Source organism: Panthera leo, chromosome D1 (assembly GCF_018350215.1).
Source record: "Panthera leo isolate Ple1 chromosome D1, P.leo_Ple1_pat1.1, whole genome shotgun sequence".
Lineage (NCBI taxonomy): Eukaryota > Metazoa > Chordata > Mammalia > Carnivora > Felidae > Panthera > Panthera leo.
Genome location: NC_056688.1, coordinates 62,179,204 through 62,251,292, shown reverse-complemented (window position 1 = coordinate 62,251,292; position 72,089 = coordinate 62,179,204). Strand labels below are relative to the sequence as shown.

At 37.1% G+C, this 72,089-nt stretch overlaps 5 protein-coding genes across 5 annotated transcripts; 2 read left to right on the top strand and 3 right to left on the bottom strand.

The window, feature by feature from the left end:
- Positions 1 to 1,040: 1,040 nt before the first annotated feature.
- LOC122200621 (olfactory receptor 52N2) lies at positions 1,041 to 2,006 on the bottom strand. Its single transcript, XM_042906330.1, has one exon. The coding sequence runs from the start codon at positions 2,004 to 2,006 to the stop codon at positions 1,041 to 1,043; it is 966 nt and encodes a 321-aa protein (XP_042762264.1).
- A 6,392-nt stretch (positions 2,007 to 8,398) lies between these two features.
- Positions 8,399 to 9,361, bottom strand: LOC122201239 (olfactory receptor 52N2-like). The gene has a single exon (XM_042907155.1). The coding sequence runs from the start codon at positions 9,359 to 9,361 to the stop codon at positions 8,399 to 8,401; it is 963 nt and encodes a 320-aa protein (XP_042763089.1).
- A 20,667-nt stretch (positions 9,362 to 30,028) lies between these two features.
- On the top strand, positions 30,029 to 30,991 carry LOC122200616 (olfactory receptor 52N1). Its single transcript, XM_042906325.1, has one exon. It carries the CDS (start codon positions 30,029 to 30,031, stop codon positions 30,989 to 30,991), a length of 963 nt encoding a protein of 320 aa, XP_042762259.1.
- Positions 30,992 to 44,287: 13,296 nt separating this feature from the next.
- LOC122201238 (olfactory receptor 52N5-like) lies at positions 44,288 to 45,256 on the top strand. Its single transcript, XM_042907154.1, has one exon. It carries the CDS (start codon positions 44,288 to 44,290, stop codon positions 45,254 to 45,256), a length of 969 nt encoding a protein of 322 aa, XP_042763088.1.
- A 23,149-nt stretch (positions 45,257 to 68,405) lies between these two features.
- LOC122200912 (putative olfactory receptor 56B2) lies at positions 68,406 to 69,365 on the bottom strand. The gene has a single exon (XM_042906689.1). The coding sequence runs from the start codon at positions 69,363 to 69,365 to the stop codon at positions 68,406 to 68,408; it is 960 nt and encodes a 319-aa protein (XP_042762623.1).
- Between the last annotated feature and the right edge of the window lie 2,724 nt (positions 69,366 to 72,089).

Genomic DNA, 72,089 nt, shown 5'->3' with positions numbered 1-72,089 from the left:
TAACTCCTAGACATGTCTTGAATAAAATATAGGGTATTTTTAAAAAATCATTTATCCAGGGGTGCCTGGGACTCAGTCGGTTAAGTGTCCGACTTTGGCTCAGGTCATGATCTCACAGTCTGTGAATTCGAGCCCCGCGTCGGGCTCTGTGCTGACAGCTCAGAGCCTGGAGCCTGTTTCAGATTCTGTGTTTCCCTCTCTCTCTGACCCTCCCCTGTTTGTGCTCTGTCTCTCTATGTCTCAAAAATAAATAAACGTTAAAAAAAAATTTTTTAATCATTTATCCAATAATTAAAATGGGATTTACCCAATTTTAGATGAGAGAAAACATCTAAATCCAGCTTGTCTTTAAAATACTGGAGGATATGGGGTGCCTGGGTGGCTCAGTCGGTTAAGCGTCTGACTTCAGCTCAGGTCACGATCTCGCGGTCCGCGAGTTCGAGCCCCGCGTCGGGCTCTGGGCTGATGGCTCAGAGCCTGGAGCCTGCTTCCGATTCTGTGTCTCCCTCTCTCTCTGCCCCTCCCCCGTTCATGCTGTGTCTCTCTCTGTCTCAAAAATAAATAAACGTTAAAAAAAATTAAAAAAATAAAATAAAATAAAAAAATAAAATAAAATACTGGAGGATATTGCAACACTGGGCCTATTACCCATGGCAATGACATGCTTGATTTGTGTAAATTTGTTCTTTACAGAGAGCACATCCTTTCTCCCCATCACTCCCCATAGCCTCCACTTCTCTCACACAATAGAACTTTGACACCAGATCTGCATCAGTCATCTTACTACCTGCCAGTTCTCACTAGACATATGAGTCTGTAAACCCTATGTAAAACATAAAACTTGTAAAGAATGGGTATATAATTTTTTATTCTGCATTCTCTTCCTAGACAGATCTTTACAGGAGAAATGTTTCATAGTATATATTTGCAAAGCCTTCAGAGAATCTACGTATTAGAGGGACTCATGTGTTTAATACCATTTTAGTCACTTTTTTTTTATCCCCCCCCCCACCTACTAAACAATATGTATATTTTCCAATTCATTTGTCTTGAGTAAAGACAACCTTGTCTCCAAGTAAAAACTTGAACACACCTTCTCGGATCTGCTTGGTCTTGACTCCATAAACAATAGGGTTCATTGTAGGAGGTAGGAGCAGGTAAAGGTTGGCTACAATGATGTGAATGTGGTGGGGGATATTGTGTCCTCCAAAACGGTGGGCAAAAAAAGTGAAAAAAGCTGGAACATAAGTGATCACAATGGCACATATGTGGGATGTACAGGTGCTAAAGGCTTTGTGACGAGCATCTGCAGATGACAGGCTCACTACCGCTCTCAATATCATAGTGTAAGACACAGAAATACAGCAGATGTCAAACACGCCAATAAGGAGAGCAACCATCAGACCATAGACAGCATTGACCTTGAAATTGCCACAGGACACCTTGGCCACAGACATATGATCACAGTAGGTATGGGGAATGAAGTTGCCCCGGCAATAGGGCAGACGCTTGGTGAGGAAAGTGAATGGGATAATGAGCAGCACACCCCTCAGGAAGGTGGCAAGACCGGTCTTGGCGATGACAGGGTTGGTGAGGATGATGGAATAACGTAAGGGGTAGCAGATGGCCACATAGCGGTCCAGGGCCATGAGCATGAGCACCCCAGACTCCATCCCAGTCAGCATGTGGACAAAAAACATCTGAGTCAGGCAGGCATCAAAGTCAATCTCCTTGAGGTTGAACCAGAATATGCACAGCATATTGGGTACAGTGGTGGTGCACAGGGTGACATCTGTGAAGGAGAGCAGGGCCAGGAAGTAGTACATGGGCCGGTGCAGGGCATCCTCATGGCTGATTAGGTAGATGAGCCCGCAGTTCCCCACGACAGCGATGACGTACATGAAGCAGAATGGCAGGGAGATCCAGGTGTGTGCAGCTTCCAGCCCAGGAATCCCATTCAAGATAAAGAATCCCGGGGTCAGGCTGGAGCTGTTTTCCCCGCACATGACTGTGGAGAAGAGGAGAGCATTTTATGCTCTTTATCAGCATTTGCTTTCTGCATAGGAGAGAGAGAGGTGGGCTTAGAAACCACATAAGAGGGAGTAGTTCAGGTAATAATACTCACAAATGCCATGAACCTTGTCATGGTAGCAGCTTGTTATTTTTTTCCTCTACTCTAGCAAGACAGTCTTTGAACTGTGGTGTCTAAAAATAACTAAACAGTACTACTTGCAGTCTCATTGAATATTTTGTCTAAGTATCTAGCCTCACTTTCTAAAGTTCCAGCACACCTCTTATATTCCTCCACATTCTGTGAACTGGGCCATAATTGTCTCCCAATATGCCACTTTTATTCTCTCCTCTCAGATTCTTTCTGAGTCTTGTCACTATGATCATGTGAGTATGTTTCGAGGATCACCCTAATCCGACTAGTTCTTATCAACAGGACTTTTGTCCTGCCTTGAAGATTATGAAGAAAGCTAATGATCCAGGTAAAGTCTTCCCATAATGTTCCCTATAACGTGCTTAAGGTAACACATTTTAGATACTCAATAAAAATATATATGAGCAAATGATTGTTTGAATTAGTAAGAACTTAGTATCTGATATCAATATCATGCTTTCTTACACAATGAAATTTCAAAGGAAGTTCTTGAGAAGAAACAAAGCACTTCTGCTTCTAAATCATTAGCAAGTTTTATGGAATTTTTGTAAAAATTTTACTGAAGAGATGAATTCAATCAGATACCCCCAACTTCATAAATGGCTTCTCTGCTTTTCTGCATTTTCTTAAATTAGTTTCCAAGCCATTTTTAATACAAGCTTTATATTTAGGAAGCCCTTGAAGGTCTAAGGATTACTAATTGTCTATAATGCTTAATGTAAATAATATTTCTTTTATTATAACTGGACAGTTTATCAGGAAAAAAGATAATATCATATTTTTGGATTGCTAATACTTGTAAAGAAAATAGAACTGAGTGATGGTTCAAGGAATTTACAGATTCAGGGATGTTTGAGGAAAGTTGTAGTTACCAAATGGTCAACTATTTCTCTCCATTGAAAAAAATAAAATGGTCCTTAAGCTCCGGTGGGCACCTTTCCATGCAGCAAATCAATGCCGAACAATCCCCCATCCAGCAGGACTGTGTAGAAACTTGCAATACGATGACATGTAGCACATGGCTCTAAAGACACAAGACATAGATTCCTGTTACCTAAATCATCTGGAAATCACTCTTATGTCCACTCCTATTGGCCAGGGTACATAGAAGTCACCACGGAAAGAGTATATAAAAGAATACAAGGTTCACCGGCTCGTGGTCTTTGGCTCCTAAGGTGATTGCCTCTCATGTAAATAAACTCTTCTTGTGAGAGAGTTCTCCCAGACCTCTCCAGAAATGTCCCCCCATGGAGGAACCAGCATTTCATTGCCCTAGACCAGAGAAATGTAAAGATGACAATCTCCCGTGTCCGCTGTCTTTTATGTGAACACCACAATAAAATGAGTGGGTGACTGGAAAGTAAGAGTCCAGCAGAAGCCACACAGGAAGAAAGAGACTCATTACCCCTGCAGAAGTGAAAGGGAAAGAGGAATTCATTGCCCCTTGCTAATATCTATTTTTAAAACTGTCTGCATATTCTAGGCCATTGTGTTCTTAGCCATCAATGTTGTTACCTTTCCTAAAATAACCATTTGTGAAAATTTCCCAAACTCACCTCAGTGTTAGGCACAATTCTATTCATGGCTGAGAATACTTAGGAGTTCTTCAAAATCTGGGATGACATCTTCTTACATAGGATTTTTGTTTCCCTGGAGAATCTCCAGTGAGATGTCCCACGTAGACTGAGGCTCCAGAATTAGATGTCTCAGAGGGATTCTCATTGAAAGAGAATAAACTTCTGGCCTGGTGGTAACAGATCTATATTTAGAAGCTTCTGAGTAGAAAAGGGAACAACAAAAACAAAACACATTAAAGTTAATGCCTTTTCCCAAGTGAGAAATGTGACCACCAAATGTGGTGATGAACATCAATAACTTTTTTTTTCCCCTCAGGGCACTTGTGTGGTGCGGTGGGTTAAATGTCAGCCTCTTGATTTCTGCTGAGGTCATGATCTCCCGGTTCATGAGTTGGAGCCCCACATCGGGCCATGCTGACAAAGTGGAGCCTGCTTGGGATTCTCCCCCTCTCTTTCTACCCCTCCCCTGCTCAAGTTTGCTCGCTCTGTCTCTCTCTCTCTCTCTCTCTCTCTCTCTCAAAAGACATAAATAAACTTAAAACCTGTTTTTTCTCTTATTACTAAAGAAATACGTCCTTTATGTAGAAACTCTGGAAAACACAGAAAAGTATTAAAAAGTTAGAAAATCACTTGTAAATCCAAATACAGAGGAATAACCACCCTAAAAAGTTTCCTATACCTCAGAAGTGCCTGGCTGGCTCGATTGGTAGATCATGCTACTCTGGATCTCGGGGTTGTGAGTTTGCACCCCACCTTGGGTATAGAGATTACACAAAAATAAAATCTTAAAAAAATAAAAAGTTTTGTGTACTTCATTTACTCATTTTATAGTTATTATGTGTAATATTCAATAACTATATACTTGTAATATAACAATTAATATAGATGTTATTCTAAATGAAGTGCCTATACTTGTAGTAATGAGACGTGGAGAATATTGCACCCCTCCTCCAAATCTGTCCTTTTCCTTTCCTTAAAATCATCGCTGCTTGTTCTTTTGCATTGTACCATGTCTTCCTGTACAATATTCAGAGTGTGATCAGCTCTCCTCCTTTCCCTTCTATTCCGCCCCTTCTCTCTCTCTCCTTTGTTCCTCTGGACTGTCCTCTTTTATGACCCCCAAACTCCTGGCTTTCACTGCAACCAGAGTTCTTATCACTACAGCAGGTTGCAGTACTTCACTTTTGAAAACTATACTTAGGCAAATGCCCCCCTCCACATCTACAATTTTTCTTCCCTGCACAATCAGCACCACTTAGTGCACATTAGCCTACTGCCCTCTATGCCCTATTGCGATTTAGAAGTTTATGGTATGTCGCAGCACGTGAAGATGGCATTGGGCTGGATAAAAATATCTTTGCATTGATAATTTAACATAAAGGTACCCAACTGGTAGATAGACGTGAATAATTATCTAGTTTCTACACATATTCATTGCTTCACAGGAACCAGGGGGAAACCCCAGGCCAATATCAAACCTCTTTTCTGTTGACTGGAATGCCTCTGACTCCTTATCTAAAATGTAGAAATGTTGAATTCAAAATTCTCACGTATAATCATCTCACAAAATAATTGAGTCAATCTTGTGCAGTCTTGTTCATTTTTCAGATTTTCTGTAAAACTTCTTTGAAAATAGGGTTTTTTTTTTAAATGTTTATTTATTTTTGAGAGAATGTGAGAGACAGAGTGCAAGCAGCGGAGGGGCAGACAGAGGGAGACATAGAATCTGAAGTGGGCTCCAGGCTCTGAGCTGTCAGCCCAGAGCCTGAATAGGGGCTTAAATTCACAAACCATGAGATCATGACCTGAGCCAAAGTCGGACGCTTAATCGACTGAGCCATTCAGGTGCCCTGAAAATAGTTTAAGTTATTTGAAAATACAAGCAGTGTCTTTGATATTTTTCTTTTCAAGGAAAAGCACATTTGTTATTCATTGATACTAAGGGACAGAACTCAGGGAAAGGGTGAGATAAGATTCCAAGCATATTTTGGCTTAATTTTGCCAGTTCAATAAAAGAGAAACACAACTTGTGCTTAGTAGAGACTTGTGGAGGGGTCATGTGGAATGCTCGCTGTTTGGGTCCCTCCATCTTTAAGGTTTGTTTTGTTGTTCCATTGTCTCAATCTCTGTACGTCTGCATATATAGCAGTCTGAATGGTGGGCCAAATGGTTCTGGAGATGCTTCAGGAACAGGATAATGTCACTATGCAAGGTGACATATCACCTTGTCATTTCTTTCCATTTCCTTCCTTTTGGGAATATTACTATCTCTTAGTTTGAAAAGAATTTTGATTGAATTAAATTGAAGTCTGAGTGTGAGTACTTTATACCTGATACCTTGTTTCTGGAGCTAATCAAACTATGTGAGGTTGATGTGGGGGTGTGGGGCCTCTCCAGGCACATTGAGCTGTGCTCACAACTTGGACCTTGGGCAGGACCTTCGGCAGGAGATGGAATTTGAAATGAAGTGTCTTCCACAATTTTTTGCTGTCTTTTCCTCTCCTGTACTTTAATCCTCTCTCTCTCTCTCTCTCTCTCTGTCTCTCTCTCTCTCTCCCTCCCCCTCCTTCCCTCCCTCCCTCCCATGAATACTGTATAGAACTTCCTTCCATCATGATCTACCTTATAATTTAAAAATCTCAACTATTCTGGACTGCTGGTTCTAGTTCAGTTGTGATTCTTTGTTTTCAGAGTTATACTGCTGTTGTTGTTTTCCTTAATCCCATTTTTGAGTTTGTAATGGGGAAGATGGCATAAAATTAATTGGGGATTGTTACTCAGGTGCCTCAGATAAATGTTATTTTTTACATTTTATTTCTCCACATTTGTAACTTTGTGTTCAAGTTTTGTTTTGCTGCTATTGCAACAAATAGCACCCCCACACTCTCACCCCAAAACATAGGCCTAGTAACATAATTGCATTTAAATTTTAGTCTTAATCTTCTGAGATTCATCCAGTCCTGCTGTTTGTGTGGCTCATATTCCTCTTCTATATGAGGACAATTATAGCTATCCCATGGTTTTGACTTAAAGTTCAATGAAATACTATACATGAAGCATTATTATAGTACCTGACCAAATATATAATTTAAAAAATTAATGTTTATTTATTTTTTGAGAAAGAGAGACAGAGTGTGAGCAGGGGAGGGGCAGAGGGAGAGAGGGAGACACAGAATCCGAAGCAGACTCCAAGCTGTCAGCACCAAGCCCGGGGCTCGAACTCGTGAACCGCGAGATCATGACCTGAGCCAAAGTCAGATGCTTAACTGACTGAGCCACCCAGGCGACCCCAATATATAATTTTTTAAATAGCAGTTTAGGAAAAGTATTTTATTTTAGTTGCTTAAATAAAATTCCCCAATGAGTAAAATTTACAAAATCCGAAAGCATAATTCCAAGATACAGCAACTTTACTGATTTTAAGTCCACAAGTTACATTACATAGAGGCACTGTTATGTTAGTATTAAATAAAACAAAACAAAACAAAATGAGTTTTTCTTATAAATGTGAAATTACATTGCAAAATACATGATGTGAATAATACATTTTACAATCATTTGACTATATATAATGTAACAAAATATATTCAACATATTTGCAGGTAATATGAATATAATATTTATCAATATAATTAATATTTCCACCTAATTATCTATTTGTATCCATTCCCTGATCACATTCTATTACTCCAATTACTTCTTGGGTTATGCTCTCATTCTTTTTCACTTTTCACTCAGTCTCACTCTTTCTGAATACTACATTTATCATTCACTTCTGTTACTTTTTTCTCTGGTATTTCCAGAAATCTAAATAAAATACTCCTTTCTTCAATGTCCCTGATCACTATTTCTCCCCCAGTATTAAATTCAAATAAAGAAGTCAAGCCCAGACACCCTTGACTGGAAAATTATATAGATTTTCTTTAGGTCTCCTTTCTTCTACTCATGAAGCCTTTACTCAATACCTGCCACATATGTCCATTGTGTTTCTCAAAATTCTACTTGATATCAACTCCAAAGGGTACTTCCCAGATTACAATGAATTCCAATAATCATATTTACTCTGGCTTCATTTGTATGTACATGAATACATAAATAGAAATCCAAATAATTACCCAGGCAGCAGAACATCAGTAATAAATGAGCAGACAAGGAGGAATTTGTTCTCTAAGCTATACAAGTTTCACATAAATATGGCTTAAAAGGGATGGCAGTACCCTTGGAATTCAGCACAAACATTGTGGGTGAGTGTTTCTGGCTTCCCTGCATCTAATGTAAACTGTCCATTCTTCTGGAGTCTCTCAGCTATCTGACCATCTTTGTTCTTTTCTATACACTCCCACAGAGTGCCTTAGACGAAAAGCATTAATCGTCAAAAGTTTACATCAAATTCTAGATTTTCCATTCTCTGAATTCATTCACCAGGACTAACTAAAGTTTACCTGTGTGGAAAATAATATTCTTTCCTATCGATTTTATTTTTCTTTCAAATTAAAAGTCTCAGATTAAAAGTTTTGCGATTATTTCATAAATATTATAGCAGAATATTGACAGGTAGTTTCTCCTGACATCATGGTTGTGAATTCTGCATCTATTCATTTCCTCCAGAATGTTTTTCTTTACTCTAATACTAAATGCAGAATTTTATAACATAGACTTAGCTCATACTCAAAATATCTTTCTCTGTAAAAAATAATTTGATCACTCCTTCACGAATCTGCTTGGTCTTCATTTCAGAGACAATTGGATTCAAAGTGGGAGGCAGCAACATGTAGAGGTTGGCTATGAAAATATGAACATGGTGAGGTATGGAGCATCCCCCAAAGTGGTGAGTGAAGAAGTTAAAGAAGGCTGGGACATAGGTGATAACAATAGCACCTATGTGTGATGTGCAGGTGCTAAAGGCTTTGTGGCAAGCATCTGCAGATGACAGATTTACTACAGCACAGATAATCAGAGTGTAAGACATGCAGGTACAGAAAATATCAAATCCTGCAATCAATATGACAGCTACTAGACCATAGATAGCATCAATCTTGATGCTGCCACAGGATAATTTAGCCAATGACATGTGGTCACAGTAGGTGTGGTGGATGAGGTTTCCCCTGCAGAAGGGGAGATGTGTGATCAGGAAAGTAAATGGGATTGTGAGCAACACACTTCTACTGCAGGTGGCAAACCCAACCTTGGTAATCGCAGTGTTGGTGAGGATGGTAGAATAGCGCAGAGGATAGCAAATAGCCACATAGCAATCCAAGGCCATAAGCATGAGCACACCACACTCCATACTTGTTAGCATGTGGATGAAAAACACATGCACAAGGCAGGCAATGAAGTCGATCCCTTTGAGATTGAAACAAAAGATACATAACATATTAGGGACATGCAAAGTACATGCATTAGCATCTGTAAGGGACAGCAAGGACAGGAAGTAGTACATGGGCCGATGCAGGACCTCCTTGTGGCTAATGAGGTGGATGAGCCCACAGTTCCCTAGGACAGCAATGATGTACATGATGCAGAATGTCAGGGAGATCCAGGTGTGTGCAGCTTCCAGTTTAGGAATCCCATTGAGAATGAAGTATCTTGGTGTCAGCCTGGAGCTGTTGACTCCATACATGATAGTCAATTGCAAAGCATGTTACTTTCTATACCAATAAAAATGTCCTATACAAGAAGATGGTAGTGACATTAATTTCATTCTGAGACAAAAGATGAACAAGCATTTTGCACAATATAAATAAAATTTAGGAGAAAAATAATCTTTTTGTACACTGTTGTTTGATACTACTGAGGTACTCCTGGGCCTCTTAATGAATCAAAAGGACACTAACATAGTACATACGTTATAGCAGAGACCTGATCTCCCTTGATTTTATTCTGTAAAGGGTGTTTGTGTGCACATGCTCGTATTCTAAGCTGTTCACTAGTGCTTGTTTTTGCTCCCTTGACCAATTTCCAATTTATCATCCTGGTTTAAACAACACTGGTTCTCTTGACTTCTCACATAATCTCCTTCTTCCAAGAAGACCTTGAAGATGTGTTTACTGGATTATAATCAATTAAATCATATGAGCCCTTATTACATGCAGGTAAAATGTGTCTACTTATTACACACAGGTATGATAGGGCTAAGCATGATCTAGACTTTGCAAGTCTACACCTTTCAAGTTTGGATTTTCCAAGTCAAAATAATCAAAGACATGATTTCATGGGTCAAAAATTACATAATAGGTTATGACTTACAAATGATGGCCACAGTCATTTTGCACTATATATCTGGTTGTTTCTTGCTGGTAAACGTGAAAGATGTTACTACTTGCATTTAACCAATGACATTGTTAAATTCGTGTAATCCTCACAATTTCTCTTGCTTCTCCCAAATTTCCATGTAGATAACCATGCTATATAAATATTCATAATTATTTTAGTTCCCTTTAGTATATTACGTTTAGCCTCAAATAACTCTGAAGATTATACTGGATAGGGTGAAAGGTTTTTTAAATAATTTGTTTGTTTTTGAAAACAGTTAGCTTTCTACCTTTCTTTTATGTCTGGGAAGTTGTTTTAACCTGAAAGTTTTTTGATTGAAATTATAACTCTGGGTCTCTTTCTTTCTGTTTTGTTTTTGAGAAAACTCCTCTTTATCTTATATTTTTAAAAGTTTTTCATTAGTTGTTGTTTGCAACTTGACTTATTCATTTTTCCTGCAGCAGTATATTGTATATTTCATTGCATTTACAAAAACTAATTTATATATTCCTTTGTTATACTTCAGTTTACCCCTAAACAGTCTTTCCAAAGTTCTAACATTCATTGTCCATATTTCTATCTCTCCATTGTGTGTGTGTGGGGGAGGGGGGTAGAAAAGAGAGAGAAATTTACCCTAAGGTTGTTTCTATATAAGTGGCTGGTTTGTGTGTTTTCACCCATTACCTTTTTTTTTTTAATTTTACCAAAACCTGTCTCCCTGGGTATGTCTTTTTTTAAATATGAAATTTATTGTCAAATTGGTTTCCATACAACACCCAGCGGTCATCCCAACAGGTGCCCTCCTCAATACCCATCACCCACCCTCTCCTCCCTCCCACTCCCCATCAACACTCAGTTTATTCCCAGTTTTTAAGAGTCCCTTATGGTTGCCACCTTCCCTCTCTGTAACTTTTTTTTCCCTTTCCCCTCCCCCATGGTCTTCTGTTAAGTTTCTCAGCATCCACATAAGAGTGAAAACATATGGTATCTGTCTTTCTCTGTATGACTCATTTCACTTAGCATAACACCTTCCAGTTCCATCCATGTTGCTACAGAAGGCCATATTTCATTCTTTCTCATTGCCAAGTAGTAGTCCATTGTATATATAAACCACAACTTCTTCATGCATTCATCAGCTGATGGACATTTAGGCTCTTTCCATAATTTGGTTATTGTTTAAAGTGCTGCTATAAACATTGGGGTTCAAGTGCCCCTCTGCATCAGTACTCCTCTATCGCTTGGGTAAATTCCTAGCAGTGCTATTGCTATGTCATAGGGTAGATCTATTTTTAATTTTTTTGAGGAACCTCCACACTGTTTTCCAGAGTGGCTGCATCAGTGTGCATTCCCACCAACAGTGCAAGAGGGTTCCCGTTTCTCCACATCCTCGCCAGCATCTATAGTCTTCTGATTTGTTCATTTAGCCACTCTGACCAGCATGAGGTAACATCTCAGTGTGGTTTTGATTTGTATTTCCCTGATGAGGAGTGACGTTGAGCATCTTTTCATGTGCCTATCGGCCATCTGGATGTCTTCTTTAGAGAAGTGTCTATTCATGTCTTCTGCTCGTTACTTCACTAGATTATTTGTTTTTGGGTGTGGAATATGGTGAGTTCTCTATAGATTTTGGATACTAGCCCTTTGTCTGATATGTCATTTGCAAATATCTTTTCCCATTCTGTTGGTTGCCTTTTAATTTTGTTTATTGTTTCCTTTGCAATGCAGAAGTTTTTATCTTGATGAGGTCCCAATAGTTCATTTTTGCTTTTAATTCCCTTGCCTTTGAGGATGTGTCAAGTAAGGAATTGCTGTTGCTGATATCAGAGAGGCTTTTTCCTGTTTTCCCCTCTAGGATTTTGATGGTTTCCTGTCTCACATTCAGGTCCTTCATCCATTTTGAGTTTGTTTTTGTGAATGGTGTAAGAAAGTGGTCTAGTTTCATTCTTCTGCATGTTGCTGTCCAGTTCTCCCAGCACCATTTGTTAAAGAGACTGTCTTTTTTCCATTGGATATTCTTTCCTGCTTTGTCAAGATTAGTTGGCCATACATTTATGGGTCCAATTCTGGAGTCTCTATTCCGTTCCATTGGTCTAGGTGTCTGGTTTTGTGCCAATACCATAATGTCCTGATGAATACAGATCTGTAGTAGAGGCAAAAGTCTGGGATTGTGGTGCCTCTCGCTTTGGTCTTCTTCTTCAATATTACTTTGGCTATTAGGGGTCTTTTGTGGTTCCATACAAATTTTAGGATTGCTTGTTCTAGCTTCAAGAAGAATGCTGGTGCAATTTTGATTGGGATTGTATTGAATGTGTAGATTGCTTTGGGTAGTATTGACATTTTAACAATATTTATTCTTCCAAACCATGAGCATGGAATGTTTTTCCATTTCTTTATATCTTCTTCAATTTCCTTCATAAGCTTTCTATAGTTTTCAGCATACTGATATTGTACATCTTTGGTTAGGTTTATTCCTAGGTATTTTATGATTCTTGGTGCAGTTGTGAATGGGAACAGTTTCTTTATTTGTCTTTCTGTTGGTTCATTATTAGTGTATAAGAATACACTAACGCAACTGATTTCTGTACATTAATTCTGTATCCTGCGACTTTGCTGAATTCATGTATCAGTTCTAGCAGACCTTTCTGGTTTTCCATGTATAATATCACGTCATCTGCAAAAAGTGAAAGCTTGACTTCATCTTTGGTAATTTTGATGCCCTTGACTTCCTTTTGTTGTCTGCTGATGCTAGCACTTCCAACACTGTGTTAAACAACAGCGGTGAGAGTAGACATCCCTGTCGTGTTCCTGATCTCACGGGAAAAGCTCTCAGTTTTTCCCCATTGAGGATGATATTAGCTGTCGGCTTTTCATAAATGGCTTTTATGATGTTTAAGTATGTTCCTTCTATCCAGACTTTCTTGAGGGTTTTTATTAAGAAAGGATGCTGAATTTTGTCAAATGCTTTTTCTACAGCGATTGACAGGATCATATGGTTCTTTTCTTTTCTGTTATTAATGTGATGTATCACGTTGATCGATTTGCAAATGTTGAATCAGCCCTGCAGCCCAGGAATGAATCCCACTTAATCATGGTGAATAATTCTTTTTATATGCTGTTGATTTTGATTTGCTAGTATCTTGTTGAGAATTTTTGCATCCATATTCATCAGGGATATTGGCCTGTAGTTCTCTTTTTTTGCTGGGTCTCTGTCTGGTTTAGGAATCTAAGTAATGCTGGCTTCATAGAATGAGTCTGGAAGTTCTCCTTCCCTTTCTAGTTTTTGGAACAGCTTGAGAAGGATAGGTATTATCTCAAGGATAGCTTGAGAAGGATAGGCTTTACATGTCTTGTAGAATTCCCCTGAGAAGCCATCTTGTCCTGGACTCTTATTTGTTGGGAGATTTTTGATAACTGATTCAATTTATTCACTGGTTATAGGTCTGTTCAAATTTTCTATTTCTTCCTGTTTGAGTTTTGGAAGTGTGTGGGTGTTTAGGAATTTGTCCATTTCTTCCATGTTGTCCAGTTTGTTGGCATATAATTTTTCATAGTATTCCCTGATAATTGCTTGTATTTCTGAGGGATTGGTTGTAATCATTCCATTTTCATTTATGATTTTATCTATTTGGGTCATCTCCCTGTCTTTGTGAGAAGCCTGGCTAGAGGTTTATCAATTTTGTTTATGTTTTTCAAAAAACCAACTCTGGTTTCATTGATCTGCTCTACAGGTTTTTTTTTTTTAGATTTTCTATTGTTTATTTCTGCTCTAATCTTTATTATTTCTCTTCTTCTGCTGGGTTTGGGGTGTCTTTGCTGTTCTGCTTCTATTTCCTTTAGGTGTGTGTTAGACTTTGTATTTGGGATTTTTCTTGTTTCTTGAGATAGGCCTGGTTTGCAATGTATTTTCCTCTCAGGGCTGTCTTTGCTGCATCCCAAAGCGTTTGGGTTGTATTTTCATTTTCATTTGTTTCCATATATTTTTAAATTTCTTCTCTAATTGCCCCGTTGACCCATTTATTCTTTAGTAGGGTGTTCTTTAACCTCCATGCTTCTGGAAGTTTTCCAGAATCTTTCCTGTGGTTGATTTCAAGTTTCATAGCATTGTTGTCTGAAAGTATGCATGGTATGATCTCAATTCTTGTATACTTATGAAGGGCTGTTTTGTGACCCAGTATGTGATCTATGCTGGAGAATGTTCCACGTGCACTCAGAAGAAAGTATATTCTGTTGCTTTGGGATGCAGAATTCTAAATATAAATAATTCTAAATATATATATTCTATATATATCAAGTCCATCTGATCCAATGTATCATTCAGGGCCCTTGTTTCTTTATTGATCCTGTGTCTGGATGATCTATCCATTGTTGTAAGTGGTGTATTAAAGTCCCCTCCAATGACCACATTCTTATCAATAGGTCCTTATGTTTGTGATTAATTGTTTTATATATTTGGGGGCTCCCATATTTGGCGCATAGACATTTATAATTGTTAGCTCTTCCTGATGGATAGACCCTGTAATTATTATGGAATGCCCTTCTTTATCTCTTATTACAGCCTTTAATTTAAAGTCTAGTTTGTCAGATCTAAGTATGGCTACTCCCACTTTCTTTTGACTTCCATAACATGATAGATAGTTCTCCATCCCCTCACTTTCAATCTGAAGGTGTCCTCAGGTCTAAAACGAGTTTCTTATAGATAGCCAATAGATGGGTCTTGTTTTTTTTTTTATCCATTCTGATACATGTCTTTTGGTTGGTGCATTTAGTCCATTTACATTCAGTGTTGTTATTGAAAGATATGGGTTTAGAGTCATTATGATGTCTGTAGGTTTCATGCTTGTAGTGATGTCTCTGGTACTTTCTGGTCCTTGCAACAATTCACTCACAGAATCCCCCTTAGTATCTCTTGTAGGGCTGATTTAGTGGTGATGAATTCCTTCAGTTTTTGTTTGTTTGGGAAAACTTTAATCTCTCCTTCTATTTTGAATGACAGACTTGCTGGATAAAGGATTCTCAGCTGCATATTTTTTTCTGTTCATCACATTGAAGATTTCTTGCCATTCATTTCTGGCCTGCTAAATTTCAGTAGGTAGGTCTGCTATTACTCTTATGTGTCTACCTTCGTATTTTAGGGCCTATTTATCCCTAGCTGCTTTCAGAATTTTCTCTTTATCCTTGTATTTTGCCAGTTTCACTATGATATTTAGTTTAGAAGATCAATTCAAGTTATGTCTGAAGGGAGTTCTCTGTGCCTCTTGGATTTAAATGGCTTTTTCCCCTCCAGATCAGGGAAGTTCTCAGCTGTGATTTGTTCAAGTATACCTTCAGCCCCTTTCTCTCTCTCTTCTTCTTCTTCTGGAATTGCTATGATACTGATATTGTTCTGTTTTGTTGCATCACTTACTTCTCTAATTCTCCCCTCATACTCCTATTTTTTTTCATCTCTCTTTTTCTCAGCTTCCTGTTTTTCCATAACTTTATCTTCTAATTCACCTATTCTCTCCTCTGCCTCTTCAATCCGTGCTATGGCCACCTCCATTTTATTTTGCACATCATTTATAGCATTTTTAATTTCATCATGACTATTTTTTAGTTCCTTGATCTCTGTAGCAATAGATTCTCTGCTGTCCTTTATGCTTTTTTCAAGCCCAGCGATTAATTGTATGACTATTATTCTAATTTCTTCTTCCGTTATATTGCTTAAATTGGTTTTGATCAATTCATTAGCTGTTGCTACTTCCTGGAGTTTCTTTTGAGGAGAATTTTCCTGTCTCATCATTTTGGGTAATCCCTGTGGTAGCTCCAAACTACAGGACACTTTCCCTGTATGTGGAGTGGTGTGGACCCTGTCTGGAACGCTTGCACACTGCCAGGCTTGTGGTGCTGCTTTGATGGGATCTGGCCAAGGGCATATTAGCCAAGGTGGATCCACTAGGTGCACAGGGGTGGGAGGGGCAGGCTTATCTTGCTTTGCCATGGGTGGTCTCCTGCAGGATGGGCCCTGCAGCACCAGGAGGGAGGCCGGCTGGTTGGAGGGATGGATCCACAGAAGCACAGTGTTGGGCGTTTGCGTGATGCCAACAATTCTGGTGATGGGAAGTCGTTCCCTTTGGAATTTTGACTGGGAGATGGGAGAGGGAAATGGCGCTTGCCATCGCCTTTATTCCCCCACTAAGCTCTGTCCTTCTGGGACTCAACAACTCTCCCTCCCAGCATCCTTTCACCCTCCCTGCTCTCTGAGAGCAGAGCTGTTGACTTTTAACATTCTAGATAGATGTGAAGTCCCACTGGCTATCAGAACTCCCGAAGTCTGGCCCCTCCGCTTTTGCAAGCCAGACTTGGGGGCTCTGCCTTGCCCAGCGGGCTGACCCTCCACTGCCCTGGCTCCCTCTCACCAGTCCATGTAGCATGCACGGCCTCTCTGCCCTTCCTACCCTCTTCTGTGAGCCTCTTGTTTATGCTTGGCTCTGGAGAGTCCATTCTACTAGTCTTCTGGCAGTTTTCTGGGTTATTTACACAGATGTGGGTGGAATCTAAGTGATCAGCTGGACGAGGTGAGCCCAGTGTTCTCCTATGCCACCATCTTCCCAAAATTCTGTCCTCACCCATTACATTAACAAGTGGAAACCTTTTGAAATGATGCCATAGAAACAATATATCAATATATAAGAATGAAGAAAGCAATTTTCTTTCTAGAAAGCATGAAAAGATTAGAACTGATGGCTTGTTAAAGCAAATTGCCCAACTGTAAAATGAGCAACCATAGAAACATTAAGTATACCATGGAAATTTTCACCACAACTTGGAACATAATAAGCAAAATATATAGTGCATTCATAATTATTGTTAGTATTATTACATTATTTTGCTTTACAAAATAAATGAGACAAATCTAGGCATTCCATAAACCTTTAGGCTCCTTACATCTCACTCAGAGCAAAAGTGACATCCCTGTATTTATTTACAACATCCTGTACAATTAGAACTCTTTGGCATCTCTAGGATTGCCTCCCAATGCTCTAACCCTGATCCCCTCAGCCTCTCCGTGCCTACTGGATTCTTCTCAAATTCAGCAAGCATGTGTACAATCTATGGCATTTCCACTTGCCACTTTCACTGCCTGCTTTATTTGCCAGAAAATACCATGCTAAATACCTTCACCAGTTCCAGGTCTGATCTCAGTGTCAGACCCAATGTAAGGCTTTTCCTTACCCTAATCCAAAACCGCAAACCCTAGACCTCTGCCAAACTTGGCATAATCTCTTCCTCGCCACATTTTCTGTACTCCACAGCAATTACCATGTTCCTTGGTCGCTCACCAGAATTTTAAAAATCTATATGCACAGGAATTGCTGTCTATTTTGTTCACTGCTGTGTCTCTTGCACTTAACATAGTAACTGGCACAAGAAAAGAGTTGTAGAATAAATGGATGGATGGATGGATGGATGGATTTCAAAATGTCCTTTTTGGTTGATCCTTTTGTTTGTATATAAATACCTTAACAAATTAGTGTGTGTATGGAAATATCAGAGTATCTGGAGTATGGGAAACATGGTTGCAAGATGCTTGGAATCCTAAAGATTTTGTTTGTTGGTTTGTTTTGTTTCTTTTTTCTTTCCTTTTGTTGTGAAATTGGAGATAATTAAAACTGGTTTGAGTACTTGCAGTAAAGGCAAGTAATTGCCTTTTGTATTATTTTGCACACTTGAAGGTCATACATATGATGAACAAGAAAAGTTATAGGAAAGTAGATTAGGGTTGTCGGATTGTTATTCGTTCATGCAGATAGAAATCCCTAGTAAGACAAAAAGATTCCTGTCATCAGATGTACTGAAGCAAAGGGAGAATGACATATGTCACGAATGTTGTCATGGGGAAGTTGGGGTCCACTATCACTGGAATTCCTTCCAACTCTTGCACTAATTCATTTTCACTGGTAGAGATTTTACCACTTCCCAAGGAAGACTGTTCCATCCACAGAGAGAAGACATTATTGTGCAGTCTTTTCCAAAGTTCTGATTTTGATTGCTTTTCTATTATTGTGCAGACATTTGCTTGCCTATAATATTACCTCTTTGGTCCTTATCACATGAGCACTACTGTGCCTAAACCACACTTAATTTTTCCCCCACTTCTCCTCCCTCATAAAGGCAGTTTGTGAATCCCTTTGGTTTCAGAAGTCTAAAGAATGAGGTAACTAGTCCTCCACATTCAGCCACCCTCTAAATCCAATCCCTGCTATCTAGTTGCAGATTTTCTGTACATCTTTATATATATTCTTTCCCCTGGATCACCCACACCCACCCTGATGTTTTAAAATCTCCATTTGTAACTGGTATTGCTCAGGAAATTGTACAGCATTGTTTAGGAACGCTATATAACAACCCTTAATGGCTTCTCTGGGGGCTTTTCCAAGAAAAGGGGGAAAATGTTTCTGATGCTACACAGATAGATGTCCCATAGGTCATCTCTGATGGGGGAGGAGGTAAATTTAGCTTTGTTGAAACTAGATCTACACAGACATCTCCCGTTATCTGAATATAGAGTGTTCCTATGAAATGGTATGAAGCAAAGAATCAATTACGATGTATTTAAGTGGAAAATTTTTTGAGCATTTCTGGACCTGTCTTGGGCTTTTCTAATACGTTAGGGCACATCTTGTTAATGGATGCACAAAATAAATGGAGATAAAGCACAGATGCTCACAGACACACTTCAAAGCTGTGAGAGCTTGATGCTGACATGCTGAGTGTGGCTCCCAGGGAAGGAGCTTGGCAGGGCCACTCTGTCTGCTCAGGTGTTCATTGCCTCTGCAACAGGTCACTGTAAAAAGAAACACTGACAGCTAGTATTGCTTTGAGCCTTGTTTATACAAGTGAAAATCTTTGATTTCTTTTGCTTATCAAAAACAGTACCAATGTGGGTCTTTTGTAAAAGTGAGGTGGCATAACACTCAAATTTTAACACTTTTTTCTTTTTTTCTTTTTTTTATTTTTTTTTTATTTTTTTATTTTTTATTTTTTTATTTTTTTATTTTTTTTATTTTTTAATATATGAAATTTACTGTCAAATTGGTTTCCATACAACACCCAGTGCTCATCCCAAAAGGTGCCCTCCTCAATACCCATCACCCACCCTGCCCTCCCTCCCACCCCCCATCAACCCTCAGTTTGTTCTCAGTTTTTAACAGTCTCTTATGCTTTGGCTCTCTCCCACTCTAACCTCTTTTTTTTTTTTTTTTTTTCCTTCCCCTCCCCCATGGGTTTCTGTTATGTTTCTCAGGATCCACATAAGAGTGAAACCATATGGTATCTGTCTTTCTCTGTATGGCTTATTTCACTTAGCATCACACTCTCCAGTTCCATCCATGTTGCTACAAAAGGCCATATTTCATTTTTTCTCATTGCCACGTAGTATTCCATTGTGTATATAAACCACAATTTCTTTATCCATTCATCAGTTGATGGACATTTAGGCTCTTTCCATAATTTGGCTATTGTTGAGAGTGCCGCTATAAACATTGGGGTACAGGTGCCCCTATGCATCAGTACTCCTGTATCCCTTGGATAAATTCCTAGCAGTGCTATTGCTGGGTCATAGGGTAGGTCTATTTTTAATTTTCTGAGGAACCTCCACACTGCTTTCCAGAGCAGCTGCACCAATTTGCATTCCCACCAACAGTGCAAGAGGGTTCCTGTTTCTCCACATCCTCTCCAGCATCTATAGTCTCCTGATTTCTTCATTTTGGCCACTCTGACTGGCGTGAGGTGATATCTGAGTGTGGTTTTGATTTGTATTTCCCTGATAAGGAGCGACGTTGAACATCTTTTCATGTGCCTGTTGGCCATCCGGATGTCTTCTTTAGAGAAGTGTCTATTCATGTTTTGTGCCCATTTCTTCACTGGGTTATTTGTTTTTCGGGTGTGGAGTTTGATGAGCTCTTTATAGATTTTGGATACTAGCCCTTTGTCCGATGTGTCATTTGCAAATATCTTTTCCCATTCCGTTGGTTGCCTTTTAGTTTTGTTGGTTGTTTCCTTTGCTGTGCAGAAGCTTTTTATCTTCATAAGGTCCCAGTAATTCACTTTTGCTTTTAATTCCCTTGCCTTTGGGGATGTGCCGAGTAAGAGATTGCTACGGCTGAGGTCAGAGAGGTCTTTTCCTGCTTTCTCCTCTAAGGTTTTGATGGTTTCCTGTCTCACATTCAGGTCTTTTATCCATTTTGAGTTTATTTTTGTGAATGGTGTGAGAAAGTGGTCTAGTTTCAACCTTCTGCATGTTGCTTTCCAGTTCTCCCAGCCACCCAGGTGCCCCTTAACACTTTTTTTCTGAAGGAACATGTGAACTGTCTGGTATCCATTGCAATATAAACATGAAACTATAGCTGCCTTCCGTGAATTCCTCAATTCTAGCATCAAAACTGGAACATGCACCTTCTCTATAACTCAAAAATTCCACCCCTGGGTATTTACATAAGAAATCTGAAAATATATGTCTATACAAAGACTTGCCCATGAATGTTTAGAGCAAGTTTATTCATAAAAGCCCCAATTAGGAAACAAAGGAATATCTAATAATGCAAGTGAGTGAATAAATGAATTGTAGTAAATCCATACATAGATATACAAAAAATAAATTAAAGAGAATATATCACCAATACTGAAGTATCATGCTCCCTGATTTCAAATTATGTCGCAAAGCATAGTAATCAAAACCGTATGGTATTGACATACAAACAGAATAGACAAGTGGAACAGAGTCAAGAGCCATAGACCCCTATCTTACACCACTCACAAAAATTAACTCGAAATGGATTAAAAACTTACATGGAAGATGTGAAACCATAAAACTTCTAGAAGAAAATGCAGGGGACAATCTCCTTGACTTCAGTCTTGGCAATGATTTTTTTTAATATAACACTAAAAACAGTGGAACAAAAAAGCAAAAATCAAGTGGGATTGCATCAAACTAAAAACTTCTGTGCAGCAAATGGGTGATGAACATTAAAGAGGGCACTTGTTGAGATGAACACTGGATGTATATGTAAGGGATGAATCACTGGAGTCTATTTCTGAAACCAGTATGACACTGTATGTTAATTAACTTGAATATAAGTAAAAAAATTTAAAAAAAAACCCTCTGCACAGTGAAAGAAACAATCAACAAAATGAAAAGTCAACCTGCAGACTGGAAGAAGATATTTGCAAACTATATATCTGGTGAGGGGTTAATACCCAAAATATATAAGCAATACTCACTCTAAATGTCAGTGTCAATAAGCAAGCTTGTACAAGATGTATAGAAAGAAATTTTTCAGGCTGGAAAGGAGTGGCAGAATATATTCGACATGGTGAATCAAAAAAATATTCAGCCAAGAATTCTTTATCCAGCAAAGCTGTAATTCAAATAGAAGGAGAGATAAAAAAAAATTCCCAGACTAACAAAAACTAAACGAGATCATGACCACTAAATCAGCCCTGCAAGAAATTTTAAGGGGAATTTCCTGAGGGGATAAAAAATGAAGCAAAACAAAAAAGACCAAAAGCATCAAAGACTAGAAAGGAATAGAGAACACCACCAGAATCTCCAACTCTACAGGCAGCACAATGCAAGAAATCCATATCTTTCAGTACTCACTCTAAATGTCAATGGACTAAATGCTCCAATCAAAAGACATAGGGTAACACAATTGATAAGAAAACAAGATCCATCTATGTGCGGTTTACAAGAGACCCATTTTAGACCTACAAACACCCTTGGATTGAAAGTAAGGGGATGGAAAACCATATATAATGCTAATTAATTAGTATTCACCAAAAGAAAGCCAGAGTAGCCATATTTATATCAGACAAGCTAGATTGCAGAATAAAGACTTTAACATGAGATGAAGAAGTGCATTAAGTCATACATAATTAAGTAGTTTATCCACCAAGTAGATTTAACAATTGTAAACATTTATGCCTCCAACATTAGAGAACCCAAATATATAAACCAACTAATGACAAACATACAGAAACTCATTGATAATAATACTGTAATAATAAGGGACCTAAGCACCCCACTTACAACAATGGACAGATCATCTAAGCAGAAAATCAATAAGGAAACAATGGCTTTGAATGACACACTGCATTGGATGGTCTTAACAGATACATTCAGAACATTTCATCCTAAAGCAGTGGAATACACATTCTTCTTGAGTGCACTTGGAACATTCTTCAGAATAGATCACATACTGGGACACAAATCGCCATCAACACGTACAAAAAGATTGAGATCATATTGTGGATATTTTCAGACCACAACGTTATGAACCTCAAAATCAACCACAAGAAAAAATTTGGAAAGACAATGTATACTTTGAGATTAAAGAACATCCTACTAAAAAATGAATGAGTTAACCAAAAAGTTAAAGAGGAAATTAAAAAGTACATTGAAGCCAATGAAAATGATAACACCATGGCCCAAAACATCTGGAATGTAGCAAAGGCAGTCTTAAGAGGGAAGTATATAGCAATCCAGGTCTTCCTAAAGAAGGGAGAAAGGTCTCAGATAGACAACCTAATCTTGCACCTTAAACAGCTAGAAAAAGACCAGCAAATAAAATCTAAAAACACAGAAAATTGGAGATAATAAAGATTAGAGCAAAAATCTATGATATCAAAAACAAAAAAACAAAACAAGCAAAAAAAACCAGTAGAACAGATCAATGAAACCGGTAGCTGGGTCTTTGAAAGAGTTACCAAGATTGATAAACCCCTGTGCATTTTGATCAAAAAGAAAATGAAAAGGACCCAAATAAATAAAAAGAATGAAAGAGGAGAGATCACAACCAACACTGCAGAAATACAAAGAATAATAAGATAATATTATGAGCAATTATATGCCAATAAATTGGGCAATCTGGAAGAAATGGACAAATTCCTAGAAACATACACTATCAAAACTAAAACCGGAAGAAATAGCAAATTTGAGCAAAACCATAACCAGTAAAGAAATTGAATAAGTGATCTAAAATCTCCCAAAAACCAGAGTCCATAGCTGGAAGTCTTTCTAGGGGAATTCTACTGAACATTTAAAGAAGACTTAACACCTATTCTTTTGAAGCTGTTAAAAAAATAGAAATGAAAGGAAAACTTCCAAACTCATTTTGTGAGGTCAGTGTTACCCTGAATCCAAACCAAAGTTCCCACTAAAAAGGAGAACAATACACCAATGTTCCTGATGAACGTGGGTGCAAAAATCCTCAACAAGATACTAACCAACTGGATCCAACAATACATTAAGAGAATTATTCACCACAATCAAGTGGGATTTATACCTGGGATGCAGGGTTGGTTCAATATCCACAAATCAATCAATGTGGTACATCACATTAATAAAAGAAAGGACAAGAACCACATGATACTCTCAAGAGATGTAGAAAAAGCATTTGACAAAATACAGCATCCTTTCTTGATAATAACCCTCAAGAAAGTAGGGATAGAAGGATCATACCTCAAGATCATAAAAGCCATATGCAAAAGACCCACCACTAATATAATCCTCAATGGGAAAAAACTGAGAGCTTCCCCCCTAAGGTCAGGAACACGATAGGGATGTCCACTCTTGCCACTGTTATTCAACATAGTATTAGAAGTCCTAGCCTCAGCAATCAGACAACACAAAGAAATGATAGGCATCCAAATTGGCAGGAGGATATCAAACTTTGGCTATTTGCAGACATCATGTTACTCTATATGGAAAACCTATAATATTCCACAAGAAAACTGCTAGAACTGATTAATGAATTCAACAAAGTCACAGGATATAAAATCAATGCACAGAAACCTGTTGCATTTCTATACTCCAATAATGAAACAGCAGAAAGAGAAATCAAGGAATCAATCCCATTTACAACTGCACCAAAACCCATAAAATATGTAATAATAAAACTAACCAAAGAGGTGAAAAATCTATACACTGAAAATTATAAAAAGCTTGTGAAAGAAATTGAAGAAGACACAAAAGAATGGAAAAAGATTCCATGCTCCTGGATAGGAAGAAAAAATGTTGTTAAAATGTCGATAGTACCCAAAGCAATCTACATATTCAATGCAATCCCTATCAAAATAACACCAGCATTCTTCACAGAGCTAAAACAAATAATCCTAAAATTTGTATAGGGAACCAGAAAAGACCCTGAATAGCCAAAGCGATCTTGAAAAAGAAAACCAAAGCAGGAGGCATCACAATCCCAGACTTCAAGCCATACTACAAAGGTGTAATCATCAAGACAGCATGGTACTGGCAAAAGAACAGACACTCAGATCAATGGAACAGAATAGAGAACCCAGAAATGGGCCCACAAACGTATGGCCAACTAATCTTTGACAAAGCAAGAAAGAATATCCAATGGAATAAAGACAGTGTCTTCAGCAAGTGGTGCTGGGAAAACTGGACAGCGACATGCAGAAGAATGAACATGGACCACTTTCTTACACCATACACAAAAATAAACTCAAAATGGATGAAAGACCTAAATGTGAGACAGGAAGCCATCCAAACCCTCAAGGAGAAAGCAGGCAAAAACTTCTTTGATCTTGGCCACAGCAACTTCTTACTCAACACATCTCCAGAGGCAAGGGAAACAAAAGCAAAAATGAACTACTGGGATCTCATGAAAATAAAAAGCGTCTGCACAGCGAAGGAAACAATCACCAAAACTAAAAGGCAACTGACAGAATGGGAGAAGATATTTGCAAACGACACATCAGATAAAGGGTTAGTGTCCAAAATCTATAAAGAACTTATCAAACTCAACACCCAAAAAACAAAGAATCTAGTGAAGAAATGGGCAGTAGACATGAATAGACACTTCTCCAAAGAAGACATCCAGATGGCCAACCAACACATGGCAAAATTCTCAACATCACTCATCCTCAGGGAAATAACAAATCAAAACCACAATGAGATACCACCTTACACCTGTCAGAATGGCTAACATTAACAACTTAGGCAGCAACAGATGTTGGTGAAGATGCAGAAAACGAGGGTCTCTTTTGCATTGTTGGTGGGAATGCAAGCTGGTGCAGCCACTCTGGAAATCAGTATGGAGGTTCCTCAAAAAACTAAAAATAGAACTACCCTACGACCCAGAAATTGCACTGCTAGGTATTTATCCAAGGGATACAGGTGTTCTTTTTCGAAGGGACACATGCACCCCCATGTTTATAGCAGCACTATCAATAGCCAAAGTATGGAAAGAGCCCAAATGTCCATTGATGGATGAATGGATAAAGAAGATGTGGTATATATATATATATATATATATATATATATATATATCCCAGTGGAGTATTACTCAGCAATCAAAAAGAATGAAATCTTGCCATTTGCAACTACGTGGATGGAACTAGAGGATATTATGGTAAGCGAAATTAGTCTGTCAGAGAAAGACAAGTATCATATGACTTCACTCATATGAGGACTTTCAGATACAAAACAGATGCACATAAGGGAAGGGAAACAAAAATAATATAAAAACAGGGAGGGGGACAAAACGTGAGGGACTCATAAATATGGAGAAAAAACAGAGGGTTACTGGAGGGGGTGTGGGAGGGGGGATGTGCTAAATGCGTAAGGGGCACTAAGGAATCTACTCCTGAAATCATTGTTGCACTATTTGCTAGCTAGTTTGGATGTAAATTAAAAAAAAAAAAGAATTAGAAAGCCATAGGATGTACATGCCCATGTAAACTGGCCAAAGGCCCCAGTATAAGACAAACGGGGCAAAGGCTCCCAGTATAGAACAAATGGGGCAAAGACCCCAGTATAGAACAAACGGGGCAAAGACCCCAGTATAGGATAAAGGTATAGGAATGGAAATCTCTGGGTGGAAACATCCAAGATTGGGTAAATAAGATTAGGTAAATGGGCCAAAGGCCCCCAGTATAGGACAAAGGTATAGGACACTAGCAGAAAGCTCCTTTCACAGGAAGGAAGGGCCAAATTAAGTAAATAGGCAAATATGGCTATAGACTGCAGGTAGGCAAAGTTGCACAGAGCAGAGCTAATTAGCAAAAGAAAGATGCCTTGTTTACATGCTCTGTCTTTCTTGTCCCCTAAGACAGTTTAGGTAAACAGAGTTGGGGTCTCATGTCTGTTGTAAATACCCATCTGTCAGGAGCCAGGATTTTGTTTTGTATTGACCCAAACCCCTAACACCACATATCTTCAAAATCCCCTTTTCCCCACGCCCATGAGTTAATGTTCACGGTTTGCGTCTCTTTGTGCACATGCATCACACTTGTAAGCCTTCTGATTTTAATAAAAACAGAGCAAAGACCCCTATCTGGGGCTCTTGTCTCCTCCCAGACATTAGCCTCTCTCATATTTTCAATCCTGCATCCTGCTCTCCTGCTGGACAAGAGAGAATTTCAGACCCAGAGTCTATGACACTCATCAAGATAAAAAGCTTCTGCACAGCAAAGGAAACAATCAGAAAAACTAAAAAGCAACCAATGTAATGGGAGAAGATATTTGCAAATGACATATCAGATAAAGGGTTAGAGTCCAAAATCTGTAAAGAACATATTAAACTCAACACCCAAAAAACAAATAATCCAGTGAAGAAATGGGCAAAAGACAGGAATAGATACTTCTCCAAAGAAGACATCCAGATGGCCAACTGACACACAAAAGAGTGCTCAACTTCACTCATCATCAGGGAAATTCAAATCAAAACCAGAATGAGATATCACCTCACACCCAGAACGGCTAAAATTAACAACTCAGGCAATGACAGATGTTGGTGATGATGTGGAGAAAGAGGAAATCTTTGTCGCTGATGGTGGGAATGCAAAGTTGTGCAGCCACTCTGGAAAACGGTATGGTGGTTCCTCAAAAAATTAAAAATAGAACTACCCTATGATCCAGTAATTGTACTATTAAGTATTTGTTCAAAGGACACGGGTGTGCTGTTTCAGACAGGCATATGCACCCCAATGTTTATAGCAGAGCTATTGACAATAGCCAAAGTATGGAAAGAGCCTAAATGTCCATTAACAGATGAATGGATAAAGAAGATGTAAATATATATATATATTATGAAGTATTACTCAGCAATCAAAAAGAATGAAACCTTGCCATTTGCAACAACCTGGATGGAACTAAAGTGTATTATTAAAATTAGTCAGAGAAAGACAAATATCATATAACTTCATTCATATATGGAATTTAAGATATAAAACATGAACATAAGTTAAGGGAAGCAAAATAATATAAAAACAAGGAGGGGTACAAAACATAAGAGACTCTTAAATATAGAGAACAAACAGGGTTGCTGGGTGGGGGGGGTTGGGCTATATGGGCAAGAAGCATTAAGGAGGGCACTTGTTGAGATGAGCACTGGTTGTTATATGTAGGCGGTGAATCATTGTATTCTACTCCTGAAATCATTATTGCACTATTTGCTAACTAACTTGGATGTGAATTTAAAAAATAATAATAACTGAAAAGAGATGCTATATAGTCCAAAATAATCCATATAAAATGTTAAAAATAATGGGTAAATTTATGAAGAACACTAAATACAAGATTACACATAAAGCTCATTTTTTTACAAAGCTTATGTAATTTTTATTCCCAAGTTTTTCACCACCAATTTTGTACATGACATTGTGCTAAGTTTTGGAAAAGATATAAGATAGGTCTGTTTTACAAAAGGAATTAATTCTGAAAGTCTACTCCATTTCAGATCTACTATGCTATGTTGTACCTATAAAAAATATGCCTTCAAGAGTCCTAAGCTATGATTTGGGACAAAATAATTCCTAAGACAATTCCCAATGGCTAAGCTAGGTTCCTTGGGACCCAGATATATCCGATTCCTAATTATCTTTTTTTCTTATTATAAAAACACACATGGGAAATAAATTCTCCTCTGAGACTGTAGTAGAAATAAATGGGGCAATTAAGTTTTTCCAGCTCCAAAATTTAGAATATATCACACACACACACACACACACACACACACACACGCATGCACGAGCATACGCACATGCGCCCAAACACAGACACAGAATAGAAAAGTTCCCACCTCCACCTGCCACTTTATGGTGTCAATATGGGTATTAGATTTGTCTTGCAGGACCAAAATCATCACATAGAAATGAATATGACTTGATCTGTGGATATGTCTTCAGTTTCTCGAAGAACTCCAGTAGCTTTCAGGGTGAGCAGATTTCTGAATTTGGGGTGCATTCTTATTAAAGGGGTGGGTGCTAATTATGATAGCTGACCCAGGAGGAGGCATAAGAGAGTTGCCATATAGGGTTATTCTCCTGACCTTTGAAAAGCCACAGTGTACCCCACTATAAGGCAGATTTTACATACTGGCTTATTTGCTCCATTTTCACTTTGGATAAAAACACTAATGTTTCAGCGCCTGAAATACAATCCATATGGGGAGTATTCTAAAGAGAAGTAATCAGTCCCACTGGCTGTTCAAGATACAATTAGCATTTCCAAAAGAAAATGATTTACACTGCCATGGGAGAAAACAAAAGAGTGATGACAGCCTTATTCCGTAGTTTTCTGTTTCTCGTCTACTGTTCCTTTTAGGAAATTGCTTACAGTTCATCTCATAGTTATAATCGTTGAATTATTTCACAGTTCAAAGAGCTCCTATATTTCATATACTTAGCCTTAATCTTTTAAAAAATAAAGATAAAAGATTTTATAAAAGACATATGAGGAGAGAAGAGTCAAGTTTATACAATCTTAGATTTCCAACAGACACATCTCTGAGGTGGCAGGGAGGTCACCTCTCATTTGTCCAGGAAGTACTATAAATTTTAACATTGATATTTTTTATCCAAAGAGATGGTTTTCCCTTCAACAGTCCCTCTATAGGACCATCTCCTGTATTTTACTACTTGTAGTTTTTCCCCTAAATTAGCACATTCCAGCCCAACATAGCCCTCTTTTTCAGACTTCCACATCTTATTTGCATCCATCATATGCTCATAACTTTGTTCTTATCTCCTCACAGTCTACTATCACACCAAATATTCTCCTTTTTACTATTCATAAACGTTTTGTCATTCCTTATTCTCCCACGGCTTCCTTTTCTATGGCCTTTAAAAAATGTGTGGAACATCTCCTTTATACTAGAATAAATTAGTTTTGGAGACGATGTAGGCTGAGAAATATTTGATTCTATGGCTCCCTGAAATTGTGGTTTAGAAAGAAAATAAAGTGCTGTTCTAAAGGAAATGTCAATTGTTTTAGTTTCAGATGATGAGTATCTCCATTCACCCTAGGGTCCACTGGAAGAGATTGTAGCCTTAGCACATTAATGTCTCATAAGTTACTGCATTCCCAGTGATACTTCACCCACTATTTATGATGCTAGTGATCCAAAAGCAGAAATAGGTGGCCATTTGATGATATTAGGAAGGGGATTACTATGTTTTTTACCTTTAATATTATGATTCATAGTTTTCTCAATTTAAGTTTCCTTCAAACCAAAAGGGGGCGGGTGTTGGACTAAAATTAGCCCACTAAAATCATTGTCAGGGTGTTCACCAGTTAAGACTGATTACCTTAAAGGTGAGTCCACAAGAACCTTTGAAAATTATTAACATTTCAGAATGGAATAGGTATATCTGACTAAGATAATGAGCCCTTAGAACATGTCAAATATTTCATCAATCCTTGATCATCCAGTTAGTCACTTAGTGGCCAACTCAGCCTGGAGAATGAACTGTAAATTATGATAACCAAAAACCCTGGACACATCCAGATTCAGCACATCCACTAAATTTAGTCAGTTCATCTTCCCAATATCTAATGTGTAAGTAATGGACCCAAACAGTGTATATGTCACAAAGTCAACATAAAAGATCATATTTAGTGATTGACCTACAAGAAAGACAAATTAGCATTTATGAAGAAGAAAATCCTGCTGGTGAGTTACTCTCTGGACCTTTCTTTTTTCCTGCTTACAGAGTAATTCTGTAACTTCTGTACCATGAACTTGCAACAGGTGTTATGTCATTCCTAAATGACACCAGCCTAACTCCAGTTTCATTCATCCTAAATGGCATCCCTGGGCTGGAAGAAGTACATTTGTGGATCTCCTTCCCCCTGTGTACCATGTACAGCATTGCCATCACAGGAAACTTTGGTCTTATATACCTCATTTACTCTGAAGAAACCCTCCACAGACCTATGTACATTTTCCTAGCCCTTCTATCCTTCACAGATGTGCTCATGTGCACCAGCACTCTTCCCAACACCCTCTGCATATTGTGGTTCAACCTCAAGGAGATTGATTTCAAGGCCTGCCTGGCCCAGATGTTCTTTGTGCACACTTTCACAGGAATGGAGTCTGGGGTGCTCATGCTCATGGCCCTGGACCGCTATGTGGCCATCTGCTATCCCCTGCACTATGCTACTATCCTCACAAATTCAGTCATTTCCAAGGCTGGACTCCTCACTTTTCTTAGAGGTGTAATACTTGTTATCCCTTTCACTTTCCTCACCAAGCACCTGCCATACTGCAGGGGCAATGTCATACCTCACACCTACTGTGACCACATGTCTGTGGCCAAGATATCCTGTGGCAATGTTAGGATCAATGCCATATATGGTTTAATGGTTGCCCTCCTGATTGGCGGCTTTGACATCCTGTGCATCACAATCTCCTACACTATGATCCTCCGGGCAGTTGTGAGTCTATCATCAGCAGATGCCCAGCAGAAGGCCTTTAGCACATGCACTGCTCACATCTGTGCCATTGTCATCACCTATGTCCCAGCCTTCTTCACCTTCTTTACTCACCGGTTTGGGGGACACACCATTCCTCCACATATACACATTATTATGGCTAATCTCTACCTGCTCATGCCTCCCACAATGAACCCTATTGTGTATGGGGTGAAAACCAAGCAGATACGAGAAATTGTTATTAGATTCTTGTTTAAGGGAAAGGACAATTCTCACAACATTTAAGTAGAGTCTTCTTAGAAGTTAGAATTCTCTTACCCAGGTTGAGATAACCAAGTCTGTAGGGAACTCTACAAATGAAAGCAGTTATCTGGCCACAGGAAATATTTTCATGGAACTTTAATTCTCCTACCTCTTTTTATTTATTTTTATTTTTTTATTTTTTTAATGTTTATTTACTTTTAAGAGAGAGAGAGAAAGAGAGAGAGAGAGAGACAGAGTGTGAGCAGGGGAGGGGCAGAGAGAGAGGGAGACACAGAATCCTAAACAGGCTCCAGGCTCTGAGCTGTCAGCACAGAGCCCAATGCAGGGCTTGAACTCACAGACGGCAAGATCATGACCGGAGCTGAAGTCGGATCCTTAACTGACTGAGCCACCCAGGCTCCCTCTTCCACCTCTTTTTAAAGAGGTAGACACTATGTTCATGTAGACAAAGACTCTCTCTTCTGAAATTCCATGTTCTTCATATACTTAGGGGAGAGTGGTTGGGTCACCAGGATGGGAGTTGAACCTTTTTAAGATTTTAAATCCCTGCTAAAACATGAGCTGTGCTCATCAAAGTCTTAGTATCTCAACATTCTCCTGCCAAAACCATTTGGAGTTCATTCCTCTTTCCCAAGTTCTTTTCTCCTGCTTTCATTCCTGAGTTTATCAACTGTGTATTCAGCAGTGCATACATATGTTCACCAGAGAACTTTTAAAAGATGTAAGTTGCAGCATATTCATAACACACAGAATGTATGTCCTTCAATATCCAAACTGAATAAATAAGTAATTGTGATCTATTCAAGTATAATGTGGAGTGAGAGAGACCAAATAATATGTATTCTATGATTTCATTTAGATAAAGGTCACACGCATGTAAAACTAATTTGTAGTCGTAGAAATCAGGATGATGTTTAACTTTGAGAATAAAGGCTCAGATAATGATGGAACAGAGTATGAGGGGTGCTTCTGAGGTGCTGCCACTGATTTAGTTCTTGATCTGAATGGCAATTACAGGGTGTATCCGCTTGGTGATACTTATGATGTGTGCTCTTTTTTGCATGAATATTATAGTTCAATAAAATATTTATTTAAAATAATATGTCTTGGGTACACTCTCTGATCTCTCTATACTGAAACATTTTCTTCCTGTACTCTCTGTCCATGACTAACAAAGTATATATATTTTGTTTTTATAGGATGCTAAATTTAGTGTAAATAATACGTATATTTGTACAAATTATGATCAGACAACACACACAAGAGAATCATAAAAAAGTAAAAAAACTCCATCTTGAAAATCTCTTCCATTTAGTTTCTTTCCAGAGATAGCATCATATGTGTATTTTTTTTCTTTTTGGTGATTTCTTCTTTTACTCCAAGCTATGTTTAAACTTGAATTTGACTACAAACTACCCTGTTACAGACAATGAGGACTGTAACTCAATTACAATGTTTATCACCTTTGTGTGATAATATCTGTGTGTGTGATTTATGTATGTGTGTGCATATAGTGTATATATGTATATACATGTACATGTATTTATATATTTATTAAATGTGTTTTTATAATTTCCTTATTTCTATATTTCTAACCTCAATGTTTATAAGATATATTTATTTTATTTTATTTTTAATTAACAAATTTTAATGTTTATTTATTTAGAGAGAGAGGGAGAGGGGTGCCTGGGTGGCTTAGTCGGTTGGGCATCCGACTTGGACTCAGGTCATGATTTCACAGTCCATGACTTCAAGCCCCACAGCAGGCTCTGTGCTGACAGTTCAGAGCCTGGAGCCTGCTTCAGAATCTGTATCTCCCTCTCTCTGCCCCTCACCTGCTCACACTCTCTCTCTCCTTCAAAAATAAATAAACATTAGAGAGAGAGAGAGCACGAGTGGGGGAAGGACAGAGAGAGAGGAAACAGAGAATATGAAGACTGTGCTGGCAGCACAAAGCCTGACATGGAGCTTAAACCTATAAACCGTGAGATCATGACCTAGGCTCAAGTCAGACACTCAACCGACAGCCACCCAGGTGCCCCAAATCAGATATATTTTTGATTTCCTAGTCTTAAGATTATTACTACTGCTATGATTCCAGAAATCTTCCTAGATTTGTTTATAATTTGATTATAATAGTTGAAAGCTAATAAACAGTACTTGAATTCCTATGATTATATGAATATTGATAAAGATATTGAGTATGAATATGTATTACTTTACAACAAAGTCAGGATTACATTTCTTTCTATATTTTGTCCAATGTAACCATCCTTATTATTTTTTAGGAGAATATTTCCAGCATCAATATTTTTCAGAGATATCTGATAATATATTTCACCCATTAAAAAATGAAAGGATTTCTATGGAAAAGGGGCAAGCAGACAATTAGAAAATAACTTTTATAACAGAAAAGAATGAATGATGGCAAAAATATTTAAGGAAAGGAAAAGAGAGTTACAGAAATCTCACAGAAAGAAAAAAGGCAGGGATATAAAATATGAAAGAAAAATAAAGACATATAGAAGTTCTGTCCAAGAGGACAAAAGTCTGACTTTTAGGATTTACATTAGGAGAGAAAACTGTTCAGGCAAATGGAGAATTTATCCAAACAACTATGAAATAATATTTCCTATAACAAAATTAAAAATTTGTATTTTAAGAAATATCAAGAAATACCAAAATACCTAGAATATCCTTTATAAAAGATTCAAACCTGGACATACTACTGTGAAATTAAAGACTATAAATATAATGAAAAGATGCTTAAAAATTTGAGGTGGAAAACAAACATTAAAATAATTTAAAAAACCAATGCATGTTTACATAAATGGAAAGGATACCTACCAACAAATATTGATGTTGCAAGGTCATAGAGCAGTTTTCTTACTTATAAAAATAAATAATCATTAGACTAGACTTCTGCTTTCAATTTAATAATCACTCTAATAGTGAATGGTAAAGTTATTTTAGATATGAAAAAATGAAGAAAGAAGATCTGCATAACAACTTTTCTTAGAAAGTTATTTGAGGATGGGGCACATGGGTGGCTCAGTTGGTTGAGCATCTGACTCTTGATTTCCGCTCGGATCATGATCTTGCAGTTAGTGGGATGGAGCCCCATGTTGGGCTCTGCACTGGCAGTGCAGAGGCTGCTTGGGTTTCTCTCTCTCTCTCCCTCTGCCCCTCCCCTACTTGCTCTCTTTCAAAATAAATAAATAAATGTTTTTTAAAAATAAAGTTATTTGAGGATGTACTCCAACAATATGAGAGAATAACCTAAAATATGCTAATATACCATGGAATTTAGGGGTTAGTGGTTTCAGTCTAAGAAAGGAAAATAAGAATTCCCACAACTCTGAATGAAGAAGATTGAAGATGAGAATAATTTCTTGTAATCAAGTTTCAACGATTATTCTTGTGTTTGGTCACTTTCTTATTACATCACTAGAAACTTGCACTTGTTGCCACGACCTGCCTCAAGGATGGTTTAAGTAGGTCAGTTCTAAAGATCCTTATAGCTCCTTTTGCGATTTCTTACACATTATTTCTCTCTCTCTCTCTCTCTCTCTCTCCATAACAAGATTAACCATCAGTTTTTTTAGACACAGTAAGAGCTAATTTATTCTAGAGATATACATGCATTATCTCTGATTTTGAATCAATTCTGCAGATAGTTATTATTCACTGCATTTTATTTTTAAGGAAACTGAAACTTGGATGGGTTCATTAATTTGCCATAGTCTACAAAGATTTTAGGTAGAAATCTGGGATTTAAACCTAGAAAATTCATGTTGTTGTTGTTTTTTAATTTTATTGTGTTGAGGTAAAAATATTTAACATGAAATTGATCCCCTTAACACATTTTTAAGTGTACAATATATTTTGTTGACTATATATACTACATTAAGCAGATCTGTAGAACATATTCATCTTGCTTAACTGAAATTTGTAAAGGTTATTTAGTTATTTCCCACTATCTGCTACCTCTGGAAACCACCATTCCACCCTTTAATTCTGTGAATTTGACTATTTTATTTACCTCATAGAAATAGAATCATGCAGTATTTGTTGTTCTGTGACTGAATTTATTCATTCAGCATAATATATTCATGGTCATCCGTGTTGTTGAATATTGCAAAATGTTCTTTTTTAAGGCTGAATTGTATTCCATTGCACATGTATATACCATATTTTCTTCATCAATTCATCTGTCAATGAACATTTATATACATTTTGGTTTATTTATTTATACATTTATACATTTATTTATTTATTTATACATTTGGTTATTTATATACATTTCCACATTTTGGTTATTATGAATAATGTAGTGAACACAAAAGTGCCAATATCTCTTTGAGACCCTTATTTCAGTTCTTTTGGATAAACATCAGAAGCAGGATTGCTTAATCACATGGTAGTCCTATTTAAAAATTTTTGAGGAACCTCCATATTTTTTTCCATAGTTGCTGAAATATTTTGCATTTCTAGCAACGATGCACAAATGTTCCAATATCTCTACATTCTTGCCAATACTTTTTGTCTTCTGTTTATTCAATAATAGCCATCCTGATAGATATCAGGTAACATCTCATTGTAGTTTTGATTTGCACTTCCCTGAATATTAGTGATGCTGATCATCTTTTCATATACCTGTTGGCCATTTGTATGACTGCTTTGAAGAAATGTCTATTAAGGACCGTAGCCCATTTTCTAATTGGGTAATTCATTTTTTTTTGCTCAAATTTAGTTGTAGGAGTTCTTTTATATTTTGGATATTAATCTATGGTTTTCAAGTATCTTCTCCCATTGAGCAGTTTGCCTTTTCATTCTGCTGATTGCATCATTTCGTTCATTAACACTGTTCCATCTTATTTCCTCCAAGAATTTGTTGAAATATTTTTTCCATTGCTAATAATTTCCCTTTCCTACTTTTCTTAAATTTATTTTTCTATTATTATCTCTTTGCAATCTGATAGGAGGAATTTCAGGAGGAACACAACACTCTCTTCTATTATGACACATAACCACATCTTTATTTCCATTTTCTTGAGAGGGATTATCTTGTACAAATGTTTAAAAATGATTAGAAGAAACTAATTTAACATGCAATGAGACTTGATTTGTTTTTTGTTTTAAAAATTATTTTCATTCGGGGTGCCTGGGTGGCTCAATTGATTGAGCATCTGATTTTGGCTTAGGTCATGATGTCGCGTTTGTGGGTTCAAGCCCTGCATTGGGCTCTGTGCCGACAGCTCCAGGCCTGGAGCCTACTCTGGATACTGTGTCCCTCTTTCTCTGCCCCTCCCCTGCTCATACTCTGTCTCTCTCTGTCTCTCAAAAAAGATAAAATAAAACATTAAAAATTATTTTCATGAGATATAATTGACATATAAAATTGTATAAGTTTTAGGTGTACAACATGTGTTGATTTAATACATTTATATGTTACAGTATGATTACCCGCATAGTGTTAGCTAACACCTCTATCACCTCACATAATTATCATTTCTTTTTGTAGTGAGAACACTTAAGATCTATTCTCTCAGGAACTCTGAAGTTTATAATACCATAATGTTACCTATAATCACTATGCTACACATTAAATCTCCTGGATTTAGTTATTAGTTAAACAACAATATACCAAATTCCCCATCCCCTAACCTCTGGTAATCATTCTACTCTGCTTTTATGAGCTTGGCCTTTTTAGATTCCACTTTTAATAAGATCATACAGTTTTTGTCTTTCTTGGATTTGTCTCACTTAGCATAATGCCCTCAAGGCCCATCCATGTTGTCACAGATAGGATTTCCTTTTTTTCTCATAGTGCAATGATATTCTAGTGTGTGTGTGTGTGTGTGTGTGTGTGTGTGTATAATAGAAGCATTCAGTGATGAAATAACCTGTGAATTATGATCCTGAGTTTTTTAAAAAATTACATTTACGTGGAAATGTGGAAATTACGTTTACGTGGAAATAACACAAAATCTTGATCACAGGTATTTCTTAACACCAGATATATGTTATTTAAAAAGGTTTTAATTATTACATTTTTCTCTTTTGAAATTGAGGAGTGTAATATTTTACAAATTTGAATAACAAATAACTAAACACTTATAAAGTCACATACACATTCAATTTGCTTTATTTTTAATTACTTTAGATAAGAATTTTCAACTTTTAATCATAATGGTGGGATACCTGTACCATGGGACTTACTTTTTGGACTGCCCTAGTTTGGGGATGAGATACGGTTTGGGATTTTATTTTTGTTCAAATATATGAAGGCTTATATCACATTTTCCCTTAGGGAAAGAGACCCGTTGTCTCTCAGGTCTCTTAAGCCCTGTTTCACATTGAGACTTGGGAGTTTTGAGGATGTGAGATTATGCTTGTTCCCCATGGGAAGCCAGTCAGACTAAGCACTAAGGTTTTATAAGGTGACACCAGGGTGCTACCTTCAAATACATTCCTGGGTCCTCGCTCTGGCATAAGCACATTTCATACTCCTTGTCTGGAGCTACATTGTAGGTAAGGTAATGCCTTCCATATATTTTGATTCTAGGCTTACTGTGTGACAAAGCCTAGACTTGTTCCAGCCTGCCTGTGTGATCACAGGGACAAGGACACTGCCATGTAAAAGGGTATTGTTGGTGATTTCTTTGGCTAGGGAAAATTAAGAAGAACATGATCATTCCACATTCAAAACAGAGATAGTATTAGCATGGGATGTTTGTGTGCTCTTGCATGGGAAGGAGAATCTAGGTGCTCTCAAAATCTCCTTTACAGTATAGGGAATTCTTTTTATGTTTATTCATTTCTACAAATAGATGGTATAATGACAGAGGCAGAGGATTAGACAATAATAACCCTAAGATGCCTTAGTTCAAGGAAAGATAAATAGGCACACCCTTTTCCCTCCAAGTCACTAACCCACTTTTCCCCGTAGTCCTTTATTTCTTAAATTCATCACACAACTTGCAGTCAGCTGATTTAACTCCAATTTACACTTTTTAATCATGGTATTGTCCTTATTAATGGGGTGAAATAGGTAGCAGATTTGGCCCATGTGCTAAAACAAGCTCACAGATCAGTAAAGGGATATGATGAATATACAAAAAGTTCTAGTACAGGTCCTGAGGTCATCAAAATTATAAAAAATGGAGAAAATATGGGGCAGCAGAGAGGAAGAAATTTGACTTTCCAGTAGAGTATCTGTATTTAGTGTAGGGAGCAGAAAATTCTGAATCATGCAGCATGCTATTAAACCTACAGAATCCTGGTTAGATAAAATGACTATGATAATATTGAATTGGTAGACTCGTTACAGGAATCTAATTAAATTCATAAAAGAGTTTAAATAAGTAGATAAATATATTTAAATATAAATATAGACAACCAGATGGTATTGCTGCTGCTTTTTCTGAAGGCAAGTGAGTAAAGATTTGAGTTCGTATGCAAGCTGGCTGTTTATATACAAGTTAACCTGAAAGAACCAGAATAGAAGCACAGAAAGGCCTTATGCTAATTGCCAAAGTATTCATTGCCTGACACACGGTGGATGTTTTTTTTAATATATGAAATTTATTGTCAAATTGGTTTCCATACAACTCCCAGTGCTCATCCCAAAAGATGCCCTCTTCAATGCCCATCACCTACCCTCCTCTCCCTCCCACCCATCAACCCTCAGTTTGTTCTCAGTTTTTTTTATTTTTTTTAACGTTTATTTATTTTTGAGACAGAGAGAGACAGAGCATGAACGGGGGAGGGGCAGAGAGAGAGGGAGACACAGAATCAGAAGCAGGCTCCAGGCTCTGAGCCATCAGCCCAGAGCCCGATGCGGGGCTCGAACTCACAGACCGCGAGATCATGACCTGAGCTGAAGTTGGATGCTTAACCAACTGAGCCACCCCGGCGCCCCTGTTCTCAGTTTTTAAGAGTCTCTTATGCTTTGGCTCTCTCCCACTCTAACCTCTTTTTTTTTTCCTTCCCCTCCCCCATGGGTTTCTGTTAAGTTTCTCAGGATCCACATAAGAGTGAAAACATATGGTATCTGTCTTTCTCTGTATGGCTTATTTCACTTAGCATCACACTCTCCAGTTCCATCCATGTTGCTACACAGGGCCATATTTCATTCTTTCTCATTGCACGTAGTACTCCATAGTGTATATAAACCACAATTTCTTTATCCATTCATCAGTTGATGGACATTTAGGCTTTTTCCACAATTTGGCTATTGTTGAGAGTGCTGCTATAAACATTGGGGTACAAGTGCCCCTATGCATCAGCACTCCTCTATCCCTTGGGTAAATTCCTAGCAGTGCTACTGCTGGGTCATAGGTTAGGTCTATTTTTAATTTTTTGAGGAACCTCCACACTGTTTTCCAGAGTGGCTGCACCAGTTTGCATTCCCACCAACAGTGCAAGAGGGTTCCCGTTTCTCCACATCCTCTCCAGCATCTATAGTCTCCTGATTTGTTCATTCTGGCCTCTCTGCCTGGCGTGAGGTGATATCTGAGTGTGGTTTTGATTCGTATTTCCCTGATGAGGAGTGATGTTGAGCATCTTTTCATATGCCTGTTGGCCATCCGGATGTCTTCTTTAGAGAAGTGTCTATTCATGTTTTCTGCTCATTTCTTCACTGGATTATTTGTTTTTCAGGTGTGGAGTTTGGTGAGCTCTTTATAGATTTTGGATACTAGCCCTTTGTCCGATGTGTCATTTGCAAATATCTTTTCCAATTCCGTTGGTTGTCTTTTAGTTTTGTTGGTTGTTTCCTTTGCAGTGCAGAAGCTTTTTATCTTCATGAGGTCCCAATAGTTCATTTTTGCTTTTAATTCCCTTGCCTTTGGGGATGTGTCAAGTAAGAAATTGCTGCAGCTGAGGTCAGAGAGGTCTTTTCCTGCTTTCTCCTCTAGGATTTTGATGGTTTCCTGGCTCACATTCAGGTCCTTCATCCATTTTGAGTTTATTTTTGTGAATGGTGTAAGAAAGTGGTCTACTTTCATTCTTCTGCATGTTGCTGTCCAGTTCTCCCAGCACCATTTGTTAAAGAGACTGTCTTTTTTCCATTGGATAGTCTTTCCTGCTTTGTCAAAGATTAGTTGGCGATACATTTGTGGGTCTTGTTCTGGGGTTTCTATTCTATTCCATTGGTCTATGTGTCTGTTTTTGTGCCAATACAATGCTGTCTTGATGATGACAGCTTTGTAGTAGAGGCTAAATTCTGGGATTGTGATGCTTCCTGCTTTGGTCTTCTTCTTCAAAATTACTTTGGCTATTGGGGGCCTTTTGTGGTTCCATATGAATTTTAAGATTGCTTGTTCTAGCTTCGAGAAGAATGATGGTACAATTTTGATTAGGATTGCATTGAATGTGTAGATACCTTTGGGTAGTATTGACATTTTAACAATATTTATTCTTCCAACCCATGAGCACACATGGTGGATGTTTAATGGAAATTTTAAAAATTTAGCAAATGGAATTATTTAAATTAGCTTAGGGTCCATAGTTTGAAATATTCAGCATTGAAACAGTGACAACACTATGTGTCACTAAAAGATTGAATTTAGGGGCACTTGGGTGGCTCAGTTGGTTGAGCATCTGACTTCAACTCAGGTCATGATCTCACAGTTTGTGAGTTCAAGCTCTGCATTGGGCTCACTGCTGTCAGTGTGGAGCCCACTTTGGATCCTTTGTCCCCGTATCTCTCTGCCTTCCCCCCACACTCTCTCTCAAAAAATAAATAAAACACATTAAAAAATTGAATTTGACATCAGGAAAAATATTTCAAAATAATAACATAAAATGTTGAAGTATTCTCAAAGAATCTAGAACTCCCTTTTCTGGTTCTAGCTTTTTCTTGACATTCTTTTCCAGGAGATCATGCAGAGGGTTCTTCAAATGCTTGATAGGATTTATTCTGTGTTCCAGACCCTAAATTCCTAAAACAAACAACAACAACTGTTGTCATAGGCTTTCTCCTCTGGATAAGCATAGCATGGAAAGGAGAAGAAAGTGAAAAAGCAAGGCTTCTTGGCCTTCCTATGTCCTAAGCAATACCTGACTCATCCTGATTTTTCTGGGGGCTAAGATCAAGTGATAATATAAAGGAGGCCATTTTCTGTTTTAAACAGACAGAGGCAACAAAGGGTGCTGCACACACTTTGGGTCAAATGGCTGCCCAGCGTGGGATGAGGAAACACAGAAGTAGCAGTGATGGCATCAATCACTATACTTCCCATCAGATCCTGGATGGTTAGACAACTGGGTCGGGTAATTGAGCCTATTGTCATCAAGGAGGGGAGAGAAATTGTGATTGATGTGCAGTGGTTTGGTGCAACATATGTGACGTAGTATGCTTTTGGTAGTACACAGTGTGTTGCTTTATCTCTTGCACAGGAAAAGGCTCAATGCAAGACTGAATGAAAATGGTGAATTTATCTTCCTATACTTTTGTGATTATTGTACTTTCAATCCTTTCCTATGTTCTGTCTCATTAATTCCCCAGAACCACAGGCAAAATAAGGAAGTGGGGGAACTCCAGGTAAGTCTGAAAGGTACTTATAACCAAATTACCTCCCCCTTTGAAAGTATGAATCATCCTGCACAACCCTGTTCTTTATATGGAAGATGGCTGGAGTGCTAGGAAGGGAGAAATTATAAGAAGAAGGAACTATAGAGGCCCCAAGTTAAAAATATGAAGCCTCATATTCCTCCAGAGAAACAAGCAAACAAATAAATACAAAACAAGTAAATGAGGAAACAGCTCACTGATCTACTGCTTGCTAGCCTTTTAAAGGATTTGTCTGTAGTGGAACAGATAGGATGTATGAGCCAGAAAAATTTGGATTTCACTCTGAATTAATCACCAGTAGCTTTGGGAAGCAAATTAAACATCCTGTACCTGAGTCACGGAATTTAGTGAAATTAGCTTACCCTGATCTTCGGAATGCACAGGATTCTTTAAAGGAAGAATCGAAACAGATGAATATAAGGGGAAAAAAGACAAAGCATAAAACAAACTCTTAACCATAGAGAACAAACTGAGAGTTGCTAGAGGGAAGATGAGTGGCAGGATGGTTTAAATGGGTGATGGGTATTAAGGATAACACTTGTGATGAGCACGGAGTGTTGTATGTAAGTGATGAATCACTAAATTCTATACCTGAAACTAATATTATACTGTATGTTAAATAACTGGAATTTAAATAAAAACTTGAAAAAAGAGAAAATAGATAATGTAAGGAAGGAAGGATGGAAGGGAGGGAAGAAGGATTCAATGTTCAAAGAAGACTTCTCAAGGTAAGTACATGACAGAGAGAGATTTTCGAATAACGGAAAGAAACTGAGCGAAGTCAACATAAACTTGAAGTATTTGTAGGATTTGGGGATTGGCATGTAGTCTATCAAAGTTTAAGCATGAAATGCTAGGATACAGTGACCATATAATTTCTTGTCCAAACCAGGACCACTTTGAGTGGTTAGGAATTGGAAAGAAATAAAATGGAAAGAGAGGATAAGACCTAAATTTTACTTTATTAAATGCCATGCCACGAAATTTGAGTCCTACCCTCAACTTGATGGGAAAACATTGAAGATTATTAAGCAGTGCATTAAATTGTTTTCAAAATTATGCTCTAGGACAAATGTGATTTGAAAAATATTTGAAAATCAAATTTGAAAAAATTCATTTGAAAAAATTTGAAAAATTTCGTGGCAAAGCCAAGAAATAGGTGGATTTAGTTAATGGTATTTATTTATTTATTTGAGAGAGATGGGGCACAAGTAAGCGATGGGTAGAGAGAGGGGGAGAAGTGTGCCTCACCCAAAGTGAGGCTCGAGGTCACTCAATGCAGGACTTGAACTCACTAACTATGAGATCAATACCTGAGTCAAAGCCAGATGCTTAACAGACAGCCACCGATGCACCCTAGCTAGGTGGTCTTTGAAAGACAGTAAGATTGGTGATAGAAAAGGCTGACATTGTAAATATTTCTGGATTTAAAAATAGAAGGCTTGTTTTGTCTGAGAATAGCGGGTAGATAGTAGACATGCTGAAGTGGCCTGGACAGAGTAGGAACTGAAGCATTTTGAGCTGTAAAGGAATTTTACCCAAGATGAAGTGGAAGAATACCTGAGAAGATCACAAAGATGCTGGTATATCATATGGTAGATAATGACACCATTATCCAAAAGACAAAACTCAGAAATGGAACCTATTTTGGCATGGGGTAAAGGCTGAAGTGATGAGCTTAGTCTTGGACATGGTGATTCAAACTGCTTGTGGAAGTTTCCAGCATGCATTTAGAAGGAGGACTCAACAATTGTTAAATAGCTTTCTTATAAAATTAATTACTGGAAAAATTACCTTCATGTTGGCTATATTTGAGGTAATAAGAGTAGACATATTCTAAGAGAGAGAAAATGCTTCTCAAGAATTATGTAAAAACAGAGACATGGAAAGGAAATAGGTGACTCCATTGACTTTGGGAATTACAGGGTATTTGAGAAATGGAGGTTTCTTATTTTTCTTTTTCATGGGACAATTAAGTTAGACTTTCATGGCCACTATCCTTATCTCTCATAGCCATGTCCTACCTACACTTGTATTTCAAATTAAGATATCCAATTCACCAGGATACTAACCTAAGAGTAAAAAAAACAAACAAAAAAAACCTGATTTTTCATAACTCTTTGAGGTAGGTGTCATTAGCCTTATATTCTAGATGAGCATCTGAGCTTCAAGAGTAAAGTAAACCTCAGTAAGTTATAAGACTGGTATGGAAAGAGCTAAATTTGAACAAGATCTTCTTTGATATAATCATAATCTTCCCATTATGTATTGCCACACAAGATTAATGTAATGAGCAAACTTCAGTCCATCCTTCATATAATGATAACTTGCTATCATAAGGTATGTACTCTGTCAAGCCTGGATGCATAGTAAAGAGATTGCATGCATATCATTGCTATCCCTGAATCTAGTTTTGTGTCATTTACATTTTGATATCTCTGTGCCTTGGTTTTTTTCTAGTTGATGTCAAAAAAATAATCACAGCTTGGTAATTGTGGCTTCAAAATTACATTTAGATTGCTTATAAAACTTTTAAAATATTACCATAATATAGTATTATTCAATAAATGGTATATTTTCATAGTTACAATTACTTATATTTGTTCTGTTATGAATGTAACTATGTTCCAAATTTAATTTTCATTCTCAAAACATTCTGAATTAAATTTCTATTTCTTAATTCCTTCTCCTCAAGATAGACACCTCTGGATACATAGAGCTCCTCTATTGAAATAGTTATGCCAGTTTTCAACAATTCATATGTTGCCCCCCAATTTTTTATTCTTAATGGAATTCCTGGTCTAGAAAGAGTACATGTATGGATCTCCCTCCCATTATGTATAATGTATACCATCTCTCTTTTGGGAAACCTTGGCCTTGTATACCTAATTCATCAGGAGGAGTCCTTACATCACCCAATGTATTTCTTTCTGGCCATGCTGTCTGTCATTGACCTCTTTACCTGCACCACTACTCTACCCAATGCACTCTGCATCTTCTGGTTCAATCTCAAGGATATTAACTTCAATGCTTACTTAGTCCAAATGTTCTTTGTCCATGGGTTCACAGATGTGGAGTTTGGTGTGCTCATGCTCATGGCTCTGGACCACTATGTGGCCATTTGCTACCCATCGCGATATGCTACCATACTCACTAACCCTATTATTACCAAAGCTGGGCTTGCCACTTTCCTGAGGGGTGTGTTGGTGATTATTCCTTTCCTATTCTTGGTCAAGCATTTGCCCTTCTGCCAAAGAAATATTATCTCCCATACATATTGTGACCACATGTCAGTGGTGAAGTTGTCCTGTGCCAGCATCAAGATCAATGTCATCAATGGTCTGACAGTTGCCCTCCTGATTGGAGTGTTTGACATCTGCTGTATATCTGTGTCTTACACTATGTTCCTTCAGGCAGTGGTCAGTCTTTCACCAGCAGATGCTTGGCAGAAGGTCTTTAGCACCTGCACTGTCCGTAAATCTGCCACAATCATCACCTATGTTCCAGCATTCTTCACTTTCTTTACCCTCCATTTTGGGGTACACACCATTCCCCCTTCTCTTCACCTAATTGTGGCTAATCTTTATCTTCTTCTTCTTCCCCCAACACTGAACCCCATTGTTTATGGGATAAAGATAAAACAGATCAGAGACAGTGTCATAAAACTCTTTCAGGGTGAGAAAGTTCCAAGTATTCAGGACAAATGAAATTAGTTGAAGATGAGTGAAAAACGACAAAGAAGGGACTCATGTGTGATATCATACATTAACTCATGTGTGGTATCATATATTCTCCAGGTCTATCCCAGAGTATCTTTTCTGCAATGATAGTAGGTAAATATATAGCTAATTCTGTATTTATAGCCCAGTACCTTTCCCTTATTTTTTCTCCACCAATTTTAATCAGGTAACTGATATGGGCTCATTAAAATTTTTCTCTAACGTATCCATGTAAGATATTTTCTTAAACTTTTGAGAGAGTTCTTAATTGTCTTTTCTATGTTTGTAACCCTCCTTTGGATAAGAAACAAAATGACTTTTCAGGACATTTTCCAGCCTGGGCCATCTTTGAAATTAAAACTCAGTTTATTAATTAGGCTGGTAATATGCAGATAAAACTGACCATCATGGATTTTAAAAGAATGGCATTTAGTAAGCATGATAATGTAAAAAGTTTTGCAGACCAATTTACTCAAGAATAAAGAATGCTAATTCCTAGAAACATATACACTACCAAAACTGAAACAGGAAGAAATAGAAAATTTGAATAGACCCATAACCAGTAAGAAAATCGAATTAGTAATCAAAAATCTCCCAAAAAAACAGAGTCCAGAATTCCAGGGGAATTCTACCAAACATTTAAGGAAGAGTTAACACCTATTCTCTTGAAACTTTTCCAAAAAATAGAAATGGAAGGAAAACTTCAAACTCTTTCTATGAAGCCAGCATTACTTTGATTCCAAAACCAGACAGAGACCCCACTAAAAAGGAGAACTATAGACCAATTTCCCTGATGGACATGGATGCAAAAATCCTCAACAAGATATTAGCCAACCAGACCCAACAATACATTAAAAAAATTATTCACCATGACCAAGTGGGATTTATACCTGGGTTGCAGGGCTGGTTCAATATCCGCAAAACAATTAACGTGATTCATCACATCAATAAAAGAAAGGACAAGAACCATATGATCCTCTCAATAGATGCAGAGAAGGCATTTGACAAAACACAGCATCCTTTCTTGATAATAACCTCAAGAGTGTAGGGATAGAAGGATCATACCTTGAGATCATAAAAGCCATGTATGAACGACCCAAAGCTAATAGTATCCTCAATGGGGAAAAACTGAGAGCTTTCCCCCTAAGGTCAGGAACCAGACAGTGATGTCCACTCTCACCACTGCTATTCAACATAGTATTGGAAGTCTTAGCCTCTGCAATCAGACATCACAAAGAAATGAATGGCATCCAAATCAGCTAGGAGGAGGTCAAACTTGCACTCTTCGCAGATGACATGATACTTTATATGGAAAACCCAAAAGATCCCACCAAAAAACTTCTAGAACTGATTCATGAATTCAGTAAAGTTGCAGTATATAAAACCAATGCACAGAAATCGGTTGCATTCCTATACACCAGCAATGAAGCGACAGAAAGAGAAATCAAGGAATCGATCCCATTTCCAGTTGCACCAAAAACCATAAAATACCTAGGAATAAATCTAACCAAAGAGGTGAAAAATCTATACACTGAAAACTATAGAAAGCTTATGAAAGACACTGAAGAAGACACAAAGAAATAGAAAAAGATTCCATGATCCAGGATAGGAAGAACAAATATAGTTAAAATGTCGATACTACCCAAAGCAATCTACATATTCAATGCAATCCCTATCAAAATAACACCAGCATTCTTCACAGAGCTAGAACAAATAATCCTAAAATTTGTATGGAACCAGAAAAGACCCTGAATAGCCAAAGCAATCTTGAAAAAGAAAACCAAAGCAAGAGGTGTCACAATCCCACATCAAGATATACTACAAAGGTGTAATCATCAAGACAGTATGGTACTGGTACAAAAACAGACACTCAGATCAACGGAATAGAATAGAGAACCCAGAAATGGACCCACAAATGTATGGCCCACTAATCTTTGACAAAGCAGGAAAGAATATCCAATGGAATAAAGACAGTCTCTTCAGCAAGTGGTGCTGGGAAAACTGGACAGTGACATGCAGAAGAATGAACGTGGACCACTTTCTTACACCATACACAAAAATAAACTCACAATGGATGAAAGACCTAAAGGTAAGACAGGAAGCCATCAAAACCCTCGAGGAGAAAGCAGGCAAAAACCTCTTTGATCTTGGCTGCAGCAACTTACTCAACAGGTCTCCGGAGGCAAGGGAAACAAAATCAAAAATGAACTACTGGGAGCTCATCAAATTAAAAAGCTTCTGCACAGTGAAGGAAACAATCAGCAAAACTAAAAGGCAACCCACAGAATGGGAGAAGATATTTGCAAATGACATATCAGATAAAGGGTTGGTGAGGATGCAGAGAACAAGGATCTCTTTTGCATTGTTGGTGGGAATGCAAGCTGGTGCAGCCACTCTGGAAAACAGTATGGAGGTTCCTCAAAAAACTAAAAATAGAACTACCCTATGACCCAGCAATTGCACTACTAGGCATTTATCCATGGGGTACAGGTGTTCTGTTTCGATGGGACACATGCACGCCCATGTTTATAGCAGCACTATCAACAATAGCCAAAGTAGGAAAGAGCCCAAATGTCCATTGATTGATGAATGGATAAAGAAGATGTGGTATATATATACAACGGAGTATTACTCGGCAATCAAAAAGAATGAAATCTTGCCATTTGCAACTACGTGGATAGAACTAGAGGGTATTATGCTAAGTGAAATTAGCCATTCAGAGAAAGATAAGTATCATATGAATTCACTCATACGAGGACTTTCAGATACAAAACAGGTGCACATAAGGGAAGGGAAACAAAAATAACATAAAAACAGGGAGGGGGACAAAATGTAAGAGACTCATAAATATGGAGAACATACAGAGGATTACTGGATGGGTTGTGGGAGGGGGTGGGCTAAATGGGTAAGGGGCATTAAGGAATCTACTCCTGAAATCATTGTTGCACTATATGCTAACTAATTTGGATGTAAATTTTAAAAATTAAATAAAAAAATTGAAAAAGGCCAACCATCAAGCAATATTCTCACATAAATACTCTTACCCTCAGAATAATTTGACAATCTGGGGTCAAAGGCAAACAGGTCATATGTCATAAGTTCATCAATGTTTGGTCAAATGTTTTCCCAGTGGCATTATTTCACTATTTTACAGTAAGCTATAAAGATACAGTAAACTATGAAGATGCTCACTGACATGACAGACACTACACCAAGTGTTTTCTGGTATGTAGCAAATGTCATAATAAAATTTTTAAAGAAAAAAAAAGAATAAAGAATGCTTACAATGTATAGGTTAGCCCTTCATGATAAATGCAATATATGACTCAACACACCTATGCTGTTTCTCAATATTGATTTATTTTTTCTCATTTGTTGATATCTTGTTTTTTCTCTATTGAATAAAATTACTTATTAAGAATACTATGGACACTATTAATAATGCTCACAACTACCAAGGGTGTGAAAATTTTTGGATGATGTCTCTCCACTATAATCTCTCAATTCAGTAATATCTCTTTTCTGTCTCATTGATCATCAGTGATCTATCTCCAGTTTCTTCCACTTCATCTCTGGAACATCTAATGCAATACTTATTGTGGTGTTGTCCATGGACCCCTGAGGGCTTCAAGACCATCTTGGGGAATCTAGGAAGTCACAACAATTTTCATAGTAATGTTAAAGTATTATTTGCCCTTTTCAGTTTCATCCTATTACCTGTAACATACAAGGAGTTTTCCAGAGTACATACGGTGTGTGATCATTATTGTAAAATAAACTATGTCAACATTTGGAAGATCTGCATCACTCAATAAATCAATATTTCCAAATGACAAATGTTTGACGTTTCAAGATGATGAATGTGTAAAGATTAATTCCAGTTCTAGATACACCTTTTTTTTGTATTTATTTCACTTCATGCCCAGCACAGAACCTGATGCAGGGCTCAAACGCATGACCCTAGGATCATGACCTGAGCCAGAATTGGAAGTTGGACGCTCAACAGACTGAGCCACCCAGGTGACCCTATTTCATTTTTTTTTAGTATAGTTGACACATGAAGTTTATACATTATGCCATGCTCACTACAATCATAGCTAGCATCTGTCACCATAGAACACGATTACAGTGTCATGACTATATTACTTAAGCTGTTTGTTCTCTGTATTTATAGATCTGATTCTGCTTTCTGTTTATTCATTCACTTGTTTTCTTAATTAAGTTTTTGATTTTAATTCCAGTATAGTTAACATACAGTGTTATGTTAGTTTCAGATATACAATATTTTATACATTAAATTATACAATTAAGTTATGCAATTTTATACCTTACTCAGTGTTCATCATGATAAGTCTACTCTTTAATCCCCATCAAATATTTCACCCACCTTCCCCACCTACATCTCTGTTTATTCCTTTGTTTTTTTAGATTCTACATATGAGTGAAATAATATGGTAAATGTCTTTCTCAATTGGACTTAATTCACTTAACGTAGTACCCTTTAAATCTATCCATGTTATGGTAAATGGCACAATCTCATCCATTTTTATGGCTGTGTAATATTCTATTACACACACACACATCTTCTTTACCCATTTGTCTATCAATGGACACTTAAGTTGCTTCATATCTTGGCTATTGTAAATAATGCTGCAATAAACATAGGAGTGCATAAATCTTTTCAAGTTAGTTTTTGTTTTGTTTTGTTTTGTTTTCATTGGGCAAATACTCAGTGGTGAAATTAATGGATCATATGGTAATTCTATTTTTAGATTTTTGAGGAAACTCCATACTGTTTTCCATGGTGGCTGTACCAATTTACATTCCCACCTACAGTATATGAGGGTTGATTTTTCTCCACATCTTCACTACACTTGTTGTTTTTGTCTTTTCGATTTTAGCCATCTGACAAGTGTGGGGTGATATCTCATTGGTGATAGCCACAGGTGTGTGGATTTGATTTGCATTTCTTTGATGATTAATGATGTCGAGAATCTTTTCATGTGTTGGCTATCTATGTGTCTTCTTTGGAAAAAATGTTTATTGGAGTTCTCTGCCCATTTTTTATGGTGATGAATTATCTAAGTTCTTAATACATTTCAGATATTAACCCCCTATTGGATATATAATTTGCAAATATCTTCTTCCATTAAGTAGGATGCCTTTTTGTTTTGTTGTTTCCCTCACGATACAAAAGCTTTTTACTGTGGTGTAGTCCCAATAGTTTATTTTTGGTTTTGTTTCTCTTGCTTGAAAATACATGTCTAGAAAAATGTTGCTAAGGCCGATGTCAGAGAAATTACTATTAATATTCACTTCTGGGATTTTTATGGCATTAGGTCTCACATTTGGATCTTTAATCCCTTTTTTTTTACTTTTTAAAAGTTTTTTTTTTAATTTTAATCCTAGTACAGTTAACATACAGTGTTCTATTACTTTCAGGTGTACAATATAGTGATTCAAAAATTCTATGCATTGCTCAGTGCTCATCATGGTAAGTGTGCTCTTTAATCCTCATCACCTATTTACCCCATCCCCCCCCACCTCCCCTCTGGTGACCATTAGTTTGTACTCTGTAGTTAAGAGTCTGTTTCTTGGTTTCTGTCTCTCTCTCTCTCTTTCTTCTCCATTGTTTATTTCTTATATTCCATATATGAGTGAAATCATAATATTTGTATTTCTCGGACACTTCACTTTGCATTATACTTTCTAGATTCATCCATGTTGTTGCAAATGGCAAGATTTCATGTGTTTTAGGGCTGGATAACATTCCAGTGTGTGTGTGTGTGTGTGTGTGTGTGTGTGTGTGTGTGTGTATATATATATATATATATATATATATATACATATATCCTCTTTATCCATTCCATGGATTCCATGGATATCTGTCCATGGACACTTGGGGATGCTTCCATAATTTGGTTATTGTAAATAATGCTGCAATAAACATAGGGGTGCATGTATCCTTTAGAATTAGTGTTTTTATATCCTTTGGGTAAATACCCAGTAGTGCAATTGCTAGATCATAAGGTAGTTCTAGTTTTAGATTTTTGAGGATCCTCCATACTGTTCTCCACAGCGGCTGCATCAGTTTGCATTCCCACAATCAGTGCATGAAGGTTTTTTTTCTTCACATCCTTGCCAACAGTTGTTTCCTGTGTTTTTGATCTTAGCCATTCTTTCAGAGCACTTTTAAAACAACTGTTCTTTGTACAACCATTTTATAAAAACACAGCATGCTCAAACTTGATTTCATGATCTAAATTGCGCTGCAGTCCTGTAGTTCAGTTCATGTTTATTTCTTGGTCCCCCAGCTCATACAGCATATTCTCTGAAGTAGTTGCCAAGTCTTGGTGATCACAGCCTTTTCTGCAACGTTTTGCATGCATGTATCCAGAGATTTTTTAAATTTTTTTTAACTTTATTTTTTACCTTTTAAAATTTACATCCAAATTAGTTAGCCTATAGTGAAGCAATGATTTCAGGAATAGATTCCTTAATGCCCCTGACTCATTTAGCCCATCCGCCCTCCCACAACCCCTCTAGTAATCCTCTATTTGTTCTACATATTTATGAGTCTCTTATGTTTTGTCCCCCTCTCTGTTTTTATTTTTGTTTCCCTTCCCTTATGTTCATCTGTTTTGTCTCTTAAAGTCCTCATATGAGTGAAGTCATATGATACTTGTCTTTCTCTGAATGGCTAATTTCACTTAGCATAATACCCTCTAGTTCCATACAACTAGTTGCAAATGGCAAGATTTCATGTTTGTTTGATTGTGGAGTAATACTCCATTGTGTATATATATATATATATATATACATATATATATATAATATTGTATATATATATATACAATATTATATATATATATATATATTATATATATATATATATATATATACCCCACATCTTCTTTATCCATTCATCCATCGATGGACATTTGGGCTCTTTCCATACTTTGGCTCTTGTTGATAGTGCTGCTATAAACATGGGGGTGCATGTGTCCCTTCGAAACAGAACACCTGTACCCCGTGGATAAATGCCTAGTAGTGCAATTGCTGGGTCATAGGGTAGTTCTATTTTTAGTTTTTTGAGGAACTTCCATACTGTTTTCCAGAGTGGCTGCACCAGCTTGCATTCCCACCAACAATGCAAAAGAGATTCTTATTCTCTGCATCCTCGCCAACATCTGTTGTTGCCTGAGCTGTTAATGTTAGCCATTCTGACAGGTGTAAGGTGGTATCTCATTGTGGTTTTGATCTGAGTTTCCCTGAGGATGACTGATGTGGAGCATTTTTTCATGTGTTGGTTGGCCATCTGGATGTCTTCTTTGGAGAAGTGTCTATTCATGTCTACTGCCCATTTCTTCACTAGATTCTTTGTTTTTTGGGTGTTGAGTTTGATAAGTTCTTTATCGATTTTGGATACTAACCCTTTATCTGATGTGTCATTTGGAAATATTTTCTCCCATTCTGTGGGTTGCCTTTTAGTTTTGCTGATTGTTTCCTTCACTGTGCAGAAGTTTTTTATTTTGATGAGGTCCCAGTAGTTCATTTTTGATTTTGTTTCCCTTGCCTCTGGAGATGTGTTGAGTAAGAAGTTGCTGCGCCAAGATCAAAGAGGTTTTTGCCTGCTTTCTCCTCGAGGGTTTTGATGGCTTCCTGTCTTACCTTTAGGTCTTTCATCCATTGTGAGTTTATTTTTGTGTATGGTGTAAGAAAGTGGTCCACGTTCATTCTTCTGCATGTTGCTGTCCAGTTTTCCCAGCACCACTTGCTGAAGAGACTGTCTTTATTCCATTGGATATTCTTTCCTGCTTTGTCAAAGATTAGTGGGCCATACATTTGTGGGTCCATTTCTGGGTTCTCTATTCTGTTCCGTTGATCTGAGTGTCTGTTCTTGTACCAGTACCATACTGTTTTGAACATTACACCTTTGTAGTATATCTTGATATGGGATTGTGATGCCTCCCACTTTGGTTTACTTTTTCAAGATTGCTTTGGCTATTCTGGGTCTTTTCTGGTTCCATACAAATTTTAGGATTATTTGTTCTAGCCCTGTGAAGAATGCTGGTGTTATTTTGATAGGGATTGCATTGAATATGTAGATTGCTTTGGGTAGTATCGACATTTTAACTATATTTGTTCTTCCTATCCTGGATCATGGAATCTTTTTCCATTTCTTTGTGTCTTCTTCAATGTCTTTGAAGCTTTCTATAGTTTTCAGTGTATAAATTTTTCACCTCTTTGGTTAGATTTATTCCTAGGTATTTTATGGTTTTTGGTGCAACTGGAAATGGGATCGATTCCTTGATTTCTCTTTCTGTCATTTCATTTTTGGTGAATAGGAATGCAACAGGTTTCTGTGCATTGGTTTTATATCCTGCAACTTTACTGAATTCATGAATCAGTTCTAGAAGTTTTTTGGTGGGATCTTTTGGGTTTTCCATATAAAGTACCATGTCATCTGCGAAGAGTGCAAGTTTGACCTCCTCCTGGCTGATTTGGATGCCATTTATTTCTTTGCGATATCTGATTGCAGAGGCTAAGACTTCCAATACTATGTTGAATAGCAGTGGTGAGAGTGGACATCACTGTCTGGTTCCTGACCTTAGGGGGAAAGCTCTCAGTTTTTCCCCATTGAGGATACTATTAGCTTTGGGTCGTTCATACATGGCTTTTATGATCTCAAGGTATGATCCTTCTATCCCTACACTCTTGAGGTTATTATCAAGAAAGGATGCTGTGTTTTGTCAAATGCCTTCTCTGCATCTATTGAGAGGATCATATGGTTCTTGTCCTTTCTTTTATTGATGTGATGAATCACGTTAATTGTTTTGCGGATATTGAACCAGCCCTGCAACCCAAGTATAAATCCCACTTGGTCATGGTGAATAATTTTTTTAATGTATTGTTGGGTCTGGTTGGCTAATATCTTGTTGAGGATTTTTGCATCCATGTCCATCAGGGAAATTGGTCTATAGTTCTCCTTTTTAGTGGGGTCTCTGTCTGGTTTTGGAATCAAAGTAATGCTGGCTTCATAGAAAGAGTTTGAAGTTTTCCTTCCATTTCTATTTTTTGGAAAAGTTTCAAGAGAATAGGTGTTAACTCTTCCTAAAATGTTTGGTAGAATTCCCCTGGAAAGCCATATGGTCCTGGACTCTTGTTTTTTGGGAGTTTTGGATTAAGAATTCGATTTCCTTACTGGTTATGGAACTATTCAAATTTTCTATTTCTTCCTGTTTCAGTTTTGGTAGTGTGTATGTTTCTAGGGATTTGTCCATTTTTTCCAGATTGCCCATTTTACTGGTGTATAACTGCTCATAACATTCTATTAGTATTGTTTTTATTTCTGTTGTGTTGGTTGTTATCTCATTCCTCTTTCATTCTTGATTTTAATTATTTGGGTCCTTTCCTTTTTCTTCTTGACCAAACTGGCTAGTGGTTTATCAATTTTGTTAATTCTTTCAAAGAGCCATCTTCTGGCATTAATTTCTAGCTCTAATCTTTATTATTTCCTGTCTTCTGCTGGGTTTGGGTTTTATTTGCTGTTCATTTTCCAGCTCCTTAAGGCGTATAGTTTGGTTGCATATCCTAGATCTTTCTTCCTTCTTTAGGAAGGCCTGGATTGCTGTATACATTCCTCTTATGACCGTCTTTGCTGCATCCCAGAGGATTTGGGTTGTGGTGTTATCATTTTCATTGGCTGCCATATACTTTTTAATTTCCTCTTTAACTTCTCGGTTAGCCCATTTATTCTTTAGTAGGATGTTCTTCAGTCTCCAAGTATTTGTTACCTTTTCAAATTTTTTCTTGTGGTTGATTTCGTGTTTCATAGCATCGTGGTCTGAAAATATGCATGGTGTGATCTCGATCTCTTTGTACTTACTTAGGGATGATTTGTATCCAAGTATATAGTCTATTCTGGAGAATGTTCCATGTGCAGTGGAGAAGAATGTATATTGTGCTGCTTTAGGATGATATGTTCTGAATATATCTGTTAAGTCCATCTGGTCCAATGTGTCATTCAAAGCTATTGTTTCCTTGTTGATTTTTTGATGAGATGATCTGTCCATTGCTGTGAGTGGGGTCTTGAAGTCTCCTACTATTATGGTATTACTATCGATGAGTATCTTTGTTTGTGATTAATTGATTTATATATTTGGGTGCTGCCACATTTGGCAAATACATGTTTGCAATTGTTAGATCTTCTTGGTCTATATTGATTATGATATAATTGATTATGATATAATGCCCTTCTGCAACTTTTGATACAGTCTTTATTTTAAAGTCTAGGTTGTCTGATATAAGTATGGCTACTCTGGCTTTCTTTTGTTGACCATTAGCATGATAGATGGTTCTCCATCCCCTTATTTTCAATCTGAAGGTGTCTTTAGGTCTCAAGTGGGTCTCTTGTAAACAGCATATAGATGGATCTTGTTTTCTTATCCATTCTGTTACCCTATGTCTTTTGATTGAAGCATTGAGTCCATTGACGTTAGACTGAGTACTGAAAGATATGAATTTATGGGCATTATGATGCCTGTAGAGTTGGAGTTTCTGTTGGTGTTCTCTGGTCCTTTCTAATCTTTGTTGCTTTTGGTATTTATTTATTTATTTGTTTATATATTTTTATCTTCTCTATCCTCAGAGATTCCCCCTAAAATCTTGCAGGGCTGGTTTAGTGGTCACAAACTTCTTTAATTTTTGTTTGTCTGGGAAACTTTTTATCTCTCCTTCTATTTTGAATGACAGCCTTGCTGGATACAGAATTCTTGGCTGCATATTTTTCTGATTCAGCACACTGAATATATCCTGCCACTCCCTTCTGGCCTGCCAAGTTTCTGTGGATAGGTCTGCTGCAAACCTGATCTGTCTTCCCTTGTAGGTTAGGGACTTTTTTTCCCTTGCTGCTTTCATGATTCTCTCCTTGCCCGAGTATTTTGTGAATTTGACTATGATATGCCTTGTTGATGGTCGGTTTTTGTTGAATCTAATGGGGGTCCTCTGTGCTCCTGGATTTTGATGTCTGTGTCTTTCCCCAGGTTAGAAAAGTTTTCTACTATGATTTGCTCACATAACACTTCCACTCCTATTTCTGTCTCTTCCTCTTCTGGGACCCCTATGATTCCGATGTTCCTTTTTAATGAGTCACTGATTTTTCTAATTCTTAAATTGTGCTCTTTTGCCTTCATCTCCCTCTTTTTTTCTGTTTTGTTATTCTCTATAAGTTTGTCATGTATATCGCTGATTCTCTGTTCTGCCTCGTCCATCCTTGCTGCCGCTGCATCCATCCGTGATTGCACCTTAGTTATAACATTTTCAATTTCATGCTGGCTATTTTTTACATCTTTTATCTCTGCAGATAAGGATTCTAATCTATATTTGACTCCAGCTAGTATTCTTATTATCGTGATTCTAAATTCTGGTTCAGACATGTTGCTTATATCTGTGTTTGTTAACTCCCTGGCTGTCATTTCTTTGTGCTCTTTCTTTTTTGGCGAATTCCTTCATTTGTCATTTTTAAGGGAGAAAAGGAATTAATGAGGTAGAAAAATTGAAATTTAAAAATATAAAAATTAAAAAAATATTAAAATTAAAAATTAAAAACACACACACACACAAAATCGAATAGATGATGCTAGATCCTAGGTGTGTTTTGGTCTGGGTGTTGAAAGTAGTTTGACAGATTAGAGAAATGAAAAATAAAAGGGGGGGGGGGAGAAAATAAAAGGAAATCATTTCAGACTTGAAAAAATGAATACACTGAAGTAGACTAAAATAAAATGATGGAAGTAAAGTAGAATTTGAAAAAAATTACACAAAAGTAAAAAATATAGCAATAAAACAAAAAAGATATTTTTAATAAAAATTGGAAATAAAAATGAATTTTTCTCTTTCTGTATTCAAGAAAAAGAAAAGAATTGTAAAAGAGAAAAAGAAAAAAGAAAAAAGTAAAGAAAATTGAATAGATGAACCTGCTAACAGATTGAAGTAAGACTGAAATTGCTTCGTTTTCCCCTAGAAGTCAGTCTATGTATCTCTTTATAGTCCATAAATCAAGCCGTCAGTGAGACTTGTGTTTGAAGACCAAAGTTGGCCCATTTGGGCGGGGCTCTGTGTAACAGCTCTGCTCTTCACTAGATGGCGCTGCTAGCTTACTCAGGTGGATTGTTGCACCCTTGTAGGTGCATATGCGCATGCGTGGGAACAGTGAAAATGGCTCCACCCAGCTACCCAGTCTGTTCTCTCCCATCAGCAATTGTGCCCTGGTCCTCTGTCTTCAGCTCTTGTCCACTCCCCGCTTTTTCATTCTCTGTGACCAGGCCCCAGACAGTACTTCTCTCCCAAGTTTTGTCTCAGATGCAGCTGTTTCCCCCGGCCCCTTACTTCTGAAGGACTGCGGCTTTGATCTGCTCCACCCCTCTGCAGGAGGGTCTCACCAAGCAATGGCCGAATGGTCAATGGCCAAATATTGGCTGCACCCAGGAATGCCCACTGGACCCTGTTGTTGCTGGTGCCCCGAGACCGCGGCCAGGTGCCAGCCTGCCCCAGAAAAAGTTCGTGAGACAGAGTAGTAGCAGCGTTTCAGGGTTTATGGTAAATTGCAACACACATCTGGCACCAGGCTTAACCCTGAACAACCTTATTCCAGCACCAGCGACTGTGGCCATTTTCTGGAGTCTGCTGGGACCAGGTGGCTTCAACAGTCTCTACTAAATGTCCTTCCAGTAGTGGAACTGCTTTTCCCCGTGTGGCCCGAGAAATTCCTGGACCCCACTCTGTTCCTGGGGATTCACCCTTCCCACCAGTGCACCGCCAGGTATTGAGCTGAGGAGTTGCAGCCTTTGCGTTCCCTTTGTTTACAGTCTTAATGGAATTTAAACCCTCTCCTTTCTCCTTTCTCCTTTCTCCCTTTTTAGTTTAGTCCCTGCGGCTGTTTCTAATTTTCCACTTTCTCTCCAGCTGCTTTTGGGGAGGGCTGCTTTTCCCGTATTCTCCCCCCCTCCCCCCAGTCTCTGTCTTCTTTCTGCTTGCAAAAGCACCTCCCTTCATCCTTCTTCTTGCTCCCCAAGTTCACCTCTCTGCGCCGGGTAACTGCTGAATTCTGTGGTTCAGGTTGTGCCGATTGTTGTGTTAATCTTCCAATCTGTTTTCTAGGTGTGTAGGATGGTTCAGTGTTGGTCTGGCTGTATTTCATGGATTCGAGACACACAAAAAGCTTCCATCATGATCCGCCATCTTGGCTCCTCCTCTCTTTAATCCCATTTTTAGTTTATTTTTGTGTATTGTGTAAGAAAGTGGTCCACATTCATTCTTTTGCATGTAGGTGTCAAGTTTTCCTGGGACAATTTATTGAAGAGATTGAATTTCCCCATTGTATATTACCACCTCCTTTCTCATACATTAATTGGCTATAGAAACATGAGTTTATTTCTGGGCTCTCTATTCTGTTTCATAGATCTATGTTTCTTTGTGCAAATACCATACTTTTTTGATTATTCAGCTTTGTAGTATATCTGGAAATCTGGAATAGTGATAACTCCAGCTTTGTTTTTCTTTCTCAAGATTGCTTTGGCTCTTCAGGGTCTTTGTGGCTCCATACAAATTTTAGGATTATTTGTTCTCAATTTGTGGAAAATATTGTTGGTATTTTGATAGGAATTGCAATGAATTTGTAGATTGCTTTGGATAGTATGGACATTTTAACAATATTCATTCTTCCAATCCATGAACATGAATGTCTTTCCATGTATTTGTGTGTCATCTTCAATTTATTCCACCAGTGCTCCATAGTTTTCAGAGTACAGATTTTTCACCTCTTTCTTTAGTGTATTTATAGGTATTTCATTCTTTTTGCTGTCATTGAAAATAGTGTTGTGGGTTTTTGTTTTTAAATTTCTCTTTCTGTTAGTTTGTTATTAACATGTAGAAATGCTACCAATTTCTGGGTATTAACTGTGTACCCTATAACTTTACTGAATTAATTTGTTACTTCTAGTAGTATTTTGGTGGCATCTTTAGGACTTTCCATGTATATATCATGCCATCTTCAAAAAGTGACAGTTTAATTTCTTTTCCAATATGGCTTCCTCTTATAGACCAATGGGTTTTAATGCAACAGAGTACTAAAATTTATTGATAAACTTTCAGATTATACATTGCACTAGTCTTTTTTTTTAAATTTTTTAATGTTTATTTATTTTTGAGAGAGAGAGAGAGAGAGAGAGAGAGAGAGAGAGACAGAGCTCAAGAGGGGAAGGGCCAGAGAAAGAGGGAGACACAGAATATGAAGCAGGCTCCAGGCTCTGAGCTGTCAGCACAGAGCCCGATGTGGGGCTTGAACTCATGAACCACGAGATCATGACCTGAGCTGAAGTTGGACACTTAACCTACTGAGCCACCCAGGCACCCCTACATTGCACTAATCTTTAGAAAACTATCTGTTGTTGATTTGGTGTGTAGTATCAAAGAATATTCACAATTAACTAAAAGAGGTATTAAAATCTCAACTTCTTCCTCTTACAACTGTATATCTATGTGATGTCATATTCATAAATATGAAACAAAACAACATATTTCAACAGGTTTCATGCAGAAACAGATATGAGAATCTAGTTGTTGTCTATTAAGCCAGGTATTAAAATACTTGCAAAAATATAAAATAATATGACTCTTCTTACTATTTGTGTAGTCCAAAATATACTTATTTTTCATAAAAACATCTTATGGTACATAGATTTATTATTTGCTATTTTAAAATTAATACATAAAGTTTCAAAATTTTTGTTTTAATTTTCAACATATATTTATAGATATGAACCACATAAACAAAAGCTTTTTAGAGTTTCAGTAAAGTTTAATAGTGTAAATTGGATAGTAAGACCAATGATTTTAAGAATCACTGATCTAATACCTATGAGTAAATTCAGCTCTGTCAACCATTCTCATGAGGTCATTGTTATTATACCTCTTCTTTAAATTGAAATACAACTTATGTAGAGTACAGTGCACAAATATTAAGTATACTTATCTTACTGGCAGACCAAATTATAGGACATTTCCGTATTTAGTGGTTTCCATATGGTCACCAAAGATAACTACAATTTTGACTTCAGCATCATAGACTTCCTTGTATTTTTAAAAATTTGTTTAATACTAATAACATAAGATATACTCTCTTTTTTTGACCAATTGAATGTTGTATTATTTGTTTATTTGTTTATTTATCTATTTATTTACATGCATTACAATATTATTTTCAGGTGTAGAATTTCATGGTTCATCCGTTGTATACAACACTCAGTGCTCATAATGGGTACCCTCCTTACTACCCATCACCGATTTAATCCATTCCCCTGCTCACCTCTCCTTCAGTAATCATGTTTGTTCTCTATACTTAAGAGTTTGTTTCTTAGTTTGCCTCTCTTTCTTCCTCCTTATTTTACTTGTATGTTTCTTAAATTCCACATATGAATGAAATCATATATTTGCCTTTCTCTGACTGACTTATTTCACTTAGCATAATACTCTCTAGTAATATTATGGAATATATTCCTATATATATATATATATATATATATATATATATATATATACATATACATATATATATATACACATACATACATACCGTATCTTCTTTATCCATTTATCATTCAGTGGATATTTGTGCTCTTTCCATAATTTGGCTATGGTAGATAAGGCTGCTATAAACATCAGGGTGAGTGTATCCCTTTGGATTAGTACTTTTTATCCTTTGGGTAAATGCCCAGTATTGTAATTGCTGGATTGTAGAGTAGTTTTATTTTTAACTTTCTGAGGAAACTCCATACTGTTTTCCAGAGTGGCTGTACCAGTTTGCATTCCCACCAACAGTGTAAGAAAGTTCCTTTTTCTCCACATCCTTGCCAACACTTGTTGTTTCTTGTATTTTTTATTTTAGCCATTGTTAAATGGTTGATATCTCATTGTAAGGTGATATCTCATTGTGGTTTTGATTTGCATTTCCTTGGTGATTAGTGATTTTGATCATCTTTTCATGTGCCTCTTGGCCATCTGTGTCTTCTTTGAACAAACGTCTGTTCATGTCTTCTGCCCATTTTTAAGTTAGATTTTTTTTTTTGGTTTTGAGTTGTATAATCACTGTGGTTTTTTAATTTGCGTTTCACTCACGACTGCTGCCAAACATTTCATTTGAATATTTCCCATTTAGATGTTCTTGTTTTGAAGTATCTAAATCGTTTGCAATTGTCCTATTGAGTTTTCTAATTTATTAAAGTTTGTATTTGTTAAATGTAGTCATTGCAAATTCTTTCTCTCTGTTTCTCTCTCTTTCTCTCTCTCTCTTTTTCCCTGTCTCTATATCTCTGTTTAGTGCAGTTGCAAATTTAGAGATAACATTTTTAACTGATGTATAGTTAATATATAAAGCAATTCAATTTTCCCTATAATGTTCCATGTAGTAACTTCTTGTTCCCCAATCCAAGTTATAAATTGTACTTAACAATTATCTCTGGTCTTTTTAAAACTGAAATACTTTTACTGAATTTCTTTGAATTTTATAAAGTTGACATTAAAATTTTTTTTAATAGAGCAGCTTGTATCCTAGATAAGAGTATTCCTCATGATTAGATTCAGATTATGCATTCTTGGAATATATTTACATATTTTGGCCTTGTCAGTGCATCAAAACACCAAGGGCATATGTTGTCATTTTATTCCCTTTGATGATGTTAGCATTGACATTTGGTTAAGGTTGATGTGGTCTAACTAAGTTGGATTTAATACTTTCAGCAACAGTCTGCAAACCATTTGAAATTGTGAGACATTTCACTAGAATGGTTTTAAAAATAGACTTTTTTTCTTTTAACATGTCTTAGAAAATGCAGCTAAGACACTAACTCAAGCATGACATTCTATGGAGTTGAGGCGTATATGGTAGATGTCTGAAGTACATTACATGGTCTTCTGTCTTTGGTAATTAAACCACAACATTCAGAAGCCAATGGGTAGAAATAGAAGTCGTTATTGTTATCACTCCTGTCTTTTTTTCCCCTCTCAATTTAGTCTCTATTGGTAGTAGGTTCTAATTTCCAAGGATAGGGGATCTTTTCTACCTGGCACACAGTGCCTAAAACTATGGCTGCTACATGAATATTTGTGGATGGCCCTGTCTATCGACCAGGAAGTAGAGAAAGCAGTAGCTCTAGTGGCAGAAATACTTGGTCCAGATGGGCATGTTTTGAGTTCAATGCAGACTCTAGGTGCTTCCAATGTTTGGTGATTATCAATAGGCAAATATAGTGGAAAGGGCATAGAATAATACTGGAAAGGGCATAGAAACCTAAGGGTTTAGTCCCTTCACGGATAAAAATGTATAAATTTGCTTTGGCATAAAACATAAGCTAGCAGAAGTTCTAACCATGGGAGAGGAGAATCTATAATAGGAAGTAGCTAGGAGATGATGGTTATCATTTCTTCAGTATCACCTACAGCAGTGGGTTTGTATATTGTCTCATTAACCTTCCTGTTGCAAGTTGTCTTTTTTTATTATTATAGAAATTGTGACTGGCTGCTAACTTGAAAGACCATGAAAAGCTAGAGTTAATGTCAGACACCACTGGGTCTGGATCTTGTGGGTGGTAGAATATACTAGATGCTTCGGCACCCCTCCCATATCCTCTGGCCCTCAGTTACCTATAGTGTCTTATTGAAAGTGATGACTCTGCTTGAAAACTACCACTAGCTAGCAAGTAGTCAAATCCAGAAGTGACCAGGGATTAAGTTACCTAAGACCCATGAGTTGGAGTTGAATTTGGAGGACAAGTCCTCAGGTGTTCTCATCTCATGGTGGGAGAATGCTGATACATGTCCCATAACATTATCTTAAAAAAAAAAACAGATTTTCTGAGCCCATGTACTTATAGTCAGTAACCTGCTTATTTACACACCTTGTACAGATTTCGTTGTCTTTCTTGTCTTATGTTCCCTGTCATCAATGTTTCCCAGTATCGTCTACCAAATAAAACCTTTAAGTCAAATTTTTACCTTACATCTGCTTCTGGGAGAGCTCACCATGGGATAGTGTCTCTTCTAAAACAGACTATAAATGTGAGAAGCCACTTCCCTAAAGAGAGATACTCAGCATTTATTTTATTTATTTATAATATGAACTAATACTAACAGGTTGAATAAAAGGGCATATTATCATCCACACTTTAGGAATGAAATTCAGATTTCATACAAATAACAGGGGGCCGAGTTAGTGTTTGGAAGATGATCTGTTCTGATACCAGAGACAAAGTTTTTAACTGGTGTACTATACATCTTCATCTTAAACTACTACTGGCTCTGAAGGAGAAAAAGGAAATATTGATTCAGTCATTTAATTTTCTCTAAGTTGCTGCTAAGGAAATTATAGAAAAGGTTGAACCACGAAGTATATGAGTCATATGGTAACTTTAGGAATTATGGATAACAGCTCTCATTGCAGTATAAGAACTAACAAGTATTTATATATAAATTGCTTAGTTAACAATGAGGTGGCATTTGCATAAAGCACAAGAACAGGCCCAAACTAATCAATGTGGATAAAAGTCAAAAGAGTGGTTATTTTCAGGTTATTGACTTGGAAGAGGCACGAGTGGAGCAATTCAGATGCTGAGAAAATACATTTCTTGACCTGGCTTGTGTTCTCTTCATGCTAATTCACCAAGCTTTGTAGTCATGAATTGTTCTTATCTGTGTCTTTGTTATACCTCAATTAAATATTACTTTAAAAATAAGGTAGCAACATTTGGGGTTTTTTAGTTAATTTAATATTTGCGTCTCAAATTTTTAGCTGATGGCAACAATGGGCTAGGTAATACAGTAATGTTGACATACATTTATAGTGAAAGCTTATTATATTAATCAAAAACATATATTGAGAAGGTGCTTGACATTGTACCATGTGCTAACTTTGCAACTATAAAAATTTTACAGTCTTTTTCAAGGCAAAGTTCAAATCTAGATGTGGAGAGAGTCATGTAAAGATATTTACACAGGTTTTGAAGGTCATTTTAAAGACATGTCTCAGTTTCTAGTCAGTGCAGATGAGAGTTTTTATCTCTATCTTGTGAAAGTAAGAGACCTGCTTGGGGTGCCTGGGTGGCTCAGTCGGTTAAGCAACCAACTCTTAATGGTGGCTCAGGTTCTGATCTCATGCTAGTGAGATTGAGCCCCATGTCAGGCTCGCACTGGCAGCATTGAGCCTGTGTGGGATTCTCTCTCTCTCCCTCTTTCTCTCCTGCTCGTGTTCTCTCTCTCTCTCTTTCTCTCTTTATTTCAAAGTAAATAAATAAATTTAAAAGAAGGAGACCTGCTTACCCCCAGATTTTTTCTAATTAATGAACCCAAACCTTTAACAGGAACACAAACCAAATAAATATTAATGAAAAAAAAAACTTGCCTGAAGAGAATAAGATATGTTTTATTTTACACTTCGATAGAAAATAGCTATATCATATCAGATATACATTATTTTCAAGCTTCAGAAATTTATTTTACTGAGTGACATTTTTTAAAAACTTTATTTATTTATTTTGAAATCAAGAATCCAAGGCTTAACTGCCTGAGCCACACAGGCACTCCTTACTGAGCAACATTTACATTATTTCCTTATCCTGTATCAAGGGTTCCAGTGTACAAACAGACATTTTTGTTTTGGTATTCACTACCCTAAGGTTCCTAGCAAGCTAAAACATACTACATTGCTAATAGTAACTTATCGTTTGGATGTACATCATGCTGAACTTTACATTTGCAGTCTATCTCTCTTGCTGAAGTTAGACACAATTCTACAGCTCCATGTGTGTTAGACAAGATATAGAGGTAGACAGACCTGAAACTTCTCCAGGTGGCTCCATGAGGTTCAGTGAATCTCGTAGGTATAGTCCTACAACTCTCAAAGTTCTTCCATACTACTAATATCTTCTGGAGCAGCTGCAAATCTAACACATCACGATGAGCTGGGTATTATGCTAATTGTGATATAAATTATAAGTCAATGGCTGTTAAATTTAAAGTGAAGAAAATGTACTTGCTCAGTCAAAAGTATTCATTTATAATTTACAGTGTACATCTTACATTATATTAAATGCTATTGATACAGAGATGAATAAGTCATTAATCTTTTCATGGAATGTTTGGTCCAGAGGTCCAGACAGTTGTACAACTGGCACATATGTTATAATATGAACGGCTGTGTTGTGAAAATTAAGAAGGTTCTTAGATAATCAAATGAAAGATCTTTTGACTTGATCTAGGGCAAGACTGTGCATATCATTTAACTAGTTGATTAACAAAAATAATTAAATATCCCTTAATTAACAGATTACACTAACAGATTACCCCTAATTCCTGCTAGTATTAGTGACTTTCGATACATTTTAAAGTCAAGATTTGTGATATTAACAAAGGATTGACTGAAGGACATCTGATTTCTTATATTCATTTATATATCCACAATTTAACAGTTAAATGAAAAAGAATACGAGAGAACTTTATACCAGGATTGCAGTGAGGTCAACATTGTGCCCTTATGAAATTGCATTTACTGAAACTTCTTTTCTTGTTATTTCCTTAGTCCTATGAGGTACACTATATGAAACAACAAACAGGAAAAATCCATTATTTTTGTTATAGAGATGCTATTGGGAGTTCCATAAGTTATAAAAGTGCTTATATTGATTAGAACTCATGCAAAATATCACCTCTCCCATCTCAATGTCAGGAATGTTGAGCCCATCCAGAACAACTTGTTTTGATTAAGCTTTTGTGAAACTTATAATTTAGAACTTTCTTTTTGTAGCCAAAATGATCGAAGGAAAATTTAAATCCCAATTGTAGCAATTTTTAAGCAACATGATATAAATTTCTTTCTTTTTCTTTTGATTTTATAGTTTTAAGTTTTTATTTAAATTCTAGTTATCTAACATATAGTGTAGTATGAGTTTCAGAAGTAGAATTTAGTGACTCATCACTTACATATAACACAAAGTGCTCCTTACAAGTACCCTCGTTAATACCTTTCACCCATTAAACCCACCACCCTTTTCCCCTCCGGCAACCCTCAGTTTGTTCTCCACAGCTAAGAGTCTGTTTTATGGTTTGCTTCTCTCTTTTTTCCCCCATTGTTCATCTGTCTCATTTCTTAAATTTCTTAAATTTCACATTTGGGTGAAAGCATAACTATAAATTTCTGTTTGTGAATTTTGTAATTAGATTATATTTTCTTATTCATATTTTGCTTATGCCATATTTCCACCAATTCTTATCTTTTTCCTATTTTATCACCAGCATTTTTGCAATCTATGTCAGTTCAACAGTTAAATGGGTGGTGAGGTAAATATATAAACAATAAACAGCAAGTGAAAAAACAGATTTCAGTTGCCTCTAAGATGACTTAGAGAGATCCCCAAATAAGATTGGACTGAATAACAGGATGGCTTTAAGTGGATGAAGCCCCCCTGAAAAAAAAAAAGTGAGTAGCCTGGTATAGAAGAATAAAAGGCTTAAAAACAAAAAAAAATTATCTCAAACATGACCATGGTCTTTTGGTTATGATCATTGAGAAAAATTTTTAAGGGTAGTGTAACCATGGCATCGGCAATATTAGAAACAGTCCTGATACTTTTTCATTCATAATGTTTGTTATACATTTTATAAGCAGTGAAATTATGAGAGTGTATCTACACCTCAATGTAAATTACATTAAATGTTTTTTTCATTTTGCTTCTTCAATGCCTACCGTCCCCTGTAACATTCCTCCTCATTCTGGAAACTGCTCTTTCAACAATTTATCAACATGGAACCCATGAAAATCATGTTACAAATCCACAAACCCCAAAGTAGTGTAGCAATTCTAGATGCCCTGAATTCAAAATAGGAAAATATGAAGATGCTTTAATTATATACAGTTGTTAAAGTCTTGCCAAGTTACAAAGACCTCTATTAGTGTTGATACTCATATAAAGTTATTTTCTAGACACTTAGATTGCAGTATTTTAATAATCCATTAACAGTGTATTATTCTCATGACTTTTATTTCTTTTTTAAAATTGTTTCTTTATGCTTATTTATTTTTGAAAGACAGAACGTGAGCAAGTGAGGGGCAGAGAGAGGGAGACACAGAACCCAAAGCAGGCTCCAGGCTCTGAGCTGTCAGCACAGAGCTCGATGTGGGGCTCGAACCCACAAACTGTGAGATCATGACCTGAGCGAAGTTGGGCTCTCAACTGACTGAGGCACCCAGGCGCCCCTCATGATTTTTATTTCTTGTTACTTTGGTATCCAAGGACATTATTTAGTTTCTAACTGAGTGATGCATGAAGGGTATGGATCTTGGATAATGGTTAATTATTTCAGAAAGGATTTCCCAAAATAAATATGGACAGAATGCTTCCCTGGACATTTGCAATGGGAAAAAATATTCCAATTGATACTGAAATGTATTGAACGAATAAATATGATTAATTTGGACAATCAGTATTTTCTTCCTTGTGAATTGAGAAATGGAGAAAGACAGTTTTTTAAGTTTATTTATTTATTTTTATACAGAAAGAACAGGGAGGAGCAGAGAGAGACAGAGAGAGAGAGAATCACAAGCAGGGATTCCAACTTGGGGCTTGAACTCCTGAACTATGAGACGAACCATTAAATGAACCCTGAGATCATGACCCCAACCAAAATCAAGGGATATTCAACTGACTAAGCCACCCAGGCACACCGCTGGAGAAAGACATTCTTAAACAAGAAAAAAAGAGTGTGAAATATGCAAAGAAAAGATAAACCTCCTCAGAGAGGTCTGAGGAAGGTCAAGTAGTATATTTCACTTGTCTTTCCCTAGAATCCCTGGGAATGTAAGAATCAGAATGGTCCCCTTTTCCAGTAAGATGTTTGCTTGAAACCCAAACATTTCAAAACTAATTGTCACCTGGTTGTTTTTTAAGTTCATTTGTTACCACTAATTTGTTACATTAACTGAAAAACTGCCACAGTGCCCTTTTTCCATAGTACTTCTGTCATGCATAATGATAGGAAAAACATAAGGATAAATATTTGGGATTTTACCTAAGTGAGCCCCTTCTCCATGTTAGTTGCTTTTGATGTTCAACTTAAGAGCTTTATATAAGCCATGCCTGAGTTCCTTATTCTTGAGTGCATACACTATGGGGTTGAGGGCGGGAGGAATGACATTGTGTAGTACATTGAGGAGAACTGGGACAAGGGGAAGCGTGATTGCTGCACTATGGGTGATAGAAATGACAATAATGACTGTGTAAAAGAACAAAATGAGGATGAGGTGGGAAGTGCAGGTACTTAGGGCTTTGGAAGCAGCTTCTGCTGAGTTCAGTTTCAGCACTGAGTGAAGTATCAAAACATACGATAAAAAAATCAAAGCCAGGTCACTCCCCATCAGTGTCCATGCCAGAAGTAGCTGGTAGATGCTGTTGATTGTCCTGTCATCACAGGATAAGCTAGTGACTCCAAGATTAGAGCACAGGCAGTGCTCAATTTGGTTCTGTGAGCAGTAGTGTCTCTGAGCAGCCAACACAGGCACTGGGATGGTAGCCAGGCTGTTTCTAAGTGCCATGAACACAGTTGCCTTGACCACAAAAGAATCAGTAACTATTGCTGGATAGCGTAGTGGTTTGCAAATGGCTACATATCTATCTATAGCCATGCAGACAAAGATACCTGACTCCATAACCACAAAACAATGTATGACATACATCTGAGCAAAACACTCAGGGAGACTGATGGCCTTGGCACTGAACCATAAGATGGCCAAAATCTTGGGCATGATGGTGGTAGCCAGTCCCATGTCTACAACAGCCAGGACACCTAGGAAAAAGTACATAGGCTGATGCAGTGTGGCCTCCTGATTGATGATGATGAGGATAAGGATGTTGGCAGTGAGAGCTAAGAGGTAGAGCAGAGCCAGGGGCAGGGAGAGCCAGTGCTGCCAGGTGTGAATGCCTGGGAATCCCATCAGAATGAACTCAGAGACCTGGAACTTAGAGATGTTGGAATGTGTGAGATCCTGGAACATCCTTCACTAAGGGAAAAGCATATACAAAGTTACAATTCTTAATATTCTCTCTGACAGTATTTTAAAAGATGTTACCCACCTTCATGTTTATGAAATGCAGGAGTCTTCATCTTCATTATTCTGATCCTGCCACTAACATTTATCGGACATTTATTTTTTTTAACGTTTATTTATTTTTGAGACAGAGAGAGACAGAGCATGAACAGGGGAGGGGCAGAGAGAGAAGGAGACACAGAATCGGAAGCAGGTTCTAGGCTCTGAGCAGTCAGCCCATAGCCCAACGTGGGGCTCGGACTCACGGACCGCGAGATCGTGACCTGAGCTGAAGTCGGATGCTTAACCCACTGAGCCACCCAGGCGCCCCAATCGGACATTTCTAATGACACGAACCATGATAGCACATTCCATGTTTAACTCTCTTAATCATCACAAAATCTCCATAAGGCAGGTCACATTATTTCCACCTTCTTACAATTGAAGAATAAGGACATTGGAGTTACCAGAACCTTGGTCATTACCTTCCATCTTATAAGTTATGGAGACTGACAGGATGAAAGCAATCTTGTAACACAGCCTGGCCTCTTAAGCTTTATTTTGACAGAGTTGGTTATTTTAGGAACCAAAGGTATAGATTCAGAGTAGAGGTTTTTATGCAGAGAAACCTTTTGGTAACAGATTAGGTGAAAGAATATAAGAATTATCCGTTTTTAAAAGTTCAAGTACTCAAAAATTTGTGAAATAATCATGAATATTATAATGTCATTATAATATATGAGGTAATTTAGTATATCCATTTTTAAACAGGAAAACTGATATCTAAAAATGCAAACAAGCTGTCTAAAGCCAAGTTACTGTAAAAGAAATATACCTGGAAACTCAGTAGTTTGTGTCCACTTGATTCTGACTTTGAGTGACTTTCCCCTAGTGGGACATACTTTTGCATCTTAAAGCTGTCCAGCCAGTCACACTATAATGAATAAAGCAGATAGGAAAAAATAGAGTTTAAGATAAATGATTTGACAGAAGTGTTGCTATAATCAAATTACACTGTAACATTCTTATTTTAACCATTTATAATATTTTAATTAAAAACTGAAAGCAGATTTTCATTATCTGTTTTTACCAAAGATGTTCTATTTATTATTGTTTTCAGTGTTTCAAATATGAAGGGCATAACAAAACACAATAATTAATGTTAATGTAGACTGGTGGATATACTAATCTTAAACCATGTAATGACATGCCGTGTGCTTATAACATAGTGAAGAAAAATAACCTATGTATTTGTATTAATATACCTATTCTGCTTCATATCTATTGTTTTTATAACTTCTAAGGTTGAATCATATTTTTGCTAGCTTGCTTTATCTTTTAACTTTAGTTTGGGAACTATTCCTCAAATGTTATGCAACATTTGACTATTAAGTTACACTTAATACAGAAGAGCCTTTGAAGGCTTACTTGAGATTCCAGGTGATGAGTACATATCATCAGTTGGTATCTTTTCCTTTGAGAGCTCTTATAGGGACTACTGCTTCTTTGTAGACATTCTTAGTGATCAGTGTTATATGTCTTTTCTCAGGGACTCTGAATTTGTTCAGAAAATAACCCACCAACTTACTTCCTGCAGGAATATATGACTGGTTGCTAGTTTGGAGTTGAGTAGTAGATGAACACTGGGTTTCTCACATTTAGTGTGAATATTGAATTCTACCCTCTCATTTTTTATGATGCTTCATCCTTGGCTTTCATTATACATATATATATATATATATATATATATATATATATATATATATATATAGTGTTTGTTAAAATTTCTTCTCAAAATAAACTTTCAGTCATCATAAGGGAATAGTTAATATTAAGGAGAGTGGATAGATTAAAAATATCAATTTTTTTTTGGTTTGCCAAAAAATCATGTTATTACATGTTTAAAGTTCAAGTTAAAAAAACAAAACAAAACAAAATCTTTCCAGGGAAACTAGAACCAGAATTTGGAGGTGCTGTCCCCTGACCCCTTGGCCAAACCCCACTCCATTAACTTAGTTTTATGCAATCATATTCCCCAACAAGATTTGCATCTGTGCCTTGGAGATTAGTTTTTACACCTACATTTCTCTTTTATCTTTATTCTCATGGAAGAATGAAAGATTAGATGCTTCAAAAAGCAACATTTTTTGGAAGTAGCAAAGCAGCACAAAGCAAACTAATTAATAAGAATGCTCCTTGAAGATGGTTCTGGTGTCATCACAGATCAGGCAAAACTAGAGGGAAAGGGCAACTAAGCCAACTTCTCGTGGAGATCAGGAAAGTTTTCAAAGAGGAAAAGACAAATGCTCTTAGACCTGAAACATGATTAGGATTCTGCCAGGTCAGCTATCTGTTATAATGCTGTTTGCTCTTTCCTACTCAGCTCACACTGGTAATTTGGCGTTTGATTTGGCACCCCTCCAATCTATTTTGTGTCCTCCCGCCACCGAATCCAGCTGCAATCATCACCTTCTTCAGAAGAACAACTATTTCTCGGAAAGGAGAGAGACCCACCCCTTAAATGTTCTTAATATCAAATAATTGGAAAAGTGGCAGGCTTTGTAGGTAAGGAGTATATCTCCTGATCTCTTTTTTCTATTCTAACATCATGGTATTGTAAAAGCCTACTGCGTTCTTGAATCAGCCCAGCCACAATTTAACCAAACCCTTAATATTTGTACATACTGTATT

Coding starts and splice junctions, on each gene's coding strand:
- LOC122200912 (XM_042906689.1), bottom strand. CDS start 69,365: ATGTTCCAGGATCTCACACATTCCAACATCTCTAAGTTCCAGGTCTCT.
- LOC122200621 (XM_042906330.1), bottom strand. CDS start 2,006: ATGTGCGGGGAAAACAGCTCCAGCCTGACCCCGGGATTCTTTATCTTG.
- LOC122200616 (XM_042906325.1), top strand. CDS start 30,029: ATGTCATTCCTAAATGACACCAGCCTAACTCCAGTTTCATTCATCCTA.
- LOC122201239 (XM_042907155.1), bottom strand. CDS start 9,361: ATGTATGGAGTCAACAGCTCCAGGCTGACACCAAGATACTTCATTCTC.
- LOC122201238 (XM_042907154.1), top strand. CDS start 44,288: ATGCCAGTTTTCAACAATTCATATGTTGCCCCCCAATTTTTTATTCTT.